Source organism: Glycine soja, chromosome 18 (assembly GCF_004193775.1).
Source record: "Glycine soja cultivar W05 chromosome 18, ASM419377v2, whole genome shotgun sequence".
In the NCBI taxonomy this organism is placed as follows: domain Eukaryota; kingdom Viridiplantae; phylum Streptophyta; class Magnoliopsida; order Fabales; family Fabaceae; genus Glycine; species Glycine soja.
In genome coordinates, this window is record NC_041019.1 from 7,055,458 (window position 1) to 7,115,713 (window position 60,256).

Here is a 60,256-nt window from a genome sequence, read left to right on the forward strand (position 1 = left end):
AATTCAAACAATGACATTCTCTCTCTCAAAATTTTAAGAATTTTCGAAAATAAAATTATAAATTTAAAAATTCACCAAACTAATAATGTTAATTATTTGGGTCTATTTAATGTTGTAAATTTGTCTCTTTACTCTTGAGCAATACCATTTTCAAATCATTTCCCTTAGGTTTCTATTTTTTTCTCTATTCTAATGGCTCCCAAAAACTATTACTTAAACTCAATAAATTTAGATAAAATTAAATTTACATGGCCATTTCCACGGCTAAGGGTTATAGTGATCTTCAAGAGAGAAAGAAAATAAAAGTTATTAATAATTATGGTTAAAATTTATCACTATGTTAAAAATAATTATTGTAAATACGTTGTTTTAGTGGGAATTTAAAATTGATAGAAAGCATTAATATTGTTTATAATTTAACAAAAATATGAAAGAGAATTAAAATTTGTAACATTTTAAAAAGTGGTAGTAAAATAGGCAAAAGAAGAAGTTGAAAACAAAATTCACAAGAAAAGTGGGAGCAAAACGCGAAAAAAAAGTTGAGAACAAAATTTGTTAGAAAAATAATAAATTGGAGGAAAAATTTATAATTAAACCTAATAAATATTAAGATAAAATATCTAAAACACTGACATAATATATTGCACCTTAGAAAAAATAACGATAAAATTGAGGTTGTTATTTATTTTAAAGATTAGAATTCAGTAAGGATTTATTATCTTAATCTTTTTTATCACAAATTTAAACTACGACATTTATTTCTTTTTCAAAATTTAAACACACATTTTGTAGGATTTCAAAATTCAAAGTACACGTAAGAAAAATTTCAGAACAACATTTGTTAGAAAAATAATAAATCGGAGGTAAAATTTATAGTTAAACCCAATAAATATTAAGATATAGTATCTAAAATTGACATAAAATATCTATTAAACTTATTAAATTTAATTAAAATTTAGATTGTGGTACTATTAACAAATTGAGAATATCTATTTAAAAAGGTAGTAAAATTTGCAACATTTTAAACAGTGGTAGGAAAATTTTCACTCCGGTCATTATAATATAATTATTATTGCTCTTATAAATTATAATTATAATTTGATATATATATATATATATATATATATATATATATATATATATATATATATATATATAAAGTAGACTTGGCTTCGAATGACTTCAACACGGAGAACAAAGAGTTAGATAAGCTCTTGGAGGTTATTATTGCCTCTTCCCCTCAGCCTGAGGTTCTTGCTCCTGCTCCTTCCCCATAGGCTCCTGCAGTTCCTATTGTTCTTGTTGTTGTTGCTGCTCCTGCCCCTACTATTAAGCTTCCTACATGTGGGTGGTTTCAAGTTCCTTTCCTTCGGAGAATTGTCATTCCTGCTCCACCTGCTCGCGCTGCTTGGGTTCCTTCCCCTCAAGGTGTTGCAAAGTCACTGGATGAGATATTCAATGGGATTTCATTTGATGAGGTGAAGGTGCCGAGAATCTACCCATGGCCACACCACTTGCTGCCATATAATTTGGAGTCCAATCACCTCATGTTATCCCATCACTCCAATGACTTATCCCGGTCAGTTTGTCTCAATAAGTACATGCGTCGGACAAAAGAAGAACAAAGGTGCACTTTCAAAATTTGATTTTCTGATCTCCATAAACTTAATTTGGTATATCAAGCTTAACATATTTATATATATTACGTGTGCTCTTTTGTGACAGGTTATTTCTCATTGGGCTTGAGATATGTGGTGAGGGAAATTGGAAAGACATTTCACAACTATTTGTTCTATCAAAAACTCCAACTCAAGTTGCAAGCCATGCTAAAAAATACTTCCAACACAAGAATACCCCAAAGAAAGTGAGAAAAAGAAGAAGCATCCATGACACAACCTCAGAAGAAGACATTGACATGATTGTTACTTCTCACATTAATCAATATAATTGGGTTCCTCCTCCAACTTTTGCAGTGCAGCCACATGAAATGCAACAAACAAAACATATACAACAATTCGACTCTTATAACCCATCTCATCAAATGGGTGGATTCAAAAATTTTAATGAGGGCCATCACCCAAATGAGCTTGATCTTGTTGTGAAACCATTCATACACAATATGCCTCATTAAATGGGCGGATATGGATTTTCTAATGATTGGCCTCACCATAATGAACACAAGAAATACACGCTTTGGACGGAAGAAGAACACGGGTCTTTTCTTAGTGGGCTTGAGATATGTGGTGAGGGAAATTAAAAAGCCATTTCAAAGAATTTTGTTCCATCAAAAACTCTAAGTCAAATTGCAAGTCATGCTAAAAAATAGTTCAAACGCAAGAATGTCCCACAGAAAGTGAGGAAAAGGAGAAGCATCCATGACCCTTAGAAGACACTGACATGATTGATACTTCCCACAATAATCAACATAATTGGGTTCCTTCTCCTCCTCCAAATTTTGCAGTGCATCCACATGAAAAGCAACAAACACAACATATGCAGCAATTCGACTCTTATAACCCATCTCATCAAATGGGTGGATTAAAAAATTTTAACGGGGGCCATCACCAGAATGAGCTCAATCTTGTTGTGTAACCTTTCCTACACAATATGCCTCATCAACTGGGCAGATAATGATTGGCTTCACCACAATGAGCACAAGAAATACATGCGTTGGACGGAAGAAGAACACATGTCATTTCTCCGTGGGCTTGAGATATGTGGTGAGGGAAATTGGAAAGATATTTCACAACAATTTGTTCTATCAAAATCTTCAACTCAAGTTGCAAGCCATGCTTAAAAATATTTCCAACACAAGAATGCCCCAAAGAAAGAGAGGAAAAGAAGAAGCATCCATGACACAACCTTAGAAGACATTGACATGATTGTTACTCCCCACATTGATCAACCTAATTGGGTTCTTCCTCTTCTTCCAAATTTGGCAGTGTAGTCATATGAAATCCAACAAGCAATACATATGCATCAGTTCAACTCGTTTAACCCATCTCATCAAATGGGTGGATTCAGAAATTTTAATGGGGCTATCACCCGAATGAGCTTGATCTTGCTGTGCAATTATTCCTACACAATATGTCTCATCATATGTGCATATATGGATATTCTAATGATTGGCCTCATCACAATGAGCACAAGAAATGATTTTTTTGTCTAGACCTAGTAGTACAATATATTTAGGTGTTCCCTCTTTTTGCTTTGATCATCATGCCCGTAATGTTTTGGGGCTTCCTCAGTATAGGTTCACTTTTAATTGACATGGGTTGTGGTCTAGTCCCCGCATAATGTCTTGTTATTGGTCTTTTGGCAATAAATTGGGATTGGTGTGGAAGGGGATAAATTGGCTTTAGGTGCCAACATAGTTGGGATGCTTAGCTTTATTTTGATTCCTAACTCATCCTTTTTCTAAAACAATAATGACTTTTTGGGAACTGAATGAAAGGAGTAGCAACCTGTTGATAGTAGCATTGATGCATGTAATCCAGAGCCTGTCGTAGACCTTAGTCATCAATTTTGAATCAAAAGTATATTTGGGGAAGGTGTTAGTGGTGCTTCTCATTCGCATTAGTATCAACAACCATATGCACCCTATCCTCATAAGTTCCAATCAAAAGACATACATCTCTCTTTGAGGACAAATGAATGCCTTGCTTTTTAGGTCTAGTTGTAAAATAATGATACCTACAAGCTATTTCCATACACAACAATGATAACAATATTTATTGTCATTACATCATTTGTAAATTTCAGCTTTCTTGTTACATCACTTATGCTATCCATTGATCACCATACTCATGTTTTGTTTTCAGTTCAAGGTTATGGTAAGAAAGAATGCAAAATCATTAAAAGTAGTCCCTAACTATGCACAAATGATGTGTTACACCAGTCATACTAAAACCATTTTAATCTCATGTTAATTCATAAATGAATGTAGCAATTGGAAATTGCAAGTAATACTCAAAATACAACTCAAACGAATAGGATCATGTGACAGTAACTACTATTATTCATAATTAATTCATTGAGAATCTTACCCGTCTTATACCAAATCCATAATTCAGTTATCTAAACATGTAACTAGGTATTCTGTTGACAATTATTCCCGTTATTTAAATTAACTTCATTGTTTCAAAACAAAGAACAATCTACTTTGGTTGCAAATATTAGTAGCATTTGTTGAAAAACAAAACAAGTAATGCTCTTATTATTGCTTGGAGTAGTCATGGATTTAGGTCTCTTAAGCAATTGGTTAGGAATTTGAATTCTAACTCTTGTGTATGAAAAAACCTGGTTGAAAGGAGGCAATCTACCTTTAAGCATGTTTAGATCTCTAAAAAAATATTAGTTTATTTGAACAACAGAAATATTCCTTGCACACATCATAAGTATACCAAAATAAAAGGATAAAGCACATGAATTCCTTTTTTTCTTCAAACTGCTAGTTTTTAGACACACAACTCACTATATATAATAAGTTTATCAAATTTTATAATAAATATATTAAAAATCATACAAAAAATAATTTATGATTAACTAACGGTATAATATTTCATAACAGAGGAAAATACGTTATAAACTTAGTTCTTACATCCTGTGACACTCAATGAACAATGATTATTTCCTTGAACTCTTCTTGTAACCTTCATAATGGTTTAGAAAATGGATCCAAATCTTAGACTAGAAAACAATCGAGATCAAATAATGATGACAAACAACAATTAATGTACCAAGACAGCCATATGAATTGTAGCATGGCGCCATCTTTTCTACATTGAACATATATCATATGCTTATCATCTCAAGGTGGTTGTAGAAATTCGATTAAGGTCTGCCTGAAGAATTTTGCATCTAGTTGATGCAAACATTACAATATTAAATCTAATAACCGGGTATAAGTATGACCTACAAGTATAACCCTCCTTTTCCAAAAGGGACCATAAAGTAATCAACAAATAAAAGTGGCTCAGGAGAGGCCAAAAACAGTTACTAGCTTTAGTAGCATAGCTTTCAATGGCCATTAACTGTAAGACCAGTTAGTGAGTTGGTAAAACCATTCTTCTGATTCTCCAATTTGTGGAACTCATTTTCTATGGTCTTGGCTATTTTGGCATCATCAGGGTCTGGCTCTGGTATGTCTACACAGAAGGACCCTTGTCTGATTGGTGAAATTGACTCCATAATGATGGCTTGTTGCTTGATGTGATTGTAGAGTTGTTGATGGAAGGCATGATTGAAGGAGAAACAATTTTCAGAGTTTCCTGAAGCATGATGTTTGGATGACTTGGAATCTTCTTTTCTGCAGAAGTGTGGAAGGGATTCATAGTCCATGACCTACAACAAGTTTTAAAAGAACTCGAGTATATTAGAAGTCTTTTTAGTTGTAACAAATGTAGGAAGAAAGGACAACTTTGATTAGCTTCCTTCTAAAGTCTAAAGATGAAATTCAAAAGTAACATGAGATGAGAGAGAGAGAGAAATTCTTAATGACAAGAATAATTATGCGTAGGATGAAACAGTATGAAATATTTGATACATCACATCCTCCATGATGCAAAGGTAGGACACTATGCAGATCTTGTCAAATTTTACCTTGTATAACCAGTTATAAAAAAAATTGATCAAATCTTGTTTCTTAAGAGACGAGTTAAAATGAAATATTAGCATCTTTACAATAATAATTTAACAGTATTGAACAAGAAACTAGCAAACGAAATCCACAAGCATGATGATGCTGTTATCAGGGCCAGTGTAACAACACCACTAATATGACAAGTGAAAGAAGATTGGGTTAGACCTAGATCTGAAGTAAAATATAACTGCTGCAATTAGTCAAGAGAACCAACAGGCGAACTCATACATATGGCATTGGTGATATTGTGATAGCTAAAAGTAGATTGTTGAAAATAATGTTGACATTTACCCTTAGTAATTCCTCCTTCCCACAACCTTGCAGCACCTGGATTTTTCTCCTGGTTCTTTCTTGCAAAAGAGGCTTCACAACCTTCCAAATATTATTGAAGAAAAAATATTTGAGCTGTTAATCTTTGGATTTTGAATGATGTTTATGAAATTAAGGATGAAAGTGAAGCAGTCCAAACTCTTCAAACATCAAGAAGGTATGCACAAACCTTCCAACACGCTGAGAATACATATGGTGCATTAACAATATAGTATGTGTCTGTCTTTTCCGGATAGTTCAAGTCATCTATTGTAGATATAGCAGTCAACAACTGCAGAAGGTGATCAAACAGAGACTGTCAACTATGAAGAAAAGGGGAGACTGGGATAAGGAAAAAAAAAATTCCCTAAATTACTGGCATACCCTCAATTGATTCAATGCAGAAAATTTTAAACCAGACATATCCAACACTTTAACACAGGTGCCAATGTATCGTCCATGTTTCCTTGTAGCTGTTGGCTAAAATAAAAATTACAAATAAATGAATAAGCTAGTAGGGCATAAGAGAATTTCTAAGATTGACTAAGCAGTCTAAGGTACTCACCAAGATCACTCGATCCCTATATTCATTCAGTTGGATGTGTGATTGTATATAGTATTTGTCCTAAACAAAAAGAACTGGCAATTTAATATCAAATAGATAATTCAAAGGAGTTTAGAAGCCACATTGAGGAATTTAGACAGCAGACACCAAGCAGACATTGAACACTGAAGCATTTACGTAGTGCAGTGTAATTGTTAATGTCTATCGAAGAAACCTTGTAAGGTGTTAAAAGATTCTCAGGAACTGAAGTTTCCTAGGAAGAAAAAAAGGACCTCTACTCCAGTAAGCAATCACTAATGAATCGGTGCAGTCTATGTATTGTTGTGTAAAGTTAAGATGAAAAAAGATGATAAATATCCTTACAGATGCTTTATCATATGTACTGAGCCCAACACCAACAGCAATGACAGGTAGATCCTGGAAAAATCCAGCCAAAAAAGAAAAAAAATTAGGAATTACTTATTGATAGAAGTGTTTCAGATTGTTTAGAAAGATGCAATTTTTTATTTCTTATAATAATAACATCATCCGCATAGGTTGAAGGTAGGGAAGGGAAGAACCAAGAGGGAGGATGAATATAAAACTTAAATTCATATTAGAGATCAAAAGATCTAACTTAAAACATGTGTACCTCCTTTGAGTAACCAGACATTCCTATAAGTTGAGAATCCCGTATGGCTTTGTACAAATCCGTAGGGATAGGCTTCTGTTATACATAATAAAATTGAACAATGCAGCACCATTATGATCTGATTGAGAAATATAATAAAAATTTATGTTATGATAAAGTGTGATGAATAGATATGAATAAGAATAAGAAAGAATGCTAAATAATTCAGCTGACCATGAGAATCTCATATGTTGAGTGATTTTATCTAAATTCCTGTACCCACAATGATATGGTTTTTTATAGTATTGAGTCTATTGACACCAACATGAGCCAGTTTGTCAAAAGTGTAAGTATTTTGTACTAATAAAAGTTCTATATAGATGGGATCGAAAGTCAATCCATAAGTGACAGTCCTCAGTTTCATGTATTCATCCATGATAGAAAGGAATTAAAATAGATTTAGAAATTTACCATGCTCAGTACCAATATTAAAGACTATATATGCACTTGATCAGAAAAATTCGCTCTAAGAACCAACTTATGGCTCTTTTATTGTCCATATCAGATTATTCACACGTATATAAGAGACTGAAGTTTAGAGAAAGGGAAAGTGTGACAACTCTGAAGATTTAGTCTTTTTCTTTTTCTGCTCACATAAATTGATGCATGTGGTTTACACCTATCTTCAAAGTAAATAAATTAGCTAATACTAATGACTGCTCTCAAGGCACTTGCTAAGGATTCAAAAGTAGAAAGTACTAAACGAAATGCAATTTTTTTAAGCCTCCAATGTATTGGGTGCCATACTCTTCATTATATATTGTTCATTTTTGGCACTAGTTAGCAAGATCCTTTAAATAAATAAAACACACACACACACTTAGGAATGTTCCAAAATCATCAGATATCTTCAAATTGAGTTCTACATGTATATCGGTCATCTAAATATTGTAACTCTCCCATTATTTGCCTTACATTTAGCTTAAATGGCCAAACTCAACATAAATGGTAAATGAGGTTTTTGTCAGACATTTGGACTTCCATAAATCTTAGATGCGGGAATTTCAGAAAAATAAGATGTAGCAAAGAAGGCTAGTGAAAAGATAACCAGAAAACAGAAATTCAGGAAATAATTGCAGAATCAAGGAACTCACCCTTAAAACATTGTCAATCTCATTTTCCACCCTCCAGTTCAAACAATCAATTAACTGTAACACTTTAAACTGTCAGCAAAGTATATAAATCCAAAGAACAAAGATCAAGACTGAAGAGCAATGCTAAGAGCAATCAACATGGCTAAAATTCCAACAATTTTTTTTTTTCAAAAAAATTATAGATATAGCTAACCATTTTATGGGCTTTGGCAACACTCCAGTCCCTAGCTTTGAGAAACCGTATTAACGTTTCCGTTTGATAACCCTGGTGCATAATCTGAAATACAAAGAACAAGTTTTCAGGATTTCAGCAGAAATCATTAACTCTCACTAGTTAGCAAAAAACCACATAACCATGACAGGCAAATAGCAATAAAAAAATGCAGAAATTTAACAAATGAAAAGGCAAGAAAACATTAAAAGACCCATAGTGGTTGCAAAATCACTATAACTCTCTTGAAGGCTTGTTCCTCAAACATGGAAAGATCAATTGTACTGAGTTTTCACTTCAATCCTCCATACACCCTTTACAATAAGGCATAAGCTATCCACAGAAAATTTCTTGGCAACCAGAACATACCAGTGATCCAGATCAATTTGGCAGCAAAATTTACTTTTTGTTCTTTAGACTATTTATCTTTTCCCCTCCTCATAATCTAGGATGAATTAAAAAGAAAGTGTTTTTTTTTTTTTTATCAAATCAGGTTGCAGATCAAAAATCACAACTTCAATGCATTATTTTTCAAGGCATCATTCCCAACACCCAAGATCAAGCAAAGCAAATCAAATCAAAAGCCAAACCTGGAATGTATTCTTCAGCTGCTCATCATCCACTGCAACAAGAGACATAAAAAACGAACCTTTTGTGAGTGATGAAAAAAGATCACAGAAAAACAGAAGAATGCCATCTGAATTTCAAACAATTGAAGCACACCATTTTCCATCAGGGTCTGCAGCTGCTTGACTGCCTCTTGATTTCCACCCCCCATCTTCTTGTTCAGCTCTCAGCACTGAAAAACCAAAATTCAGAAAGCCAAGCCAAAGTAGCTGAGAGATTTGCAAGGAAAATATGCAAACCCCAGATCCTTTTTAAGGTACCTCAATATGGTACAATTATTACTACCCCACAAAAATTTAAACTGATTTACCGATAGTAGCTTGAAGACAGAAAAGGGTGGGTTTGGTTTGGCAGAAGGTGAGGGTGGTAACCCCTCTAAAAATTATAGCTTTATTTGTCCACCTCCTCTCTCTTACTCTGCAAGAACAAAAGCGTGGACTTGGAGGTGAGTTTGTACTATGTTGTAGCTTCCTATGTATGTAGGAAAGGAACTGAGTGGTCAACATAACAAGGAAAAAAGTGACAAAGCTGTTAAAAACTAATGACCAATAACCGAAAGATAGGGAAATTTAGAAATTGTTACCAAAAAAGAAATTATATATTTTTTTACTAACAACAACTTCTTGGAATGGAAAAAGTTAAAAAATAATTTGAAAACTTAAATATGTTAAATATTTTAATTTTATTTGTAGTTCTTAATAAAAAAAATAGCTTTTTGGTCCCTTAAATTTTTTATTTTCATTTTAGTCTCTAAATTTATCTAGAGACTAAAATGAAAATAAAAAATATTTAAATCGCACAAATTTATTTAAATTAAAAAAATTATTTAAATCACACAAATTTATTTAGATAATGCTTTGAAAAATAAAGAAAATGATTTAGATAGCACTTTATGGGAAAAAAAGCAAAATAAGAAATTATCCGAGACAAAAAAGTAAATAATATTTTTGGGGTCAAAAATAAAATTAAAAAAATTTTCAAGGTTAAAAATATATTTTAATATACACTTCAAATTTAGGGTAAAAATGGAAGATTGAGAACACATATCAAGTATTCTATTTTTCAACTTTTTACATTTCGATAAAAAAAAATAACAACACTTAATTACCTCACATGCAAATAAAAAATTAATATCTTATAAAAAAATAATAGCACTTTTTTTAGAGAAAAAAAATAACAGCACTTAATTACTTGACATGTAACAATTAATGGAGACTATCACAATTATAAAACATTTTATGCTTTTTTCAAGAAAGAGAGAGTTAAATAGAAAAAATGAAGAGCCTTTAAAAGGGAAAAGAAAAAGAGAAAATTTTTTGTGTGTAATAAATGATTGGATGAAAAATAAAGAAAGAAATAAAAAAGTTTGAGTGACAGTGGGATAGAAAAGAAATTGAGTGTATGAATATAATAATGTTTTTGAGATATAGTTTGATATTAAAGTGAAAAGAGCTCCTCAATGTTGGGTAATATACAGGTTGGTCTCTTACAATACAGTGGATTAAGATTTGAATCCTATTTGAAACATGTCTATGTTAGTGTTTCTAACAAAATTACCTTTGAAGAAAAATAATTGTAGAGAAAAAATTAATCCTAAATACATATAATATTTTAATACTAAATTGTTTCAACGTGATTAGATGTCTCGAAATTGAATATTGATTCATTTTTAAGGTGTTTTATAATTTTATATGATTTTTTTTTGTGAAGGGTAGTTGTTTTTTTCTGAATTAAATAAAGTATGCACCTCATTTCTTATTTTTAATTTTACATATGATACTTTTGAATATTATTTAATGTGTTTAGTTGAGGTTATTCACTTACTTTTATCAATTTCATCTATTTTTTTTAAAAATTAATTATTTAAAAAAAAATTATATTAAACATGTAAATGTTTGTTCACCTGAATTTCTTTGAATATGAATTCCCACCACAAGCCTCTTTGTCCAACCTTTCTACGGTTACACATTGACAGACTAATGTCAGAATTATATTGCTTATTATTAAATGTGAGATTTACCAATTATAAAAGTGTTTTAATATTTTATAACAATTAAATGTAAATCCAATTGTAGTTGTATCGATCTATTAAGGATGGACACAGTTTAAATAACTCATGTTAATAGCCAAGAGTTCAATAATTTTTTTTTCAAAAATAAAAAAAAATCGACAACCTAATGAACCAACGTGATTATATTTATTAAGAAAGTTTAATTTAATTGATTAAGTAAGATAAATGAGTTCCTGTAAATTTCTTAATGCATGTCTTCAATATAATCACGTTGAAAACATGTATATAGTTAAAATAATGAAAGAGAAAAAAAAATTAAAAACATGCCAGGACAAATGAAAAAGTATAATAACATGATCATGAACAATTTCAAAATGTTAGAATTATAAAATTAAATAACATAAAATTATAGAATTACATAACATAAAAAGTTAAAACTACATAACACAAAATTAAAATTCTTTTAAAAAAAATTAAAATGATATAGGTTTAAGTTAATTTAACTTTTGTGCGTAATCTTTTTTCTGGTAATAAACTTGTATGTGTAATCTGATCTTATACTCAAACCAATATTATCATGTTTTTTATTTGAAAATTGATCAAATCGAACTGATAATATATAGGAATGAACCCAAAGTTTTTTCTTTCAATTTTATTTGGACTGATCGAGTAATGGAATTGACTCCAAACTTGTTTCCACCCTAATCTCTACTGCAGGAGGAAAAACCCTTGCAGAAAATCCAAACACGCATATACTTAATGTGCAATTTTAATTCCCATAATTTTAATTATTTGTATTTAGTTTTCTTAATTTTTAAATTTTTTAAGTTAAGTTTTTCATCTAAATTTGAAACCAAAATAATTAGCAGGAATATAATAAAAATGTAACATATTACTGATTTATAAAAATTATTAAAGACAAAATATACTACCAACTGTTATTTTTTTATTTAATTATCTATTTTTTTGTAATATATAAATCAATAATAGATTGCACCTCTATTACATTTTGGTTATTTATTGGATGAAATTTTAGAATTTGGAACCTGAACAATTAAAATAATAATAAAAACTAAATGCCGTAATTAAATTTAAGAAAACAAAATAACACATAAGTTAAATATAAAGACTAAAACTATAATAAGTTTGTATAAAGTTTTAAAAAAGACAATGAGTTATATAAAAATATTTTTAAAAAGGTGTTTTAAAGGTATTGTTATTTGTTACTAGTACTCCACTGTAATGGCAAGTAAGGTGTAACATGTGTCCATGCCACCAAATTAATTAAGTGCCAACCTTAACCAGCTTTCTTTTTCATCTAAGGTAGTTGTTGCTATTAAACATGAACACATTTCTATTATGATATCACCACGACTATGGCTATTTTCTTTTTCTTTTTGTGGCCAAGAGTCTTCCACCTATATGGCAAGAAGATGTCACAATCTAAAATGTCAAATTTCATTAATAGCTCAACCAAATCAAGAAATAAGAATACATGCTAGTGTATCTATGTATTTTTCCTAGATGGTACAAAAATTTAAAAGTCGGCTATATCTTTATTAGTAATGTACTAATGTGTTAAGTGAATAACATGTACGTTTAGTAGGTTTAACAAATATTGATATATAAAAACAATAAAAAATAAAACAAAGCTTAAATCATCCCAATTCATTTATTTTTACCTTCAATTCATAACCACGTGTTTCACTTTCATAAAAATAAAAAATGAAATGTAAGATACTAAAGTGAATCGTAGACCCCATCGATAACCAAGGCTGAAACGTTGAAAATGTTAAAGGAGTAAACAACTAAACATAATCCCTATGTAGCACTCCAGACATGACGAATTCACATTATTATCAGTACAAAGTATTCATAGATAATTAATCTTCATCATTAATTTAGTTGATCATTATTAATAGAGTCTTCACAAGACTCAAAAACACGAGAAATCTAAACTAAATTTCATTTGGTTAATGACATGATAGGTTATTAATAATTTTGAACACATATTTTATATTATTTGTTAATGTAAGTAATTTCTTTGTTCAATCAGTTCTTTTTTTGGTTATGACATTATTCAGACAGTTCGAGAATAATAATAAAAATTTAAAAAATAAAATAATGTTGGGTGTAAGCTAACAAAGATCAATGGACAGTGATAAAGTGGTTTAAATAAATAAAAAAAATAGAAGGAAACGAATTTTTTTTATATATTAGATCTTCCCTTACTTTGGGGTCCTTCTTTTACGAAATGAACATAAATATTGCTTTTTAGTTATGATATATGATTCAAACATAGGCAAAAACACATAAGCATTTCCAATATGAAACTCTCTATCTCAACCTGAAGTTTTAAAAGTTTTAAAAGCTCTCTATCTCAAAAATCAAAATTGTTTTCATTTTTCTTCTATTTATTTTATCCTTAAAATTTTGAAAGGAAAACAGTGCCGGATGAGAAGAACTGAAGAAGAATATACCTGCGAAAACAAGCTAATTAACTGCAAAAGTAAAAACAAGTAATTAAGAAAAATAAATTAGATAGTGCTTGATAGAATATGTGCAAGATTTTGGGATAAAAATCTCTACGAATAATACTAACGGTTTACTTCTTTCTTTGAAGTCAACAACTAATAATAGTCTTCTAGTTTTTCTTTTCTTTTTAGAATAATAGTGTTTTAGGTTCTATATAGATTCTAACGCAAGAATAATTTATTGGAAGTGACCTCACGAGATATATAACGAGTTTTCTTTATTTGCTTGGCGTACGTTGTGGTTAAATTAAAAAAGTTTGAATATAAAGTTTAAACCGACAGTCTCTCTTCGAGCCTAAGAAAAGTAAAAAAAATAAAAAAAAATTCTAAAAATAAGTTAAAGATAAACTTATTTTACTGTCGCTTAATTTTTTTTATAAATGTTAAATTTTAGTAATTTAACTGTTGATTTGAGAGTTTATATGAAATAAATTAATTCTGTAGTTTTTTGTAATTTTAAAAAAATTCTGAATATTTCATTAATTTACTTTATTTTAATCTTTGATTAATATGTTTTTCCAAATATAAGTAAATGTTGATTATAAAATAACACATCTATCAATGTTCTAAAATTTAATATACACAATTATTAAAATAATGTCACATGATTCAACTGTTGGATTCAAATTCAATCATGAAAAATTGTTAAGAAGGGTGTAAATACTTACTCTTAAAGTACCCCCTTGAGACATGAAGTATTATGTTTGGTAAGTACCTCCCTTGAGACATGAAGTATTATATTTGGGAAATGTTAAGAGTGTCTTTAAGATATTACTTAAAAAATTTAAAATATTTTTTTATTGAGATACATAAAATTATATTCATAATTTTTTATAAATTTTATGAAGCACGCGCTAGGGACCCAGGCGCGTTGGGTCGTGCTGGGGACCCAAGCGTGTTTAGTTGGCCCGTGGTCTCCCCTCCAAGTCACTCCTTCCCCCCAAAAAATATTTTTCACTATTTTTCATTTTATCGTCCGTGTAATTTGCATATATAATACAATTTGCATTTCTAATTAGATAAAGTTTAGTAATGATCATCAACAAATTGTTACATATATAATATAATTTTCTTATTAATTTAAATTAAACGTGTTAAATAGCTTATAAGACAATTAAAAGACATTGACTTTCGGGAGACAATGACTTGATTTAGATTTTAATTTTTTTTCTTCTAAATACAAATTGTTGAACTTGTCCGATCTATGAAAGCTAATGAACTTCAAACAAAACAAAAAGCATTGGTTGTGGCTTGGGGGGAAGGAGTGGCTTGGAGGGGGGACCACGGGCCAGCTGGACGTGCCTGGGTCCCCAGCGCGACCCAACGCACCTGCTGCAGCAGCACGACCAATCACGCCTGTACACAAGACGCATCCTAAGTCATGCCACATGTCACCTTTATGGGGGACGCGTCCTCTCGGGAAGGCGCATTATAGTAAAAAAAACAGACCCACATGATAAATAATTTCAAAACAAACTCATTTAAATAAATAATTTATAAAAGAAACCCCATTTAATATTTTTGCCACAATCTGTCCCCATTTTGAAATTATTGGCAAAAGGTATCAAAGCATCGATGGTAAGTTACTTACAAAATTTTTGAATCTTTTGCAAAACATAAAGGGCTAATTAATACAATGTCACACTGATTGCCAAATGTTTAGGAAAAGAGTATTTTTTTTTTTGTTAGGAATATTAAAGCCGTGAACTTTTAATCAATGTGGTAGCTATTTAAGCTAGGCCAAATTTTAGGTCACATTTTTCTGATAAATATTGTACAAAAAGAAGAGCACGCGTTTGAAAGTTGATATCCATAAGCCACAAAGAAATCTTATCTCTTATATAATTTTATGTTCTTGGTTTCCTTTGTGTTTCTTTTGAGTACCTTTCTCTTTGCTAATTCTATAAAACCCAGAAGTTTGGGACTCGTTTTTAGAATCTTTGAAAATTATATAAGAAGAATTAGATAAACAAATTAAAGTTAAAGACACTATAATAGTAGTACCTTTTTTCCAATTGTCAGAAAACATAACATTCAATTTGCATAATCTTTGTCTTTTGCTTAAAGTTTCTCAATGGCCAATGGCATGGAGATGTTAATTATTAAAAAACAAGAAGAGGGAATTTGGAAACAAGAGAGAAAAATGGAAAAGGGAACGAAGGGGACAGATAATGCCAAAGTGACACACTACTAGTCACCATAATTGTAAGCTTTTCCACGTGTAAGATGCTCCAATAACGCAGAATTGCATAAGTTACTTATTTGTCAAAAGTGGTGAATCACCTCATTTAATATTGAAGGGTGGCTCTGTGGTTTGGCTGGTTGGAAAATATAAGAAGCAATGGTGCTACATTATTTCATTGCATGTTTTTTCTGTCTGACATTTGTTCTTGACACATTGGATTGAGATAAATATATGAAATTAATTTAGTCTTTAAAATTTTGAGAGCCACTTCAATTTAGTTTTTTTAAAGAATAATTGACATTATTTTCAATAATAAATATGACATTAATTATCTAATTATAGTAAAAAGTGAACATTAATTTAGTCTTTCAATAATACAAAATAGCATTGCTTTAGTAATTCAATCCTCTGGTTTGTGCGTTAAAAAAGATTATTTTTAATACTATTTTTTATGATTAAGGAGCTAAATTAATATATTTCATATTTATCAGGCTAAAATAATATTAACGTTTTTTTAAGAGAAAATAACATTAACTTAACCAATCGTGACAAAATAAACATTTATTCTATGATTATGAATGCATCCATATAAACGCAGTGCTTTATACTACTGTTAGTCTATTACAGTATCAATGCCTGCCTTAAAAAAAATATAGATTACAGTACTAATGTCCAATAACGACATTTTTTTATGGAACAAGGAGATATTTTAATTGATCATGGTTTGGACCATTTGTGGATGAGTATGTTTGGATTTGACTTTGTCAAAGGATTTATTTTAGTTGGTTGAGAATAGTGTATAAATTATCTAAATTTTTTCTTTAATTTTCATGGATAAAAAACTATATTTCAATTTGGCTTTACGTTAGGTATGTCGACTTATGGAATTCATAATAAATATTAGTTTTTTTTTATTCTGAGCAACTCAGAATAATAAATATTAGGTTGTTATATAATAATTTTCAGAAGTACAATTTATTTCATTATTTATCTAACAAAGTAATTAATATGTTAATACTGCATAAATCACACTAGATGTTACTATTATTTTGTTTAAATGATTAACAAAATTACATATCTTTTTGGTAAAGAAAATGTTAGATATCTAAAAATGAACAACTTAAGCTGCTAAGCTGCTCTTCATAACATCTCACTTAAGACTACCCTTTAAAGAAGAAACATTCCACTCCCCTATATAACGATATAATAAAGGAAACTTTTTTGCATATTCAAAATTGTTAATTTACATATAAAAAATGTTTAAAATAATGTTTTTTTTTCTAATTTTTTACACAAGCATGAGATTTGAATAATTAGATAGATTTTTTTCTTATGTACGACAATAATATTTAATCTAAACCTATCACTTTGTATAAATTATCTAAATTTTCAATCACTAGATTGACTTTAGTGGATATTTAGATAAAGTTTGATACGTGGAGAAATAAAAATAAATAAATTCTCACAATGGGTTAGTTTATTTAAAAAATAATCACTACTTTTAAATTTTCACAAAATCAAAAATAATATTATTTCAAAATAAATTAATCCAAATACTTAAACCATTACTTAGGCAAGCCGCAAGCTGAACAACTACTCAACTTATGGGGAACTTTTCTTGAGCAAATCCAAAAGCTTATTGCTAATTTATGGAGTAAAAATCTATGTTGCACTGCACCTACATGAAAAGCACAAACCGACATAGATTTTACCAGGATTTCCTCTAGTCATAAAGCAACTATAGGGTCCTCCAGTCATCATCCTTAAAAATAAAAATAAAAATAGAGTTACATTTTACTTAATTATTTAAATAATATGATTTATTTTGAAAGGCTAGGATTTTATGCTGTCACAAAAGTGACTGCAGAGAATCCACTCCCCATGGATTTGATAGTGATTAGTGAGTGATGAGTGTGGTCAATGTTCAGCCATATGTTCTGCACAAAAGCACATCTGTTTGAATCAATTGGATTGGCTACCATTCATTGAATGTCAGCTTCAAATGAATTAAAGGAGCCACAGACTTAATTGTAAAAATACTAAGTACTTGCATTTCCAATAAAGGGAAAGAGATTTTAATTATGCAACAATTTCTACAAATTATTTTATAACAAAAAAAAAGAGACTGAAAGAGGGGGGAAATGGGAATGTGAATTAATAAAAAAAAACAAAAATAAAATAAAATAAGATGATTAAAATAATAGAAAATGCTGGAGAAAAATAATAATCATGAAAGCATTATAGGAAGAGAATTTCTACCGTGCTTCGTTAATTTAATTTGGGAGTATTGAGACGCTTGATTTTTCAACCAATATAAATCAGTTGTATTATTATATTATTATTATTTCAAAATTAATTATAATTTCAAAAAATGTTAATATTGCTTGTTATTATACTAATTGACATATCCTTGTTTTTTTTGCTATAAATTTATCTTTTGTTAACAGTTTTCTTAACAAAAATTAAAGTCTTTTTTTAAAATTATCATTAAATTTTAAAATAACAATATAATAATTCAGCTTATTCCTATTGGTTAAAAACACAACCCTATTAATACCCCAAATTAACGGGACACGATAGAAATTCTAACTAGCATGTAGACAACACGTAGTGCTACAAGAGGATAAAATATATTCCTATAAATATTACTAAAAAAACTATTTTAATTTTCTAACAATCTTTTTCTTAATTTTAATCCTTATAAATTCTTTTTTTATAAAAATAATCATCATTATCTCCACTAACTAATGACGGGACAAAACTATCACTAACACATGACCAGATTTATATATTCATATCGCATTGCTATCAAACAATATCATAAAGAACTTTAAAAAACTTAAAATGAGAATTAAAAATAACTGGATGACTAAAACTGAATTTAACTTTTTTTTGCAAGAACTAAACATATTTAAGTCTAAGAGTAATAGTATTAAAGTGCTTTTAAGAGAAACGTGTTTACTCTACAAAGTCAAATCGCATTGTGATCAGCAAAGCATCCTCTTATGATAAAATCAGTTATATTAAGCTACTGGATTTGGATAATACAGACCATGTATATGCAAACATGCACCGCTTTTTTTTTGGGGTAAATACATTAGACATGCACCGCTTAACTATGAGTAAGGAAAGAACTTTCATATTATAAAAAAAAGGGTCCTAAAAAAATGGAATCATAACAGAACTGATCATGGATCACATTTATCCATTTCATTGATTTTAAGACATGGCAAAAAATAAGAATCAAGAAAGCTCAGTAATCACACGTTCACATTTATCTTCCAAAATCTTCACAGCTTCAGTAAATAGCACTTCAGGAGGTAATGCTCCAGTTGATTCAATAGTAACTACACAAACAAGCAAAAAGAAACAATAGCCCTTGTAAGAACTCTTGTCAATCCAACATTTGCACAAAATTTAGTTGTATACTTGTATCATAATCAGGGAATTTTCCAGATAGAAATTTAAAATTATGTAGGAACTCTTTGCATGCATCACTCATCTTACACCTGCCAAAGTATATCAGAGTTTACATAAAACTTACAAATGAAATGATTTTTAACACGGCGTAATGATACACGATCTTCCCATTCTTTGCCCCCTCTGATGCATTCCCTACACAAAGTGCAATCCCGTGGTCTGGCTACTTTTGCCCTTCTTTTACCTACTCTCAACAACCAAATCAGCAAATTAAGAAAGTACCAAAAAAAGAGGAACTTGAGATCATATGTTATCAATAACAATAGCATGTTATGTGCAACACAAGACAGGCAGGCATTGATGCAAAACCAATGGCACTGACACAAACATCCTTCATCATCATGGTCCACAACATTAAGATATAAACATAAAATTGATGTGCCAAGCACTGACACAAAAACTGAATTACCTTTTCCAATGTCTTCAATATCAAACACATTAACTGGACACTTATTTTTTAATTCTTCAGCCAGCTCATCCTCAACAGCTTCCAAGAGTACAACCTAGAGAAGAAAAACCAAGCTTACAGATGCCAGGATTTGCAAATTTTTGGCAGTGTGTGGATGTAACTAGCAGATGAGATATTTGATATTCCCTTACCTCCGGAAGCATCCGATACCAAGCAGTGGCAACTGGGGACCATTTTGCATGTGTCTTACCAATGCCTTTAACCGCATGTGCTTCAAGTTCAATTTCCTACAGTAGTATGTGTTTACAATATTCAGTAAGTATGACTTCCAGTATTCTATATGAAGACATGCAAACAGTAACAAGTTAGCAAAATCAGATAACTCAAAGAGCCTTGCATGATAAAAGAAAAGGACAGATAGAAACAGAGGTAAATGAATCTTATGTGAGAACAATTATGCCATTAATGACCAACAATGTAGCAGAGGGAAAAAAGGAGGTTTGCAGAAACTATAAGCATTGAAAATAAATGTTAAAGTAGATTCAGGGTGGAAAGAGAACATTACAAGGACACTAATAAAAATGCCAAAAAGTGCTGCAATTTATAAATTTACAGTAAATCATTCATCTGGCGTGAAATAGGTTAACTACGAAAGGTACCCACGATGAAAAAATTAACTGATCTCTCTCTAAACCTTAAACCATAAAATCTAAGAGTAATTACACTCCTTTTAGAGAAGAAGGTTACCTGACCAGGTCCAAGTTTAGCCAATATAATATCCGAATATGTAAGACCAATTGAATTGTTGGAAAATTCAGGAAGTGAATCTTGGCTGCAAGTGAAAGATGTAAATGTTTTTGGTTTTGAACCTGCATTTGGTTTGACATCTTCACAGGGAAGCTCACTCCCATTAGGTAACCACTTCAGTTTATCTGATTTTACTGCACTAGTATCATAATATCATCAGACAAAAAAGATTGCGGAAAGGGTAGAGGACGAAGTTAAATAGTTAAATAAGAAATTAAAAGCATCACAAATATTTTCAAGCAAAAGCTTCAAGTCATTTACCAGTAATACGAGGTTGACCCACTTGACAACGAACATGTAGCTTGAAGACAATGGTGTTCTTTTCATTCTTGTCATCTCCAGCATTTTCTATTCAAAAGAAAGACAAAATAACAAACATTTAACCTGTGAGGCTGTGCCCATGCCAGATAAGGGGTTTAAACTGAAAAATGTGCATAGCATTTCTAATATTCAAGTTATCCCATGAGAAAGTCATAAACGTAATGAGAAATAGATGTATGGGTTAGTGTAGATATAGACCTGGATATTCAAATAGCCTGGGATCAGCACGAATTGGAATGAGACCCAATCTATGGGAAAGAACTTCATCTTGTACAACTGATGTATTGTTTGCGATATATACTCTTTCAATAGCCATTGTTGGAACCTAAATTATAACAAAAACATAAAAATTTGATAATCTCCACTAGTACTACACAACTACACCATTACTAATACCTACTTAAAGTTATCATACAAAGGGCAATACATAAAAACTGAAAAATAAAGCTAACGTACGATGTTATACATAACTGGAGTACTCTTAGGTGGCAGGCTTGCTGAAACAGCTAATAAAAGAAATTTCCATTCAGCAAAAACATCAAAGCAAGTGAATTATTCCCCCTCTTTCATTCATTGTCTCCTCTGCCCTTTTACAAATTTAAAAGAAAACTGTCTTCTTGTAAAGGGTGTCACATTTTTCTAGAGAGTTATGCCATATATAATTTATCATTTTATATTAAGTATTTCCATAACAATCTTGATGTAAGCTGCCTGAATTTATTAATATGAAACAAGCATTTTTGTGCAGATAATCAAATTTACAAGTATCTAACGGACAAAGACAATATAGAAATTTCAAAAAATACATCATATAATTTTACCAATTGAACAGCAAAGTTCATGATAAGATAAGGAATAGAGATTTGAGGAAAATGCTAAAACGGATTGTCAGATTGCATTTTTATCCGGGGTGGAAGAGAAGATGGAAAAAATATTATATGACATTATTAAAACTAGATGTGGTACAGATTTGTTGATTGCCAGATCTCTCTCACTATTTCTCCAGACAACAGATTTTGGATTAGCAAAACTTGTAAGTAAAACAAACGAGGGAGAAACCACAGCAACCAAAGTTGTAAGTGCATATGGATATCTTGCTCCAGAGTACGTCTACTTGTACAAAATTTTGCTAGTTTTTTTTTAAGTTGTTTGACTCTGATTAACATTTTAAGCCATTGGTTGCAAAACTTATTCTGAGTAGTGTGAGTACCTGACTTAAGGAAAAAAGACAAGACTTGCAACATTGAGAAATTTTATCTTTCACTGCATATGACAATTGTCTAGTGATTCTTGGTCTGTATGGTAATTGTCATAAGACAATTTCATAAGGGACTGGGTTCAAATGTTGGTAACATACAACTGTCTAGTGAATGGCACACAAGTGCAGTTGAGCTCTTTAGAAGCTAGGTTGGAATTTTATTTAATGGTGTAATTTTTTTGTCATATAAGATTTTTGTGGTCATAGCCTATATTAAATGTGATTTTGGATTGATAAAGCATTGCTATGAAATGATTCTGTCTCAGTTAATGCTCATAGGATTATAACTTTTAAGTCCAGTGTTGCTTAGCAATTAGCATTGATTAGCTGTTTGTAAAGTTTCAGGTTGCCAGAGGGTTAAGATCCTCAGAGACAAGAACCAAAAAGTTGCCATTTCAATATTAAGATCCTCAAAGAGTTTAGGGGAAAAAAAACCCAGCATAAAGTTTCCTTTTCAATGTTATGATCCTCAGAGCACAGAACCAAAAAGACTGGCCAAAATGTGACTCTTGCTTGTTGAATATATAATGAACTCTTGGAGCAAGTTCAAGCTATACAGATTCTGATGGGAGATGTGATTTTGAATTTGTACAGGGAATGGTTTTTAATTGCAGCTTGCTTTCTGCAGATTTAAGTCCTCATGTTTCAGATTTTGGTTCTGCATTTGTACGGGGAATGGCTTGTATCATTGTTTTCTTGTATCTCAGGAGGTGATTTTGCATGTACGGATTCCTTTTGGAATGGTTTAAGCTTATCAAGGGTGGTGGGTAGCATGTTAGCATACATGTAATCTTCTGGATATTTCCTTTTTTACCACTTGCTTTGTAATTCTGTTATAGGGTATTTCTTATATCCGCTCATTAATATATAATATACTTGATTTTGCTGAAATAGGTTCAAAACTGGTTTGGTTCTTAAAACAGTTCAATTCAGAACTGGTTCATCGAAACCAGTAAACCAGATTCTCTAAAGCAGTTCACATATTTGGTTTAAAACAGTTCGGTTCGGGTTGGTTCAGTTTTTTTTAAGAAAAAAAAATTGTACACCCCTAAATTGATTCAATTCTCACGTCTGGAACTATTTTTAAGTTAAAAGAATAAGATTCCCTTCCAGACTGTTCCTTTATTGCTACTGCATTAGTATTCTGTTGAGGGATTAAAATTATACTAGAATGTTAGATATAAAACCAATTTTTCTAATAGCTTAAAAGTTAACAGATTTGGAAGGGAAAGTGTCAAGCCATTTGGACCACCTTTCCTCAAGCACATCAGTTAAGGGAAATATTAGAATTTTGAAAGAAGCCTCTTTCCTCTAGCACATCATTAAGCACATCTGTGATCCCTGCTCATGACTGTTTAATATTTATTATTATAGACAACTCCTTATAACTTTTTCTGATCAGATGTACAATTGAGATCAAGAAAAGAACTCTAAATAAAAAAAATTAGCAATAGACAAGGAGATGAGAGAAGAGTGATAATTAGAGAGGAAGATACATGAACAAGAGGGAGATGCCTGAATGAGCTTTGGGGAGAAGAATTTCCAAATTCTCTTTTTAGGTGGAATTTAAAATTCTGTTTATATTAAATTGAAATTTCTCATTAAAATCCTCTAAATTTTAAATTCTTTTTAATAAAATGCACAAACTATAAAGTTTAAATCCCCTATAAAGTTACTTTCCCCTCTTAAAATGCCTTATCCAAACACATCCTAAATGTCAAACCACTTCCTCCACCAAAAATGGCAAAATTCATAGGTCATCATAATGCTAGCACACCAAATAATCAGTTGAAGGCATCATTTTCTATTATCACGTACTTACTATTTCATTACAAAACGAAAACTTACAAAATCAAATAAATGTTGAAGATTATGGCAAGGCACTTAGTTAACCTAGAGAAAATGCACTAACAAGTAACAAATGCATCAAAATATAAAAAAAACCAAACAGTATGACATCACTACTATATTTACAGTGAGGGGAAGCAAAGATACATCACCTCTGCTATAAGGATTCTTCGAAATGCATTGGCAATTGCCGGATCGATTCCAATCATATCAAATTCTATATCGCTATCCGTAAGTCGCTTCACTTCAACCTTGAAGTTTTCACAGAAGCTATCCAAACGCACACTATTATCAACTCCTAAAATAGCATAAGCACCAGAATATTGTACAGTATCCGTCTAAAAACACCAACACAGGAGACTGTTAATAACAAAACAATCATCATCCAAGACATGTACAAACAAGTGCAATACTTGGAATCCTAACTTCTATAATTCCAGCACCCAATTGAAAAGCTAGAAACCTTATGAAACAGGGTACTAGCAAAATAGAAAGAGGTAAAAAAATAATAATAACGTAGCATAAAAGGGGTAAAAGTAAAATGATGAAAATAGAAGAGAAGGTTAATGGGTAAGAGGGTTTACATGCACAGGAGCATCATTGTTGCAAAGAACGCGTGTTTTGAAGAGTTCGAGGTGTGGAGGGAGCTTTGATGGAACATTGTCCAAGCTCAAGATGAAATCAAGTCCTAATTCATTGCTCTGTTCCGACATAGATTCATCTTCCGACGAAGACGACGACATCCTTGGTCTGTCGTAGCTTCTCTGTGGTCTGTGTGTCGTTAGCAATTCGTTGCAATGAGCACAGAAAGCAACATGGAGGGGTTTAGCCGTTTAGGGTTTATGGTGAATGGTTTCATGAAGAAGAGCAAAACGATGTCGTAAAGCTACACATAGGGCAAATTTATTTTTTTTCTCATTTTGTTGTTGTTGTTGGGTTCGTGAACACTGGGCTCCAAATGCTAAAATCACCTCCTTTCCTTCTAAATGTACCTGCTCACTGTATTTTCTCTCCAAAAATACTCCTTTCCTGAAATTATCCAGAATTGTTCAGAGAAGCGATTGGCGAGTCATACTCGGTGCGCAATATAAATTGGATGTGAGAAGATGAGTAAGAGGAACCTTAGAATAGAACAGGGAGCGTAAGAGTAAAATATGTGTTTCAGAAAAGGGGTAAATTTTGGGGAAGAGCACTAAAATGCCAAAGGGGTTAAGCTTATCAATTAAGGGAGTGTGTCTAGGTATATCCGTCTCAAGATCCTCTTGGTCTGCAAGGACTCCTCCTAAATGCTCCTAACTCTAAGATTGTCAGTTTATTTAAACTTCCTTATTTTAAAATAGTGTTTTTTTAAAAGCACTTATTAAATAAGTAGATAAGATTTGTTTCTCAAAATAAATAAGAAATTATTTTTTAAGCATAAATAATTTAAACAAATACACTAAAAAAACATAAAGTTGTTTATTTTATTAAAAAAACATAACATTATAATATGAATATGAATATTATAATATTAAAATGAATTGTGTAAATTAGTGATGTAGTAAACAAATGAAAAAAAAAACATGAAAGTGAAAATTGATTGTATGAAAAATATAATAAACAATAAATAATAAAAAAAATTATTATTATTATTATTATTTTTTCATAGAGAAATTTAATGTTTATAAACTAGGCTTATCTTAAAAGAACTTGATTTAACACTTAAATAAATATTTTAAAAAGAAAGTAACACATATGGTAATGTATATACTATATAATGTTTACAAGTAAGCAAAATATTTAGTGTTTTAGGTGATGAACTAAAAGTAAAGGAACTTGGATTATTTATTATTATTCTGTTTGTGTTCCCTCTAATGTGTGATTCTATTATCAATCGCCTTTTCCTAAAATATATCTCATGCCTCGAATTTTTTTTGTCACAAGTTTATATTTGGAACTTTAATTTAAACTTCTTGTGCATGTAGTTTATGCTTCACACTAAACTAGGATTAGTTTTCATTTTAATGCACGGGTTTGGAGGTATCTAAATGCATTGGTATTTCATTTCATGGATGCGTGAATAGAATGATCTCCTGCTCTTTTCTTTCTTCTTACTGTGATGTAAGTTCTAGCTTTGTTTTGTGGACAATAGTTCTGTCATATTGGCCTATTTCCATGATTTTGGCAAAGCATTGCAACATATAGTTGCTTCTGGCAACAATCGCCAAGAACTTCGATGTTCTTGCTCTGTGTTGTTGGGGTCATGTATATAGTCCTTCTAATGTTCTACAGTGGCATGAATTTAACTCTTATTTAGAAATAAAATTCATTGTATTCCACCTTCCCGCCTCTTTTTTAATGAATTTTTCTTTTTCTTTAAAAAAATATTTTTTCTATGACTATTTTGCTTGTATTGTCAAAATGTGACAAATATTTGAATAAATGAGTAAAATTAATCTATATTATATATATATATATATATATATATATATATATATATATATATATATATATATATCTTTAATTCAATTATTAACTAGCTAGGAATTAACTAAGATTATTTTTCCTAGTTAATTAGCCACTTATTTCATGCCTGATCAATATTGTAGTAATTTTGTTACTAATTTGTTGTTAATTCTTTTTATTAGAGATTAGATACATAATAGCTACTTATTTCATTGCAGCTAATTTAAAAAATTCTTGTAGCGAAGGTTAAAGTTTCTTCAACTAGCGAATCAGTCAGACAGTGACCGCATGATCAAGTATCATATTGGAAATCAAATTGTTCATATTAATAGCTTTGTATATCTATTTTAGATGTAAAAAGTTACAATATAGAGAAAGAAGAAGACAATGCTACTAAGGTTTTTCTTATTGTAAAAAGCAGAACAATGTTATCATGTACTGGAAAATTCATAGTTAATGGATCTCTTTGGTTCTCTTCTAATTTTCCCTATGGTATGATCAAGAGTTCTTCTTGCAAGTGATATCCAGGTAAGTTTTTCTCATAGAATAAAAAAAATTCAGGATATTAGATTCATATCTACTCATGAACAAATAAAAAAAATCTTAGACGACTAAAGTTCTCAATAAATTGATTCTGAATAATCATAGATCTACTCATGAACTAAAAATAAAGGGACTTGGATTCCAGACTCATATCTACCTTTATGATTGTTTATTATTGTTCCCTCTTATGTGTGATTCCATTATCAATGGTCTTTTCCTAAAATATATCTCATGTCTTCTTTTAACAAACGACTCTCCTAAAAAAAAAAAAAGAGCTATCGCAAGTGCAATAAGCGATAATAAAACCCTCTTTATTATTATTTTAATTTTATAAGAGTAATTTATTTTATTAAGAGATAAATTATTGATATAAATATTATTAATACAAAATTATAGAGCAAAACTGTATCAGGTTTGATCATGTGTATATTAATTCCTAAAATAAACTTCGGAACAAGGGCTGTTTTTATTTAAATTTAAAAAAAAATTAAAAAATGTGTTTTTTTTAATTATATAGAAATTACTTCTTAAAAAAAAGAGAAAACTATTTTTTTTTTACAAAATAAAAATTAATTTAGAGAAACACAAATAAAAAAATATTTATTTAATTGAAAAAAAGTGTTTTAAAAAAAAACTTAAAACAAACAGCCCCTAATCTCAGTTAAGTAAAACACCTTTTCGATCTATATTTTTTTTCAAAGAAACACAACATGCGACTTTGTTTTTTTAACGATGAAAACGAAGTGTATTGAGTAATACTCCGTTCCCTGGTTCCTCCATCGCGAAATTAGGGTTCGCTCACTTGTCTTCAATTTCCCAGATTCACCTAGCACTATCCATAAATCCCCCTATTAACGTGTCTTTCGGACCGATTTTTCTACGTGACGCATCGCAATTCTTCAGCGGTTTCGTTTAGGGAACCCGCGAAACCGAATCAGATAGTGCGGCACGGTAAGTTCTTCAATTTCAATTGGCAAAGCCAAATAGTACAAGTATTTTTACCTTGAAAGCAAAAAAAAAAATTATTTTGGAGTCATAAGCAGCTTTTGTTTCATACGGGGTTGTAGGAAACTAGGAATTAAAGCAATGGCAGAAGATCTTGTGCTGGATACTGCAATCAGAGACTGGGTGTTGATCCCTCTCTCTGTGGTTATGGTTCTCATTGGTGTGCTCCGTTACTTTGTTTCTAAGCTTATGCACTCTTCACAAACCCCTGATGCCAAAATTGTTAAAGAAGGGTATGCTTACCCTTTGTTCCTTAGTTGATTATGTGGCTAATTTTATTTTTTTTTAATTTGATATCTAAGTGATGTAATGGTGATGTTAATCGATTCAGGCAAGTGATTGTTAGAGCTCGGAATTTACGTGCTGGGGCGAATTTCATTCCATCCAAGGCATTTCGCGCTCGCAAAATTTATTTCTGTAACGAGGTTTGTTTTCTTATTAGTGTATATTCTTGTTTTCCAGAAGGTTTTATGGTTTAAGTGGGTGGTTCTTGATTTGGAGAACGGAGAATATTGAAGTTTCATTGGCTAATTTACAAGATAGTTGCTTACCGGATTTCAATTTTGATGGTTTTCAATCAGCTCTAGAACTCATTAGTTAGAAGTTAGTAACTTTGTCATGAGCTTTGTGCAGTACTTTAAATGATCATGCGCCTGACCAATTCAACATTGAACTGATTGTTTGTCTTTCGGTCGAAGGAAAATGGTCTGTTGTTTGTTCCAAAGGGCCAGGGCCAGAATCCGCAAGCACAGATGTTCTCTGATCCGAACATGGCCATGGATATGATGAAGAAAAACCTTTCAATGATCATTCCTCAGGTATTAAAATTGGAGTTTGACAGTCCTCTGGCTTTAGAAACTGGATCACGCTCCTTGTACTTGTTTCCAATTATCAAATGTCTCACTAGCATCTACTTACGTTGTTTCGTATTTTTTGACAGACTCTTACTTTTGCTTGGGTGAACTTTTTCTTTTCTGGATTTGTAGCAGGTAATTTTTTATAACTACTTCCCCTATTTGTTTCTTACTGGTTGATTGGAATATTTGTGTGAATTCACATTCTTCAAAACTTCTCTGTTTATATATCATTTTAAAGTTTAAAGTTTCTTTGAATAATGACACAACTTGTATTTTGTATTAGTACATACATGTGTTGACTTATGATAGTCATCTGCTTGGCACAACCTTGGATTCATTACTTTTACTATTTACCTCTTGAAAATGTTTAAAACTTTCATGCACAGCCAAGATACCCTTTCCATTGACACAGAGGTTTAGGTCAATGCTACAGAATGGAATAGACCTTAGCACCGTAGATGTTAGCTATGTCAGCAGTCGCTCTTGGTAATCTTCATTTTTATGGATATTTACCTGCTTCACTCTTTCTCTGGTTTAATTGTTGAAAGATTGTATTACAGGTACTTCCTCAATCTGTTTGGATTAAGAGGATTGTTTAGTCTCATATTGGGTGAAGAAAATGGTTAGTTATAACATGAAAGCTGATTTCTTTTATATGTATATTTGAATTAATTCATCAATTTCATGAATATGATTTTTACTACTTTTCATTATGTTGTCATTTTTCCATGTAAGCTGGAATTTGTTGTGATGTGTGCTGTTTTTTATGCAGCTGTAGATGATACACAACGTATGATGCAAATGGGTGGATTTGGATTTGATCCTTCAAAGGTACAATTACAAATATGAGTGGTTTACTCTAGATTTTTCATAATTTTGAATATCAATCATTGAAAATTATTGTATGATTCACTTGTTTACTCCCCTCCCCCCAACCCCCGGGCAATACCAGAAGGAGGTACAAATGATCTTTTATTTCAATGAGGTGCTATGATGTAAATGATCTTTCACCAAGGATGACAGTCAGGTGAAATTGGACACTTCTAGTAGAAATAAACAAAATGTAGAGGCATTCTATCCAGTGTACAAGAAAAGGAAAAAAAAAAAAAAAAGAGTAGTCTTTGCTGAGAATTTAGGTGGCATTTGAAAAAACTTATATGAGCATATATAACCTTCTTTTAAGGTTCTTTTAGCTTATTTTAGTTAGTTTCTCAGTTTAGCTTATGAATAAACTCTCATTTGATAAGAACATATCGAATAAGTGCTTAATTTACTTCGAAGACACCCATAGCTAATTTTCTTGAGATTATTAGATATACAAAGAGAGGGTTGGATACACTTTTTACTGGCTTTGCATTGCCATTAATATATTTTTTTTGGAAGAGTATTGTCATTAATGTTGAACCATAAAAATGGGAAAATACAGTAAATGAGAGATACCAAATATTTTCAGACATTTTTTTTAATTGGCAGATAATATTTCCAGAAATTGAGTAGGTAAAGGTGTAACTGACTCAAATGAATCATAGTCGGGTCTTGAACAAAGTAAATCCTGATCTTACTTTCTGTCGTCTTCTTTTCAGGGTCTGAGTGCTGAGAAAGACAATCTTGACATAACCCAGCATGACTGGGCCTTACCAAATTTTGAGCAGCGTGCTGAAGCTGTGTTGAGGAAAGTTGCCAGTTAACCATGTTATGGAGTAGGAAGCTTCATTGCTAGCATTAGCAGGATACACTTACTTTCTATTGTTGCGGTAGGAGGTGTACCTTTTTGCAGAAAAGATATCAAAGATCTTGTTGAGACTGTAGTCTTGAGACTGAACATTTTGCAACTATCAGAAAACATTGTTCGGTTTTGTTGAAGCTAGAACTGAAACTATTCATTCTTGCTTATTTTTCTGAATGACCATTGCCATAAAAAGCATGAAGGCTTCCCAGGAAACGTTGAGTCCTGTAATGTGTTTCAAGGCCTATTCAACTATTCTATCTGTATCCCACATCCCACTCCTAGAATTGTCCCCTAATATGTTAAATTAAGAAATATTACATTCGCATCTCTTATTCTGCTTTTGTTGCAGAATTAGAATGCAGGTGAGGTGCACTTGATTATAATCAGATGCTAAAAAATTGTGATGTGATGTAATGCATGCTCAAATTACCAAAAGCCGAAAGAATGTTTTAAAATTTGAATTGAGTGATTAAAATGGTAAGATTTTTGGTTTGTGATTTGTTTAGTTTATTAGTTTAATTTGTTTCGAGTGAATTATAGTTGAGCCATATATTTGTATTGGAATCGGCTTAACCAGACGGTTTAATATAAGATGATGTTTGGTGCAAGCAATCTTTCCTTCGAATGAGATTTTCAAAAGTAAGATTTTTGAAAAACATAATTAAAAAAGTACTATATTTGATTATTCAATATTTTTATGAATATATTATATGTTAACTATTATTTTTTCTGGAGAAGTTTAATAACTTTGCAATGGGAAATTAAAAAAAATGCCACTTGGCAAATTATGGTTAAGAATTGTTTATATATGAAAGATGTTTTTATTTTCTTTTCCTAAGCATAAAATTTTTCTTCTCTCGTACCACTTTTTTATCTTGAAAGAATGTTGAAACATTATTTTTATTAATCATGGTATTCGTATGAGTATTTATCATCATAAACAATAATTAATTCTTGTCAGGAATCATTAGGCACCTCACTTGTATTAATCAATTATGGTTTGTTGAAACATTTTATTACCATGAAAAAGAGAAAACTCTTAACAAACCATACATTTAAATTCAATCATCCGAAGAGAATATTAATTTGCAAAATCAGTAGCAAGGATTTACATTTGTATGGTAACAATAGCTCAGATTCGGATTGCATGCAGTTGAGGAATCACATAGTCACACACAGTCAAACAATTTTTTACCTTTAAATTCATCCAACGTTCCTCATTGATTCTTCCAGTCTATATATCTTGAACACTCGGCAATATGGAGCTGCGAAACTCTTGTTGAAGATCTTCTGCAATGATCTCATCATTCTCTAATTGGTTGTTAGTACTTAGTAGTATCATAATGGCTATGAAAGTAGTGTCCGTTATCCATTATAGACATCATCGATATTATGTTGAACTATGTCACCTTAGTATATTAAAAAAAAATGTCACCCTAGTATCTAGCATGGTTTTAGCAATTGTGATTATGTTTGCGTTGCGATGAACCAAAAAACTTTTATATTACAGATAAATGTGAGAAAATGTGATTTATGCAGCCACAATTACGGTTGCAGAAAGTCAAAATACCTTGACATTACGGTCACAATTACAATTGCGGACGACTATTTAAAACCATGGTATCTAACATTACCTTCAGGTTTTTATTTCAGTATTTAACTAGAGATATATGAAGAACTTGTGATTGGTGTCACTCCAAAGTTTTCAAATGACAACTATTAACATTTCAAGCACAAACAACTGCAAGTGTTACCTAGGACGTGCATTTGTAGAATGATGGATGGAGTTCCAAAGAGGCAAAGCACATCACCAAAGCAACAAATTGTTGTTTTTACGTATGTTTTAACATGTTTATTCCTTTTTGTAGATCCAGAAGGTTCAATCAAATACACACTATATAACTCATTTGTCTAATATCATGCACTACCTCTTTTTTGCAGCTTGTATAGGAACAATAAAACAACAATAACAACAACAAAACTTTATTCCATTAAATAAAATTGGCTACATGAATCAAAAGACGTTATCACGTAAAGGTATAACAAAAGATGATTTATTGGCTATGACCTTTGTTTACTCTTTTATGACATATTTTGCAAGGCATGAATTGTTACTTAAATCTAAAATCTTTCAAAAATCATGTTCATTGCTGAAAGTAACAAGTCGTGAGTGAATTCCTTTGTTGTTGAATCAAATTCTCGAACTCCTTTTACGTGTGTATATATATATAGAGAGGAAGAATCAAATTATATCGGTGTAATTTTAATAATTATTACACTATTTTTATAATTTGATATAGAATGTGATTTTTATTCATCTGACCGTTGAATTATATCTATATATTACTAAGATCGTTTGCGTCAAATTTTATCAAAATTGAACAACAATAAGAAAATAATCAAATTATTTATATTTCAGTATATTTTAAAATATTTATATTACATTGATTTTAATTTATATGAATAAGATAGAAAATTATTTTGAATTAATAAAAAATTTTGCATGTAATTTATGGAAAAGAAACTTTCAATAATGAATAAATTTTGGAATTTGAATGAAACTTGCAATTTGGAAATACCCTTTAAAATTGTAAACATATCAAAGATGAAGATTAATTTATTCAAAATCCAACTTAAATGAAAACTAGATGGCTTCTAGGGTATATCACTGAAATTATCTAGCTATATTGAGTTACAGAATTTCTAATCTATTATTTACTCCTAGAACGTTTCTCTATTTTCACTTGTCTTTCGCACTATAAATCTAACTGCTGATGTAAATAAAATAAGTATAAAAAGAAAAGAATATCAACACAGTATACCTCCATCATGAAACTAAAATACGTATAAAAAGAAAAAAAAAATATGGTCTTAATATAAATAATAATAAAAACTTTCCTATAAACATTTAGAAAGAAAAATAAGAAAGTAAAATAAATTAAAATTTTCCAATGAGTTGAAATTAACCTGTATACTTTGACCTTTATAGAAATTCTACCACTTAACTTTTTCAAAAACTGAGCTGATAACTTAATTTTAACTTGTAACAGAAATTTAATTCATTTTACCTTTTATTCTTTTACTATAAATGCTTAAGAAATTTATCCAAATAGGGTCTAAACAAAAGCAAAAAATATCTGTAATTTGCAACCCATCAAACACCAAAGTTAATTAGCTTTACATAAAATTAATAAATGTTACAGACCAATTCCACCTAAATAAACTACTAGTATTTAATTTGAACATTCCCAGGCTAAGATTTCATGTATGTACAAAGCTAAGAGGTGAATTCCAATTCATGTTTCAGAAGCTGTCAAGATTTCAGATACTCATTCCCCTGCATGTCCAGTACGGTTAGAAATAAGGCATAACTGAACTTGCAAAATGAAATATGAAGACACAACAAAGCTGGAGTTATCCAATTCACTGCTAAATGGCACTGCCAACCAATTGGTGAATTCATTCTCCTCATCTCATCTGTTTGTAGCAGCTATAGGCAATGGCAACTGACACAGCGGCACAAACAACAGCAAAAGCAGCATAAGTATCCTCCTGCTCCCAGCTGTCAAGCCATGTTGGCATGGAACTAAACTTAAGTGAGGCTCCTTTACCCTTGTTGATCCGAGAAATCACATTCACATTCTCCCTTCTCTTATTATCAGCTGAGAGCTCTGTCATTTCCTCTAATACATCATTCTGACAACAACAAGAGTCTTCGTTGTCTTGGCAACAGCTCTCTCCGTCTGTTTGACAGCAGCCAGCACCCATGCCTCCTAAATTTCTTCCACCATTCAGCTGAAGCCTTTGTTCTTGCTTTTTCTTCTGTTCATCTTCTGATAAACCAATTTGACCCCTGATGGAAAATATTAATCCATGTTGGAACAAAATGAATAGGAGCTACTTTTCCAGGGACTGTTCTAAAAAAACTTCATAGCATCACATGAAATATCAAAAGCTTAAATATGTTTCAGATTCCTGTAATATACTACCTCCAGTCCTATATATAAGAAACAAAATGCAACTTTTTCTTGTTCCTAATTATAAGAAACATAGGACTACTCTATTGCTAAATTTACTCTCTTTTTCCCATGAAAGTGGGTGCATTTATTGAACTATCAACAAAACAAGGCACACTCATTGGTTGAAAAATTATCTTTTGAAAAATAATCAAGTGTGCTCCATGTAGTAGGGCACTCCCTTGATAAACCTAAAGTGCTACTCCCTGCTAAACAAACCAATTAACCAAGTGTACTCCATGTAGTAGGGCACTCCCTTGGTAAACCTAAAGTGCTCCTCTAAATCAAATATTAGATACTCTTTGAATAAGAAATTCAATATCATAAAATAATCAAAGCTTCTCGAATGTTTAAGTTAAATGCCTATTTACAGGCAAATAAGCAACTAACCCAATGCAAATGATAAGCAAACAAAGCTATCTCTATTTTAAGTTAAAATAAGATAATTCAAATCAAGATGCATTTGTTTAGGAACCAATTAACTTCTGAAAACAATTGCTCCCCCACCCCCCAAAAAACAAGGCTATTATTTATCTAAAATTAAAATAAGTTGAACCAAAACGAAAAATTAATCTCATAAAGATTCCTACATATGAAATTACAAATCTTAAATAAAGCAATAGAACCCCCAATCAAAACTAAACAACTACAACAGCCTTATCCCACTAAGTGAGGTTGGCTATAAGGAACACATGACGTCATTCAACTCTTTGTCAAGAGTGATCAATGCTTGGTATATTAGCGAGTTTTACATTGATTGTCGAGGACCTAAAACAACTTTCTATGAAGCCAGAGGCTGTTTGGGTGAATCTAGGATATCCCTCAACCGGGAGCCAGAGACTAATCTCTCAAGGTATTCATTCAATCAACATTAGAAAAACTAATGTACCCCGGCCCGATGGCTCCCCGCTATGCAAAGGTATGGGAGAAGGTCATTGTATGCAGCCTTACCCTTGCATATACAAGGAAGTTGTTTCCGGATTTGAACCAATGACCAAACAGTCAACAAGGCACAACTTTACTGCTGTACTAGGGCTCACCCTCTTAAATTTGCCACAGACCCCGTGAAAGAGCCTCAAACACCTCTTAAATTTTCCAGTTCACTTCTATTAACATTCCATTTCATTCTGAATTTTGAAACATTTGAACTTGGAAACGACAACAAACTTTATGAACATAGCTAAAATTTCCACCTCTGACAAAACATTATATAAAATTAACTTTTAACCCCCACAGACCCAGTCTCTGCGCCAAAAGGCCAGCAAGAGAGCAATCCTGGCTAGTGTCTTTTGAAGGATGGAACTAAAGGGGGAAAAAAACCTTTAAAATTCAATACTAATGAAAATATCATAGATAAAAATTACCTCCATAGTGAGTCAAAAATCTCCCCTTGAATGATATGCTGGCGAAACAATAAAGGTACATCATCTGGAGTAACATATCCATACCTACATAGTTTAGTTAAAAAGAATAGTGGTCAGCTTAATATCAAAATCAAAATTAAAGATACAATCTTAAAAAGGTATTTCTTGATTTTAAAGAAATGGAAAAATCTGTTGAACGAAATGTTAATAACCAGGGAAAATCTCCTCCTTACAAGTGCCCAGTGACTTCTCTGTTGATACTTGATCCAAATATAATGACATTTCCTGCATAATTATTTCCCCCAATGTGTGAGCACGAGCTAATCAACACTTTGCCTAGAAGATCATGTAACTCTATCTCTTCCCTGAATCTACTGACCAAGATAGGTCCAAAAACCCCACACCTACGATCACGGGATCCATGTGAGCATACGAAAACATATGACGCTTTTAATGATTCAGGGTTTCCAGGAAGCCAGTTTCCTTCTTTGACTAGAACTTCTTCAACAAATGTCTCAACATCAAAATGGGTTAATCTCCTGCAATTTCACTAAAACTAATGTTGATAAGGAATTAAGGAAAACAATGGAGAATTTTTATAGGGGAATTAGAAGCTGTGAAACGGAATTGAAACTATAAGTACTAACCTATATCTGATCATGTCTGGAAAAATTAATACATCTCCATTTGATGTTTCAGTCCCATCATGCCCCTCACATATTGTTAAGCAGGTCTAGCAAATGACAAGTCCAAAACAATTAGCTACAGTTAGCTTAATCTATATAGTGAATAAATATCACTGAATCCAGACAGCATTTTCACTGCATTAGTAGGTCATCTTTAATAACAAAATCCAAATATCATGCAATTGATATAGAATATAGTAAATAACTTCATAAAGAAAAATATAAACAAAAAAAAAAATTAAATCAAACCATCCCACCTCATACCATAGGCTACATTTGGATTGATGAGAAGGAATGCAACCAAATGATACTGGATTCCATTGTTTAGAATCTTTAGATAGTTTAAAGTATAATAAAAGTCATTCCATTCCATTCCATCCAATACTTTTCTTTTACTTCCCCAAGTATGGGGTGGAAGCCCTTCCAATTCCATTCCATTTCATCATAAAAATGATCAATTTTTTTTTAAGCCAGGGTAACCATTAGTCAAGAGCCAGAGACTAATTCCCGGAGATACTGAGATCTATTTAACCAACAGACGTTCTTCCATAAACTCGGACTAGGGGATATATATCATAAAACTAATTAAACAACAGAATGTTTACTAGTTCCATCCTGTTCCATTACTTTCAATCACACTCCATTCATTCCACTCACACTTGGACATCCATTCATTCATAGTGCTTGACAAAAAAAAAAAAAGAACGAATCAAGAAAACAACAAACCCATCTCAACAACAAAAGATCCAAAAACTAGTACATTGCCCATTGGGAGAACAAACAAGAACAACCTTTCTCACTCTATCGTTTAAAAAAAAAAGCATTTTTAAACAAAAACAGATTAAAAATGCAAAACAAAAAAACCAAACCAAGAAAGAAAATTATGAGAGCAAAACAAAAGCAAACCTCTTTCTTGATATGAGGCTTTCTGGCATTGATGGCGGCGTGGAGCAACCTTGGCAGGCGATCAAACTCGGCAGCCTCAATGCGCGGCGGCCACACGGCGGGGTTCTTGTAGCAGAGGAACACGTGGCGGCGGCAGAAGAAATCCGAAGAAGACGTGTCGCTGCTACCCATAATCGTCTAAAGGCTAAAGTTTGAAGCTTTTGAAGAACAAGAAGAACGAGAATGACGGCAAGTGTGGAAGTGATTGAAACTTGCAACTTGCGAGAGTGTACACTGTGAAGTGTGCAGTGTGCAGTGTGCAGTGTGCAGTGTTTTGCTTTCTCTTTGGTCATGTTTTGTTTTTTTTAGAGGAGAGGATGTGTTCCTGTGTGGTCAAGCGTACCGTGTTTCCTGTGGAATCGGTTTTGTACATTGCTATCATGGAGTTAAATCTAAATCATTAAATATAAATCTATATCATTAAATGCCTGTTATACTTAAAATTTTACAATGATAAATGTTAGATTTATTTTATTTTTCATTATTTTTAAATAATTTTAGATCAAATGAATTATTTGAACTATTAGTGTAATTAACATAATAAAAATATAACTTATCTATAAATAAAAATTATAAGAGTTTAAAATTAATTGAAAAACTAAAATTATAACTTCTCAATATATTTTTATCCATAAAATAAAATTAAAATTTATATCAAAACATCGTATAAATATGTGTATTTTTATTATTTTATATTTTTTAATTACTTTAATTATAATTTTATGAAACACTTATAATTTAATAAATTAGATTAATAATTTTTAATTAATTTTTAACTTTTAACTATCAATTAATGTTTTAAATAATAATATTGGTTCAACACTTCACTTCAGCTAGTCATTTATTTTAAAAATTTACTTCTCTTACAATATTCTTTTATATACATAAATATAAAAATTATTTTTTTATATTAAATTGAAGTTTTACAAATACTAAAAAAAAAAAAAAATAAACCCCCTGCCACATTAATACTCATGAATCATGATTCTCTACTTACCATTCCACACTTTCTTGCTGTCAATTCATCTTTCAAGCTAAGCAAACAAGCTGAAATGCATTTTGACGAACATACTGAATTACATGGCATTATTGTAAATGAAACCACAGTACATAATAGTAGCTGTTACATTGCATGTGAATAATAATTATGCAGTAACTTCGTGTCTTTTGCCTAATAGACTTGAACACACAGTATTATCGCTGACCAAAATCTCATGATTTTTCATACCATAGTACCACTTTAATATTATTTTTTTTGCAGGTACCACTTAAATATTTTTTGCTTTAAATTTTAAAATATTGAATCTTGATAACTATATTAAATTCTAGATATCTTTCTATTTTAAATGAAATGGTTTTAAGATTATTGTCTACAATTTTAACAAATAATTTGATTTTTAAATTTTATATTTTGTCATATTATATCTATAGAAATGTTTTTGAGAAAAACCGCACACAACAAGGATCCAAGATGAAACACACACACAAAAACAAACCATAAAAAAATACATTTTTTTTTAGGTTCAGAATTTGTTACCTACAATTAAAGAAATGCTCTAATAAAAGTGTTTACTTACTAAAAACAAGATTGCAAGTTTAATAATTTACCTTAAGTTCTATATCATCTTATAAATCCAAATATTTCACTCAAAAAGTCATAAAGAATAATGAACATTTTCTATTTTTCTCACAAGAGACTCTCAGAATAAGTGATCACAAAACACACACTCTTCTCTTAAATTTTGATTAGGATGTAACAACTCTTCTCAAGACTCTCTAGAGCTGGGTAGTCTAATTACTCCATTCATTGAGGGTGCAATTGCAATCTTAGTGGACTCCACAAGACTCTCTAGTGGTGTGCAGTCTAATTACTCCATTTATAGAGGGTGCAATTTTAGTAGAGTCCGTTGTAGGAAATATTAAGAAAAATTGATGTGTTCTACAAAAATGAGTAGTTAATGTAGAGTGGTGCAAGATCCCTTTAAATGGAGAAAGTTTAGGTTAGAAGTAGCTTTGCTTACTAGTTATAGTGATTTATGACAAACCAGAGAAGGTGGCTTTCTACTGATTTTGATTGTTTTAGGAGATGGTGTTTAACTGTTTAAGGGGTGTGGGTGAAAAGTGTTAAGAGTTTTACTCCATATGGAAAATTGGAAGGAGAGAATGTAAATTAGGAGTAACTTTTAAGTGTCAAAGCCGTCGATTTCTTTTTTTCTGTTGAAGAGTGCAGTAAAAGCACATTCTTTACTTCTATCATTTCATTTATGGTCAAATTTACTCAACATTATCGTGAACTTCTTAACTTTTTTTAGTTGTGTTGTATTTTTTTTCCCTACCTTAACATTGCTCTCATTTTAATTCGTATAGAGACGTATTTAAAAAAATTTCTTATAGAAACAAACTGAAAAGAAGTGTTATGGATAAGAATTAAAAATGAACAATGTGCAAAATGAAGTAACAGACAGAAATCCTCTAATCACGTTAAAATTGCTCTCAACGTTAAAACTTGGGAGTAACAACAAAGATCACAAAAAATATTTTTTGGTCAAGGAACTTATTTACATTCATTTTTCCATATTTGGACCAAATAAAAAAAAAAAAACAAAATTTGTATAGGAACAGAAAACTTAATTAGTACCAACAAAAAAGAAAAAAAGATAAGAGATTTTAATCTTTCTACTGGTTCAATTTGCATGATGCATTTCCTAGAAGTGTATCCAAACTATTCACATTACACAATCCTTTCCTTCGATATAGTTCAAACTACCAGTCACCAGACATGAAAGCTTAGTATCAACAGAAAAATACCAGTAGATTTTAATCTTACTTCTGGTTCCATTTACATGATACATGCCCAAATTTGTCACCAAACTACAAACACTACACAATCCTTCAAACAGACTACAATGACAAAATCTGATGAAATAAATTCCTCAACTACACACAAATAAATGTTCCTCTCACATTCAAGAGCTGCACAAACTGCTACAAATTTCAAATCTCATACAGGGTTCTCACCAGGCAGATAAGAAGGAGAACCACCCTCAACCTGGTTCTTTTTCCTTTGGAAGATGCCACTAATATTTGGCAAGAGGGTTTTCTTTGAAACTGAAACCTTCTCCTTTTCAAACTTTTTCACCTCCACCATTGTACGAGGAGGATTCTGCTTTTGAATCCTATAGTGCTGAGGAGACGATTCTGTTGACACCTGTGTTTCAGCCAGAATTCGAGATGCAGCTTCTGCGGCCCTCTTCTGCTCCCTCTCGCGCCATCTTCGAAGCTCACTCTCCACTGCCCTTTTCGCTGCTTCAGCCATTTCAGCCTTTTTCAAAGCCTCCTGGGTTGCAGTCTTTATATCCTCAATCTCCTTTTGAGTTGTCTCCAACCTTTTGAGAGCCTCATTTTCACTAGCCTTCACAGCTTCAACCTGTGCCTTGGCAGCAGCCACTTTCATATCTGCTAATTTATCAGACTCCTCAACTTTATGGCTTAGCGAGTCAAACTCCTCCTTTGAGATCGTAATCACAGCACCAGATTCAGATGTTGATGCACGTGCAGCAGTAGTCCTTTCGGTTAAAATCGTAATCTGGTCAAGAGCACTTTTCTCAGCTGCTTTTGCTGCTTCTGCTTCTTCCAGCGCCACTTTAAGATTTTTTTCTGCTTCTTCTAATGCAAGCATGGTAACTTCAACTTCCTTCTTTAATTCTGCTGTCCTGTTCTTCATATCTTCTGCTTCCCGCCTTGCATTTTCAGTTTCAGATGTCAGCTGGCTAAGTGTCAAGATCATTTCCTCAGATGCACCTCTAACTTTAGATTCTTCTGCCATGCAGGCTTCAAGCTCAGACTTGCATTTGCGGAGCTTGACATGCAGATTCCCCACAATGGATTCAGTCTCAGATTCTTTGTCCTGCAATTCAGAATGTTCTCTTTTTACATTCTCCAGTTCTACCTTAAGAGATTCCACCAAGCTTCTAAGAGAGCTTTCCTCATCTGCTACTTTCTGCAAAGACTCCTTAGCATCATCTAGCTCCAAAGTGACACTTTTCACGGAGTCCAAGTCCGATGTTCTTTTATTTTCCATTTCCTTTTGCAGCGTCCCAATTTCAGACATTGTCTCTGCCAGCTGCATTTCAAGATTTTTGGCAAGCTCGGGACTGAATTCCTTCTTTAAAGCAAGCAATTTCTTTTCAGATTGTTCCAAGGTAGCTTTATATGATTGTCTTAGAACATCTTTCTCAGCTAAAATCATTGTTTGCTGTTGCTGTGCTACAATAGAAGCAAGCTTTGCTTGCTCAATTGACTCCTTTACAGCTGAAATTTCTTTAGAAAGCTCAGATGCTCTTTCTGTGTTTTCCTTTGATGCATCTCCAGCTTCTGCTGCTAGCTTGAAAGCAGACTTTTTTGCATCCAAGGATGAATCATACTCTTGCCGAGTCTTGCTCAGTGCTTGCTTTGCAGCATCAAGTTCTGTCATGACAGATGCATACCTTTTAACAGCAGCTTCTAACTCTTCCTTCCAAGCAACATTTGTTCCATCAGGGACACCATACTTTTCTTCCGTAAGCTGTTTTGCCTGACTCTTGGCAGCTTCTGTTGCCTCAATTGCCAACTCCCTAGAATCGCTGATAACTTTTATCTTTTGTGTCAGATCCTCAACTGTCCTTTTAGCCCTTTCAAGCTCCACAAGAGCTTGAGCCTTAGTAGTTTCAGCATTCTTTACTTGTTCCCTTAACTTGTTCAGCTCTTTTTGGGCAACATGAAGTTGTGTCTCCTTGGCCAAAACTCTCTAGTAAAAGAACAAACTTGTAAATTGAAAAAAGACAGTACAATCAAAGCTAACCTTGAAAGAAGGAAATAGAAAATAACTATCAGATAACTCAATTTAGTGGTCAGAAGTTAGAACAGCTTGTGTTACTAGAACAACTTAAGTGGTGTCCAATTAAAACAGATATTCCTATCTATGGCAATTCATTATCTAAAATGGTGGATGGAGATTTACATAATGTTACATGGAAATTGTAATGTTACCTTAACTCTTAAGTACATTGAAACCTGTACCTATTCATACATGCACAAGATATTCCCTCTTAAATTATGAACATCACATCATCTTGTATTTTAAAAATATCTAAACAAAACAAAGTATAACAATGTAGTTTTAATATCCTTCAACCATGAACATTGTTGAGAGTTGAGACACCCTGAAAATCTTGTTTCTGATTCCCATATGATATATATGTGCATACTATTTTGTGTAAAAAAAAGACCATTTTAGGAACCTGATTTATCCTACAAACCATTTACATGGTCAAACTGAGAATGATTATCACTTAAATAAAAGCTAAAATTGTTGAAAATGCTGTCAGAAGAGTTAAAGTAATTAAAACTGAAAGGTTATTGCTAACATGGTAAGATTTACCATAAGATGTATGACATATACTCTTAAATAGAACAAACGTTCAATTTGTTAAAAAAAAAAATGCACAAGATCTTCACGTTTCAGGGGGAAAATGATGAGAAAAGGCAAAATTCAATATGACATTATATTCTTGATTTTAAAAGTAAAATGTTAGACCCATGAGTGCAAGGATGACACCATGGAAAATGTTGAGAATGTTTATGCTATCAGGCTGCAGCATAACAGAATTTTGACGTGGCAGTGAGAAGAAGAGGAAATGAAGTGTTCCAGGATGTGTGTGTGTGAGTGTGTAAGGGGAAGAACCTTCTTTGGACATACAGGTTTTGGGTCATTTGGTCATAGAGGTTTTCTATAGGTTTCTGACTTCTGACTTATTATATTGAAGTTTTTCTATAGAAAGAGGGAGGATAGTAGGATGCACTTGTATACAGAGCCTTCTTCTGGAACTGATACCATATTTTTATCAGTACAGAGAAAATTTCCAGAGTTATTTAATAAAATTCAATCTGCATTTTCAAGTCCTATGACAAGGACAACAAGTATGCACTGTTAACAGAGTCAAGTGTCTCCTTGCATGATGAAAGAAACTCGGGACAATATAATAATGTAAAACTTTATTAAGTAAACTGCGTAACTATCTGCTCCATCCAATGCATATTATTAATCCTTCATTAAGGTTTTTATTTTACTTTTATGTTAAAGGATTAAATAGACTACCTTGAAAATTATTATGCTATACCATGCAACTTTCAATGTTGTCTTGCACCATGGGATTTGTGATTAAGAACAAGTGCAAATATAAAAATGACAATTACCTCAGCAGAATAAGGTTTTGCCTTCTTAAAGATAGGTTTTTCACCAGAGAAAGCACCTTCACCAAATAGAGAGACAGCATCTTTAACAGACTGAAAAGGTGGGCTGGTGTCAATCTCTCCAACCTCAGGTTTTGGATTAGGAGACTCAGTAGCACTTTGCCGGATTTTTGCTACCATCGTGTCTTGTAATATTAAGAAGTTTGAAACCAACCTGTCATAAACAATAAGTTACAAGAAAGAAATTAAAAAAAAAGTATTATCATCATAAACTAGTAAATTATAAATATCAAACTTAAAAACAACTCCATGTTTCAAAAATCTCTAGTCAAAACATACAGGAAGACCACTATCAAGTTAAAGAAACAACACTCCAGATACCAAAAATCTATTACAATGACTTTGTGGCAAACACGGGATCATTCTCCCACCAAAAACATATTGTTGTGCAGTATCAAGAATCAAGAGACATGATAGAACCCTAAAACCAGTAATACTACTGGCCTTAGGTACATTGAAACAGTAAGATTCTTCCTCAAAACTACTTTTGACCTATCAAATATCAATAGCTTATTTTGGATTAATGTCGAACAGCCTCCAAGATTCCAGAATACCTTTCAATTACATCAACTACGAACCTTCAAAAACAACATAATCCTCACACAACAACCAAATTCTATCCACACAACAACACCCTCAATGCATAAGCATAAACCCACCAAAGAATTAAGTATATTGTAAAATTAACAATGCATGTTAAGGACCCTTCTGCAGTGCAAATTAGTCTCCAAACACAAAATGCAAAAACTGCAGGCAATTCAAACTTGGCATGCAAAAAAATAGTACCAAAACACTTCAAATTCTACTCTATTTTTTTTTACAAAGGGTTTTTCAGTCCAAACTACCCCCTTCAGAATAAAAAGATCAACAAATTCTTTTAAAAAAAATTGAATTTCTATTTTCCAAAATATGAACAGAAGTTTGTCCAACCTACACGCCAGAGTGAAGAACACTGCAAACTAAAAGCCCCTCAAGTCGGTCAAAACGACCCGAAAACGACATAAAAACATCATCAAACGCCGCAAACAGGACACGAATTGAAACGACAACCAACGAAGCAAAAAAGCAAAAAGAACGACAAAAACAAACGAAACTGAAAGTAGCTTCTCCAGACAAATTCGCAAAACAACAACAACAACAACAACAACAACAACAACAAAACCCCAAATACTCCAAAGCCCAGAATCCCGAAATCATCAAAGTCTCCACCTTCACAAAATTCACAAAAAAATAAAATAAAACTCACCTTCTAAGGCTTCTTCACAAAGCTGACTCTGAAAACTTTTCAACACGTAAATAAAATCTCCGATATTGCAACTCTTTAGAGAGAGAAAAAGGTGTTAGAGAGAGAAAGTGATGGGTGGGTTTGAAAAATCCGAAAGCTGTTCGAGACAAATTTTTTGTTTCAGCTGTAGTCAAGTTCAAAGAGATGAGAGTGCGTAATCCCGTGCGCCCGTTCGTATTTGAAGCTCTCCCTTTCTGTTTCAGAGTGTTGTACTCTTGTGCCTTTTTTACCAAATGACTCTTTTATCCTTTCAATACAAAGAAAATTACGTGTTGGCGTAGTGCGAGGATTAGCCACGTCATCGGTGACACCGTCCAAGAAAACACCCTCGGGTGACGATGAGTCGATGACCCCATGTAAGAAAACGAAAGAGATGGTGAAAGAAAGAAATGTTGGATTGGACAGCAAAAAGGCAAATTCTTTTAAATTTTTTTCCGTTCCTTGTTTCTCTGAGTTTGTCTCCAATAATTGATAGAAATTTATTGATGGTAAAAAAAAGTACCAGAAAATTAAACAAATAAAGCTACAATTCTTACAGATGTTAATTCTATAAAAAAATTAATTCTTTTTATAAATTAAGTCTACTATAAAATTAATTTTTGACTCAGTCACACTTAATCAATTAATTCTTTTTTTTAAGTATATGTTCCACAAAACTTAAATTTAGGTCCACTCATAATTTTAGCATGTTTAAAGTTATTAAAATTGGTTCCACTCGATAAATTAGGGTGAATTAAGTCTTTAATTCAATACTCGAATTTTTTTTTATTGTATGTTGTTTGATAATTGATGTATAATATAAATAATTTTATTTTGTATTTTGTTTGATGTGTTTATGTATTGGATAAAATAATATAAATTTTATTATAATATCTTTATGTATTATGCAATGTTTGATTTGCACTAAAAAAAGATACAAAATAAGATTTTGAAACTTTTTAAACTATTTTGTTATTTAACAAAATTTATTATCATGCTTTAATAATATTTATAATTTATTAATATTGTGATATATTTTAAAACATTATTTTAGACTTATTGTTAATAAAAAAATTATAATTTATTAATTATGTTGATATTTTAATTCAGACTAGTCTCACCTTTCTTGCTCATTTCAATTCTTTTTTTTTTCATTTTTATTATTTTTTATTTTTTTGAGCTAGGGTTGAAACTGGCTCAGAGCGACCTGGCCCAACTTGCAAGTAAAGGAATGGGTTGGAAAATCCTAGGTGCATTAGTTTGCGGTGTTCTTCACTCTGGTGTGTAGGTTGGAAAATCCTAGGCCTAGGGCCTGGTCTAGGCCACCACAAGGTCAGGACGATGGCGGCGGCAACACGACAGCGCGACGTGGCCTTATCAAAGTTGTCCAAAAGGAAGAAAAAAACATATCGAGAAGAAGGAAGATGACGATGAAAATATTTGAATAAATTAACAATAAAAAAAAAAGAAATAATGAGCAAAAAAGAAACAATAACGGTACATATAGTTCTCGCTTACGGTCAAGGTATCCACTAGCAAGCTAAAGTGAAACAAACCAGTATAAAAAAGAAAGAAAGAATGAAAAACGAAAGAAAAGAAGAGGGGAAGGAAGAGCGAAGAGAGTGACACAGATCCCCGCCAATAGCAAAAAGTAACAAATAATGACAAAAAGTATAAAAAAAAGAAAAAATGTGTGGAATAATAAAAAGTCGGAAAATAAAAATAATATTGTATTTTTAATTTTACTATACACTAGACAAAAGATTGTATGAGAGTTTAGTGAATTAAAGTTTTTTGGTATTTATCCCGTCCATCATTCTTCATTTAGTATTGTCCTTTGGCTATTTTTAAAATCAAATATTGGATAGGTATTTTTATAGTGCACTATAAATTTAATTTCTGTTATATGTGATATTTTAATACAATAAGTTATTCACGAGAGTAAAGTTGTCTGTAATCTCACACAATCTAATTAGATGGAAAGAGATTGAGTAGGACCCGTAATATTTTTGATTGTATTGCGAAAGTAGACAAAATGAACATTAGCTGGTTGATGAACTGCTTGCTAGGGTTTCTTTTATAGTTTATAGTTTTTTGTATTCTTTTTGAATTGGGGGCTCCTTGGGTGCCGAAAGGCGAAAGCTTACATGATAGCATGATAAATACAATTCATACATCGCTTTCTGGTTATTGATGGAGCTATTGTGGGGTTTGGATAGTGCCACATTGACCTACAATTGGATTTTATAGGACGTTGAACCCTATTGTATATTTGCAGTTCCATTGTTATTTATTGTATCTTTCTACAACTCGTTATCATGAGCATGTCCTCAAAAATTAATTACACTAAATACTATGTCCCATGATTTTGTTATTATGATTTTTCCTTTGCTTTCTGTTTTCGCTTAAATTATGTACAGCTCGAAAAATATGTAAAAAGATCAAGAGCGTCCCTTTGTTTCCGCATTAAAAATGTTATCAAATATTTTTTTCATGCAAAAATTAATATTTGATAACTTGGAAATTATATGTAAAGATGAAATTAAAAAATAAAAGAAAATGAAAGGTACATTTGAGATGATTGATTTTAAAGAAACTATTAAAAAGAAAAAGAAATCTCTCAAAAATGTTGCTTTAAAATAATTCTTTCTCAAAATAGATTAATTAAATAATCACTTATACTGTGTACAAGAAGTTGATTTAAATAGTATATATTTGTTTTCTTAAATAAAGTTTTAAGTTTAAACATTATATAAGAAATATGTTAAAAATTTAATTACACGTACGAGATATTTTTTACTTGAATAAGACCACCTTTTGTAAGAAAACATTTTTAAATTGATCTCTATGAGATATGCTAAATGTTTGAGATAAATTGTTGACTTAGACTGAGCTTTAGTGGGAGTTGATTGAGATCTTATGACCTGTGTTGATGTTTCAGTTAGACGTGAAAATGAGTGAATACTTGTTTAAAAAAAACATTTTAACACTAAAATTTGTAATTTTTTTTAAAATATTACACTATATTTCATTTGAGAAATGATACTTGTATAATAAATTATAAAAATAAAATATACAACTAAGAGAAAAAAGAAAAAAAAATGAATTTCAAATAAAATAAATGATAAGATAGAGGAAAAAGATAAACACAAAATACAATATGACATAAATTGTTGTACAACATCTACAACTTGTTTTACATGACCCTTAAATATTTATCTTATATAATGAGGTTGATAATACTTATAAGGGTTGAATTCTTCGTCGCTCTTGAGATTAATAAATTGCCTATTTTGGTAAAACGATAGAGTGACTTTTTTCATAGAGTAACTTTATTTTTTTATTATTCATTACATATCTTAAGCACGTATATTTGAATGTTAACTTCACTCAAGACATTAAACTCTGGGCCAAAGCATCTTAAACCAGGAAAACCCATCATGTGGGTGAGCGCAGTAAGCCCAATTTATAATATGAACTAAAAACAAAAAACAAAATACACTCCTATGGTTTTCTGAATGTGTATTGTGAAATTGTACTTATATATATCATTGTAAGAAGTAAATTACGTAGATGAGAGGTTTAACCATTACCCTACCAAATCAACCCCACAATACTATATTTGATGAGGTCTGTAAGAGCAAGACGTATAAAATTCAGTAGCGCACGTTGAGGCACATAAACGGGGGAAACAGTGCAGCATTGACATTTGACACAGCACATGACCACTCATTGAGTTGTCAAATTGGTTTGGTTTAGTATAGTCAGCAATGATGTATGTGGCAAGTGGTAACCTCATGCATCATGGTCGTGGTGGTGTTAGTTCATGTTGTTGTGGTGGATTCAAGTCGTAAGCATGACTACATTGAAAGAAAAAAATACAGCTTAATTAAGTGTTATTGAAGTACTTGTCATATATAAGTTCTTCTCATTTAAGTGTGTACAAAAAAGTTTATATTATAAATAAGGTTAAACTTTTTATTGAAAAAAAATTGATAGAATTGAGAACTACTCGTAATATTATTAATTGGGCAATAATGATATGATAGGATTGTGGACAGAATCTTATTTAGAGATGACCTAAATCACAAACAATTTGTGAGATTTTTCTAAAATTTTACTTTTATAAAAATATGTCTATTAGAGATTGTATCATTTTATGGAAATGTGTCTTCTTTTATGAATGGATATGTTTCTTTGAAGAATTGTCATATTTCACTAAAAGTTATTATGTGTCTCTTCACAGGATTATATCTCTTAACAAAAATAGATAAGCATGTCTGTAAATAGAAATAGTCTACATGCAAGAAAGGATAACAACACAAAAATCAATTAATTCTTTGCATTAAAACCATTTTTTTTCTCGTGTTTTTTAATGGAAAAATAACATTTTTTCTCTTATGCATAGAGAGATATTTGAAATTAACATTTTATTAAATAAGTTAAGTCTATTTAAGTCTCAGATAGAATACTAATATCTCATTAGTTTGAGTGAAATTAAATTTAAATTCCTTAAATAGGATTTTAAATTTAAACTTTATAGATAAAAAAAATATAATTAAGTGACAATGAATGTCAACTCATTTTAATGGATTTTAGACCATTAGGACATTCAAACAATACTTGCTCAAAACTTGATACCATATCACCATCATAATATACAACAACAATAACTCCCTCATCTTTAACCCACTTATATGCTGAAATATCAAGACAATGCAATGAGTTGCCTTAGACCAATTGTATTTATTAATATCTTGTATTGTTCTCTCACGAGTCAAAATACATGGTTCATATTGCATTGAGCTCTATAAGGACATTGTTGGCTTATCAAATCGGCATAAATATGGTTGCTAAATTGCAATATAAAACATTAAATTTTACTTTTTAAAAAACTTAAAACATTTTTTTTAGAAAAAAAACTACGAAATCATGATTCCATTATGTTAATTAGCACAATGAAATTATGATTTTGTTATACAATATGGGGGTGAGAATAAAGTTGAAAAACAAAAGCATATTTATGTTGCATATATGTGGAAAAAATCAAATAAAACAACATAATCATGAATCTGTTGCGTTATTTGGGAGGTGAAAAAATAACATTGAAAACATAATTTTTTTGTACAAGTGTACAATGAAACATACTTCCATTGGTATTTTTTTTCACCCCCCAATTGTACAACGAAAATATGATTTCGTTGTGTAATTTTTCAAGGGGGACTTTTGGAATATGAGTAAAACACACCCACATGGGTAGTGCTATCAGTAAAAGTGGTAGTACCAATAGTAATACCCTTGATTGGGCTATTTGAAAGTTAGTAGTGGAAGAAGCTAATTTGTGTTACTTCATCTTGGGCATTGCTACGCACACCAAGCGAAATTGTTGGTACATTTAGTAATTTTACGATTTTTCCATTTTACCCTTTCGTAAAAGGAATACGGATCAGCTGATTCGTAAGCCTCATACTGATCCATAAGCCACTAGAGATCGAACCTGTGACTTTCAAGTTATTAACATGACTCTCTAAGCAACTAAGCTAATAGACCAATTATATTATAAAATAAATAATGTTGTTATATATAACACTAAAATTTTTAATATATATTTAATGTCCATGTAAATTTAAATAATAAATTTTGTGATAATTAATTTTGATATAACTTATACAAATTATTTAATCCGTATATTATTTTATAAATAAAAAATATTTTCTATTAAAAAAATTAATTTATTAATAAATTAAAAAAACATATTTTTGAATTAAAAAAAAACTTACGAATCACATAATCTGTATAAGGTATACAAATTATGTAATCCGTAAAAATGAAAAACACTTAAAGGCATTTTTGAAATTTTGTTTTAATACGGGATGCACAAACAATATGCTTGGTGCACATAGCAAAAGTCTTGAGCTGTTTCTGCTGATGAAGTAGCCTAGTAGCCTCTTGGGAGTTGCTACGTGCACCCAACATTATTGCTGGGGCACCCAACAAACAGTGAAGTGGCAAAATTGCCCTTCAATAATTCTTCTTCCGGAAGAAGTATTTCCGGAAACTTTTCGGAAAAGGGTTTTTCGGAAAGTTTCCGGAAAAAAACTTCTTCCGGAAGAAGAATTTGTGAATTCCGGAAGTACCCACAAACTACTTCCGGAAGAACGTCATCCGGAAGTTTCCGGAAGAACCTTCTTCCGGAAGTTAACTTTTTTTTAAAAAAAAAATTATTTGATAATATAATTTACTTTTAATGGATAAACTAAATTATAAAATAATTAATATTATTATACATAAATAATTAAATAATTAGTGAACGTATGTAATGACGAAATAAGAATTTTCATTTTATAATAATAAGTAAAAATAAAATAATATTTAATGCATATGTAATGACGATTTTGCCCTTGTGTAATTTTCTTTAAATTAACGCGTACACGCTTCTTTCTACTGCGCTTTCGCTTTCTTCGCTTCTTTTTACTGCCTTTCGCTTTCTTCTCTGCTTTGTTTCTTCCGGTTGCTTGCTGTTCTTTCGGTGGTCCCTTTTGCAGTTTCCATTGGTGGTCCCGTGAAGTATTTGGAGATTCGGTGGTCCCGTGTTCGGTATTTGAAGTTTTGTTAGTGGCTGTTCTTCCTATTTTGTCAGAGGTACGCTTTTATGGGTATTTTTTTTCTTTTCCGGCTAGTTTTTAGAGAAGAAAAACAGTAAAAAAAAGTATATCCGGAAGAAATTTTAGGCACTGAGGCCTATTCCGGAAGAAGTTCTTCCGGAAAACACTTCTGGAAGCACTTCTTCCGGAATGGGCCTCAGTAACTTCCGGAAGACATATATATATATATATATATATATATATATATATATATATATATATATATATATATATTTCTGTTTTATAATTTTTTTTATTTCTGTTTTATATATGTTGTGGATTATTGATTTAATTAGGTATAATGGTATAATATTAAATGATTTAGGTAACTTAAATGTATAATGGTACAAAAATGTTTTATTAGTTGTTTATTATAGTGATAAGTTTAGTTTAAGTAAATAATGTAGTTATAAATTTAGAATATATTTGTATTAGTTGTTAGTTAATAAGTAGTCAATTTATCGATGTGGTTATATGATAATTTTAATATAGTCGTGTATGATGCATATGTGCTATTAATATGTTTGTTATTTAAGGTGTAGTAAATTTTTGGATGTGGTTATATGATAATTTGAATGTACTTGTGTATGATGCATATGTCCTTAAGATGGACGAAGATCAATGGAGGTATGACTTTGCGATGTCATAAGAAGTTCATATGGATTATGATTATGATAATCAAGAAGAATGTGGAGTGAATGAACCACATGTCGATTGTTCAAATGCTTTTAATACATCTCAGGTAATCATAGATAATTTGAGTCATTGGTTGAATTGATGGTTTGTATGAAAATTAATATGTTAGGGTTGCGTTGTAGGTATTCGCTACTCGAGATGATGTTTTGCAATGGGCTCGAACAGTTGCCCATGAAAATGGATTTGTTGCAGTGATTATGAGATCTTACACAGAGACCGGTAGCAGGGGAAGAAGTTCATTTGTGTTAATTGGGTGTGAAAGGAGTGGTACGTACAAGTGTAGAAATAAAGAATTCGTTAGAAAAGACACCGGGAGTAGGAAATGTGGTTGTCCCTTCAGGCTTCGTGGGAAACCAGTGCATGGAGGGGAAGGTTGGATGGTGAAGTTGATCTGTGGGATTCATAATCATGAATTGGCGAAGTCCTTAGTTGGACATCCATACGCCGGACGATTGACTAAGGAAGAAAAGAAAATTATTGCTGATATGACAAAGTCGATGGTGAAACCGAAAAACATCTTGCTAACGTTGAAGGAACACAATGCCGACAGTTACACCACGATAAAGCAAATTTACAATGCAAGAAGTGCATATCGTTCTTCAATAAGAGGAGCTGATACCGAAATGCAGCATCTGATGAAGCTTCTCGAACGTGATCAATACATTCATTGGCATAGATTGAAGGATGAAGTTGTGGTGCGTGATCTGTTTTGGTGTCACCTAGATGCAGTAAAGTTATGCAATGCATGTCATCTGGTGTTTTTTATAGACAATACCTACAAAATAAACAGGTACAGACTCCCACTACTTGACTTTGTTGGAGTGACACCAACGACGATGACATTCTCTGCTGGGTTTGCATATCTGGAGGCTGAGCGTGTTAATAATATTGTATGGGCTTTGGAACGATTTCGATGCCTATTTTTAAGACACGATCGCCTCCCTCTTGTTATTGTCACTGACAGAGACCTAGCACTGATGAATGCAGTGAAAACTGTGTTTCCCGAGTCTACTAATTTGTTGTGCAGGTTTCATATCGATAAGAATGTGAAGGCGAAGTGCAAATCTTTAATCGGGGAAAAAAATGCGTGGGACTATGTAATGGATAGCTGGGGTACTTTGGTTGATTGTCCGTCCGAATACGAGTTTCATGAGTCACATCAGAAGTTTCAAGTTGCTTGTTCGCCTTGGCCGATGTTCGTTGACTATGTTAACGACACATGGATTATCCCCCACAAGGAAAAATTTATTACGGCATGGACGAATAAGGTCATGCACCTAGGCAACACAACAACAAACAGGTATTAACAACTGATTTTATTTGTTAGTAACGATTAGTATTAAATGGTATTTAATTGTTGTATATTTTAATGTTTGTTGTGTATTTTAAATGTAAGGTTGAATCAGCTCATTGGGCTCTCAAAAGAGTACTACAAAATAGCGTTGGAGACCTATGTAGTGTTTGGGATGCCATGAACAACATGATCACGCTGCAACACGTCGAAATTAAAGCATCCTTTGAAACCAGTACGCATGTGGTTGGCCATGTATTTAAAAAACCTTATACAAGAGGCTTCTTGGGATGGTTTCGAAGGATGCTTTAAATCAGATTGCTTCTGAGATTGACCGTCTACGTTATCTCGGCAACAATCTCTCTTCTTGTGGTTGTGTGATGAGAAGCACGCACGGGCTTCCTTGTGCATGTGAGCTTTCTAGGTATACTGCTGGCAGCATCCCATTGGAGTCAGTCCATCTTTTTTGGAGGAGACTTTGCTTTTCAGACCAAGGGTTATGTGAGACGGAAGTCACCATCAAGGAAGAAATAGAGGTCATATCTAAAAGGTTTGATGAACTTGATGTGACTGGCAAAGTAACTCTGAAGAGTAAACTTCGAGAAATTGCATACCCTGATCATAACTCTATGTGCCCTCCTCCGTCAAAGGTGAACACTAAAGGTGCACCGAAGAAACCGATGAAAAGAAGTCAAACATCCACAAAGCGTGATCCGTCTTACTGGGAGTATGTTGATGCTTTTCATTCTGTTCAAAGCAGCAACTCTCCAGTGAAACGAAGTGCATCATGTTCTCAACCGCGTCAGCCAACAAGGATCATCCCGATGTTGGATCAATTTGCGTCATTCTTTCAAGGTTTCATTCGTGACGTTGTGGATGTGAAAGCGGACGGTAACTGTGGATATCGGTCCATTGCCGCTTTATTAGGTATGGGGGAAGATTCGTGGCCGTTAGTGCGTAATGAATTGCTTAAAGAACTTGGGAGGTGGTCGCATGAGTACATGAACCTCTTCGGTGGCACAGAGAGATTTGAACAATTAAAGTTGTCCCTACTTATTGATGGCTTTTCAAAGGTATGTTTTTAGGTTATTTTTTTAATAACAATGTTTAAATTACTTACATGTGTATGTTTGGTTCATTCAGGTTAGTGTGGACAAGTGGATGGATATAACAGACATGGGATATGTGATTGCTTCACGGTATAACGTAATCCTTGTATCGTTGTCCCAATAACAAAGCATGACATTTTTGCCTCTTAGAAGTCAACCACCACCTGACTCTTCTGGCCACCGCATCATATGTGTCGGTCACGTGTTTGGAAATCATTTTGTTCAGGTACATTGAATATAGTTAGTGTAACAATTATGCAATGACTTCGCTGGTTCGTTTGGCACGGTCAGCGCATGATATAATGTTTGTTCATGTACAACAGGTTTATTTGAAAGACCATTGTCCGTTGCCGCCTCCAGCGCTGTTGTGGTCAAGCAATTGTTATTCTCAGGCAAAGCAGTGAGCAATTCCATATATTAGTAGAATGCAACAATACACAAGCTTGATGTCATTCAAAACACACTATGTAGACCTAAATGAAGACTAAACATGCATTGTTTATGTAATTGTATTCATTATGCGATATAATTTGTTGTAACCCGTTATTAACCAATTAATATTATCAAGTACTCGTTTGGTTAAGCAAGGAAATTGTTGGTCCAACAAAAATCATTTACGCGTGCAGCATACATCATTGTCATAATTGACAACACATAATGACATGCATGCGTATTATAGTTTGAGCGCGACAACACATTGGCTGACTTCAGTACACATTTTGAAACTAGCAGTTGTTCGACAACACATTGGCTGACTTGACTACACATTAGTGACAACACATTGGCTGACTTGACTACACATTTACGCGTGTCTATTTTTTTGTAAACAAAGTTAAACAAAGGCTCGGTCACAACCATCTATATATATGGCAGACTAGGCTACTAAATCACACATTATCTTGCTTTCAAATAATCTCCCAACTGATACACAAACAATGGCATTTCTAGGAGAAACTAGCAGTCAGACGATTGTCAACTCAAGGTTGGCTTTCATTTATCCAAATGGATCGATTATTCACAATGATACTGGGGTTTACTTCCAAACTTCAACTCCGGTGCCCATTCGAGTACCAAATAGGTGTGATTTTGCAAGCCTAAAAACCAGAATACACAATACCCTTCAGCTATTCGACAAACAATTTTAGGATGAAATTCACTACCGGAAGCCATTCACCGATACAGGTAACCAAATTCGCTTTGAGTGTATGAAATTGATAAATGATGACGATGTCAACACAATGTTAATGTGTAATGATCAATTTTCTTGTGTTGGTCCGATTGAGTTATTATGCACCGTTGGAAGAACAGCAGATGGAATAATAAACTTACTTGAACGCACTATGTCTCGTATTCATGACGCGATCCTGTATTACAACGGGAAATGGAACATGCCACCGCAGAACAAATTTGTTGGATGCGCGTTCACAGGAAAAAATCCTAAGAAATTTCAAATTCCTTCAACATGTACCATCGATGAACTGAAGAATTTAATCAAGCAAGTTGCACCTAAAGGGATTCCCCCTCTTGAAATTCACGAATCACAAACGGTAAGACGATTGTTTTTCTGCCAACCAGCTCGATTTGAGTATTCAGATACGGTTATAAAATATGAAATAAATGAGCTGATCACCAACAAAGAACTACTGAAGGTGTTAGTAAAATCTAACTACTGGAAAAAATATGGACCAATAGAAATTTTAGCTGTCTTTACTAAATATGTTGAAGACGAGGTCAGTGGGACGTCGCTAAACAATTGAATGTGATGTTTAATTTTTTGTTTTTTCGTTGATGTAACCTTTATTTGTTTACAGCGTGTTTAATTCCCATAATAAAGTTGAATGTGTTGTTTCAGTGGTCCAAAAAATTAATTGTTAAAAGGGTTCATTTCTTACTTTTTTGGATCTGGAGGCTTTGTTTTGACGTGTTAGTTGATGGAACCGGGGAACGGGACTATTTTTTTTGGGTTCTTTGACGTCCAAACATGAGAAATGACCGCCCTCCATTGTCTCAGGGCACTGGCACACCCACGCAAAAAAATGCCAAACATGGATCCTTGAACATGGAAAAATGGTTCATTTCCTACTTTTTTGGATTTTGAGGCTTTGTTTTCACGTGTTAGTTGACGGAACCGGGGAACGAAACTATTTTTTTTGGGTTCTTTGACGTCCAAACATGAGAAATGGCCGCCCTCCATTGTCTCAGGGCACTGGCACACCCACGCAAAAAAATCCCAAACATGGGTACTTGAACATGGAAAAAGGGTTCATTTCCTACTTTTTTGGATTTTGAGGCTTTGTTTTCACATGTTAGTTGACGAAACCGGGGAACGGGACTATTTTTTTTGGGTTCTTTGACGTCCAAACATGAGAAATGGCCGCCCTCCATTGTCTCAGGGCACTGGCACACCCACGCAAAAAAATCCCAAACATGGGTACTTGAACATGGAAAAAGGGTTCATTTCCTACTTTTTTGGATTTTGAGGCTTTGTTTTCACGTATTAGTTGACAGAACCGGGGAACGGGACTATTGTTTTTGGGTTCTTTGACGTCCAAACATGAGAAATGGCTGCCCTCCATTGTCTCAGGGCACTGGCACACCCACGCAAAAAAATCCCAAACATGGGTACTTGAACATGGAAAAAGGGTTCATTTCCTACTTTTTTGGATTTTGAGGCTTTGTTTTCACGTATTAGTTGACGGAACCGGGGAACGAGACTATTTTTTTTGGGTTCTTTGACGTCTAAACATGAGAAATGGCCGCCCTCCATTGTCTCAGGGCACTGTCACTCCCACACAAAAAAATCCCAAACATGGGTACTTGAACATGGAAAAAGGGTTCATTTATGTAATTCTTACAAACAAAACTCATGATTCTAAAAACTTATGTTTTTTATGTAATTCTTACAAACATGGAAAAAGGGTTCATTTATGTAATTCTTATAAACATGGGTACTTGAACATGGAAAAAGGGTTCACTTATAAATTATTAATCATTTTAAAAACTTTTATTTTTTATGTAATTCTTACAAACAAAAGTCATGATTCTAGGTTCCCTTTTTTTAAAAATAAATTTAAAAGAACCGTAAACTTCGCTTAATGACCACAAACAATCGGAATAACAAACTATATTATAAAATAATAAACTGTGCAAAACACGTCAACTATATTAAACAAAACTGTAATAATTACAAATATTCATGTCAACTATAACACAACAAAATAAATACAATGATCAATGTTCCGTGCGGCGTCTCTGACGAGCCCTGACCGTCCCGTCAGCACTGGGTCCCCCTCTCGCGATCGTCAGACAGTCTTGCATAATGTCATATAACTCTGTGCCTGCAGTGACTATCCTAAGGTTGAGCACACGCTCCAATCTCTGTGCAATCGCCTCATATCCCTCGTAATCATCCTGTCAAAATCATTAAAAACATTTATTATGAAATTCAAAATAAACAACAACTCATAAAACATTAAACGCGCAAATAATCTTACCACATGTGGAGGGGGGTCAAATGCCACTGGAACCTGGGGGCTGGGCGGCTGTATGTAGTCCTCAGGGTCTGCAGCTGGTGCATCCCTCTGCTGGTCAGCTGCCTGGGTCGGTGTCATGAAAGGGTGAGATATGCGAAAAAACAACTCAATGTAATCCGCAGATACCTGCCCAAACACTAGACAAAGCTGACCCGCAGGTAGTAAGTGATCCGCAAACTCCATCCACATGTCATCTATCTGATCGTGTGACAATCGTGCACTAACAGGCGGCAGAGGGATGCTCTGGATGTAACCGAACTGGCGTACCACCCTCTCCGGTCGAACTGTGACGATCATAGGACCCCATCTGAGCTGACCCTGGAACGATGAAATCTCCTGAAACGCCCTAACACCCCGATGCTCCATTTATGGCAACCAGGACACATTTGTGACGGTCAAACCATCACAACGTGCCCTGTAGGGTGCTCCTGTGATGCCCTTCATGTGCGCCTTCGACGTCAACCACCGGGAAGCACGTGGGGACGTCTCCTGGTATGTATCGTTAGTCACGCGCTGGTGCACACTAGGGAAGTGCTCATAGATCTAGCACTACATAATAATTGAGGTTAACATAACATAAAAACATGTTTAAATCATAATCGAACCTAACATATTAATAAACACAAAATTTACCTGAAGTAGCGTCAAGTACCCCGCAAGCTGTCGGGTGGTGGTCCTACAAGCCTCATCTAACTGGTCATATATATGAACCAGCGCCGCAACCCCCCAAGCGTAACCACCACTATGAGCGAGGTCCCGGAAAGCGTCAAGGTGGACCACATGCACGTATGTTGCAATCTTATTAGCAAAAAGAGTGCAACCGACAAGGTGTACTAGATAAGCGCGAACAACGACAATCCACCGCCGGGCCTGACATCTGGCCTCATATATGTCTCGAACCCACCCTAATCGTACATATGCTCCACGTGTGAGTGCTGTCTCCGCTCTGGCCTCTTCCGCAGACACTTCCAGCAACTCCGTAAGCAAGAATCTGGCCTCCTCCGTAGAAAGGGCGTGGAAACTGTGCAAGGCGCCAGTGATGGGCAAATGTAGGATTGACGACACATCATCCAATGTGATCGTCAGCTCTCCTACAGGAAGGTGGAAGGTGCTAGTCTCACTGTGCCACCTCTCCACAAATGCGGATATAAGTCCAAGATCGCCAGTAATAACTGAACAATCTATCAGTGGACTTAATCCTGTGGCAGCCACCAGGCCTTCAATCTCAGGCACTGGCCTCCCAATCAGTGTCACCTTCCTCCCATGTGACACTAACTTCAAATCAGGACGTTCCTGATTTGAAGTACAAATTATACAATTATTAAAAAAAATTAATCATAAACAAATTAATAAACAATGACAAATAATTAACAAATTAAAATACCTGTCCACTCCACACGGCATGTGCAACATGCTCGGCAAATGATGTGAGCACTGACGGGTCTCGTGGACCACCAGGGAATCCCTCTGCAGCATCATCACCATCTGACCCCTCACCACTATCAGCACCCTGTGCGTCCACACGCATCTCAGGTGCCTCCGTAGGCTGCTCAGGGACATCATCAGTCATGTCAGCGATGTCCTTAGCCATATCACGTCCCTCCGCAGTCATCTGATGAACGCGTAGCCTACGGGATGAGGCAGTAGGCCTACGCCTCTCAGGAACATCAGCAACATCCTCATCAGCAGGTCTATCTCTGCCTACAACTCTACCTATCGCACGACCTAAACCTCGTGTTCTGGCCATGATCTGCAAATCATGTCGAACACGTATTATTTTCGGTCAAAATATACACAATTTTCTTTATAAAAAAACAACTTTATTTATAAACAAATAAGACTAACTTAAATCAAATTATTTTAAAACA

General features: G+C 32.6%; 7 protein-coding genes across 7 annotated transcripts; 2 read left to right on the forward strand and 5 right to left on the reverse strand.

The window, feature by feature from the left end:
- The first annotated feature begins 248 nt into the window (after nucleotides 1–248).
- Nucleotides 249–3,704, forward strand: LOC114396841. Its single transcript, XM_028359030.1, has 3 exons — nucleotides 249–305; nucleotides 1,278–1,627; nucleotides 1,726–3,704. The coding sequence occupies exons 1-3, from the start codon at nucleotides 249–251 to the stop codon at nucleotides 2,129–2,131; spliced, it is 813 nt and encodes a 270-aa protein (XP_028214831.1). The 3' UTR covers nucleotides 2,132–3,704.
- Nucleotides 3,705–4,684: 980 nt separating this feature from the next.
- LOC114397484 (SEC14 cytosolic factor-like) lies at nucleotides 4,685–9,589 on the reverse strand. The gene is made up of 12 exons (XM_028359530.1): nucleotides 9,428–9,589; nucleotides 9,214–9,289; nucleotides 9,081–9,112; nucleotides 8,473–8,556; nucleotides 8,280–8,333; nucleotides 7,147–7,221; nucleotides 6,879–6,932; nucleotides 6,516–6,575; nucleotides 6,335–6,430; nucleotides 6,141–6,242; nucleotides 5,933–6,013; nucleotides 4,685–5,343 (listed from the first exon to the last, which is right to left on the reverse strand). Exons 2-12 carry the CDS (start codon nucleotides 9,266–9,268, stop codon nucleotides 5,020–5,022), a joined length of 1,017 nt encoding a protein of 338 aa, XP_028215331.1. The 5' UTR covers nucleotides 9,269–9,289; nucleotides 9,428–9,589; the 3' UTR covers nucleotides 4,685–5,019.
- Nucleotides 9,590–18,828: 9,239 nt separating this feature from the next.
- Nucleotides 18,829–24,849, reverse strand: LOC114394914 (DNA-directed RNA polymerases I and III subunit RPAC1-like). The gene is made up of 9 exons (XM_028356597.1): nucleotides 24,555–24,849; nucleotides 24,123–24,308; nucleotides 21,063–21,189; nucleotides 20,805–20,891; nucleotides 20,484–20,677; nucleotides 19,928–20,023; nucleotides 19,737–19,830; nucleotides 19,392–19,511; nucleotides 18,829–19,194 (listed from the first exon to the last, which is right to left on the reverse strand). Exons 1-9 carry the CDS (start codon nucleotides 24,711–24,713, stop codon nucleotides 19,091–19,093), a joined length of 1,167 nt encoding a protein of 388 aa, XP_028212398.1. The 5' UTR covers nucleotides 24,714–24,849; the 3' UTR covers nucleotides 18,829–19,090.
- Nucleotides 24,850–27,649: 2,800 nt separating this feature from the next.
- LOC114396793 (ER membrane protein complex subunit 3-like) lies at nucleotides 27,650–30,963 on the forward strand. Its single transcript, XM_028358962.1, has 9 exons — nucleotides 27,650–27,909; nucleotides 28,026–28,196; nucleotides 28,295–28,388; nucleotides 28,662–28,781; nucleotides 28,904–28,952; nucleotides 29,207–29,306; nucleotides 29,381–29,442; nucleotides 29,593–29,651; nucleotides 30,404–30,963. Exons 2-9 carry the CDS (start codon nucleotides 28,045–28,047, stop codon nucleotides 30,506–30,508), a joined length of 741 nt encoding a protein of 246 aa, XP_028214763.1. The 5' UTR covers nucleotides 27,650–27,909; nucleotides 28,026–28,044; the 3' UTR covers nucleotides 30,509–30,963.
- A 2,742-nt stretch (nucleotides 30,964–33,705) lies between these two features.
- On the reverse strand, nucleotides 33,706–37,822 carry LOC114395654 (altered inheritance of mitochondria protein 32-like). Its single transcript, XM_028357486.1, has 5 exons — nucleotides 37,522–37,822; nucleotides 36,577–36,662; nucleotides 36,163–36,468; nucleotides 35,930–36,013; nucleotides 33,706–34,402 (listed from the first exon to the last, which is right to left on the reverse strand). Exons 1-5 carry the CDS (start codon nucleotides 37,690–37,692, stop codon nucleotides 34,018–34,020), a joined length of 1,032 nt encoding a protein of 343 aa, XP_028213287.1. The 5' UTR covers nucleotides 37,693–37,822; the 3' UTR covers nucleotides 33,706–34,017.
- Nucleotides 37,823–40,229: 2,407 nt separating this feature from the next.
- Nucleotides 40,230–45,296, reverse strand: LOC114396379 (WEB family protein At5g55860-like). Its single transcript, XM_028358308.1, has 3 exons — nucleotides 45,098–45,296; nucleotides 43,795–44,005; nucleotides 40,230–42,346 (listed from the first exon to the last, which is right to left on the reverse strand). The coding sequence occupies exons 2-3, from the start codon at nucleotides 43,969–43,971 to the stop codon at nucleotides 40,562–40,564; spliced, it is 1,962 nt and encodes a 653-aa protein (XP_028214109.1). The 5' UTR covers nucleotides 43,972–44,005; nucleotides 45,098–45,296; the 3' UTR covers nucleotides 40,230–40,561.
- A 12,774-nt stretch (nucleotides 45,297–58,070) lies between these two features.
- Nucleotides 58,071–58,877, reverse strand: LOC114394749. The gene is made up of 2 exons (XM_028356426.1): nucleotides 58,350–58,877; nucleotides 58,071–58,266 (listed from the first exon to the last, which is right to left on the reverse strand). The coding sequence occupies exons 1-2, from the start codon at nucleotides 58,752–58,754 to the stop codon at nucleotides 58,087–58,089; spliced, it is 585 nt and encodes a 194-aa protein (XP_028212227.1). The 5' UTR covers nucleotides 58,755–58,877; the 3' UTR covers nucleotides 58,071–58,086.
- Nucleotides 58,878–60,256: the final 1,379 nt, after the last annotated feature.

Excerpts from the sequence above, each read along its gene's own strand:
- LOC114396841 (XM_028359030.1), top strand. The coding sequence starts at position 249 with ATGGCCATTTCCACGGCTAAGGGTTATAGTGATCTTCAAGAGAGAAAG. Across the intron at positions 306-1,277 it reads AAGAGAGAAAGAAAATAAAA|GCTCCTGCAGTTCCTATTGT; the intron begins GTTATTAATAAT and ends CCTTCCCCATAG. Across the intron at positions 1,628-1,725 it reads CGGACAAAAGAAGAACAAAG|GTTATTTCTCATTGGGCTTG; the intron begins GTGCACTTTCAA and ends CTTTTGTGACAG.
- LOC114397484 (XM_028359530.1), bottom strand. The coding sequence starts at position 9,268 with ATGGGGGGTGGAAATCAAGAGGCAGTCAAGCAGCTGCAGACCCTGATG. Across the intron at positions 8,557-9,080 it reads AGCTGAAGAATACATTCCAG|ATTATGCACCAGGGTTATCA; the intron begins GTTTGGCTTTTG and ends TTTGTATTTCAG. Across the intron at positions 5,344-5,932 it reads GGAAGGAGGAATTACTAAGG|GTCATGGACTATGAATCCCT; the intron begins GTAAATGTCAAC and ends AACTTGTTGTAG.
- LOC114394914 (XM_028356597.1), bottom strand. The coding sequence starts at position 24,713 with ATGTCGTCGTCTTCGTCGGAAGATGAATCTATGTCGGAACAGAGCAAT. Across the intron at positions 19,512-19,736 it reads TATTGAAGACATTGGAAAAG|GTAAAAGAAGGGCAAAAGTA; the intron begins GTAATTCAGTTT and ends TGTTGAGAGTAG. Across the intron at positions 19,195-19,391 it reads TGTTAAAAATCATTTCATTT|TTACTATTGAATCAACTGGA; the intron begins GTAAGTTTTATG and ends TTGTTTGTGTAG.
- LOC114396793 (XM_028358962.1), top strand. The coding sequence starts at position 28,045 with ATGGCAGAAGATCTTGTGCTGGATACTGCAATCAGAGACTGGGTGTTG. Across the intron at positions 28,389-28,661 it reads AAATTTATTTCTGTAACGAG|GAAAATGGTCTGTTGTTTGT; the intron begins GTTTGTTTTCTT and ends TTTCGGTCGAAG. Across the intron at positions 28,782-28,903 it reads TTTCAATGATCATTCCTCAG|ACTCTTACTTTTGCTTGGGT; the intron begins GTATTAAAATTG and ends ATTTTTTGACAG.
- LOC114395654 (XM_028357486.1), bottom strand. The coding sequence starts at position 37,692 with ATGGGTAGCAGCGACACGTCTTCTTCGGATTTCTTCTGCCGCCGCCAC. Across the intron at positions 36,469-36,576 it reads CCAGACATGATCAGATATAG|GAGATTAACCCATTTTGATG; the intron begins GTTAGTACTTAT and ends GTGAAATTGCAG. Across the intron at positions 36,014-36,162 it reads AGAGAAGTCACTGGGCACTT|GTATGGATATGTTACTCCAG; the intron begins GTAAGGAGGAGA and ends TAAACTATGTAG.
- LOC114396379 (XM_028358308.1), bottom strand. The coding sequence starts at position 43,971 with ATGGTAGCAAAAATCCGGCAAAGTGCTACTGAGTCTCCTAATCCAAAA. Across the intron at positions 42,347-43,794 it reads CAAAACCTTATTCTGCTGAG|AGAGTTTTGGCCAAGGAGAC; the intron begins GTAATTGTCATT and ends TTCTTTTACTAG.
- LOC114394749 (XM_028356426.1), bottom strand. The coding sequence starts at position 58,754 with ATGGAGCATCGGGGTGTTAGGGCGTTTCAGGAGATTTCATCGTTCCAG. Across the intron at positions 58,267-58,349 it reads TTGACCCCCCTCCACATGTG|GATGATTACGAGGGATATGA; the intron begins GTAAGATTATTT and ends TGATTTTGACAG.